Raw genomic sequence first — 72,089 nt, forward strand, 5'->3', positions numbered from 1 at the left:
CAGCCCCAAGTCTGCCTGCAGGCTGCCATGCTTCCCAGCGTGGTGACCATGGCCTGAAGGTAAGAACCTGTGAGTCACCCTCAATTCAATGTTGTCCTTTATAAGAGTTGATACGATCATGGTGTCTCTTCACAGCAATGAAACCCTAACTAAGACAGCATTCTATAATAAAGGCGATGTTTAAAATATGGCGACCAATAGTGGATTTCAATAAACAATAGTGAGACAACTGCTTAGTCATCTAGCAAAAAGGATTAAATTTTGTTTCATGTTTCACATCATATAGGAAGTTAAAGTCCCCGAGGCTCAGTGATCTCAGTGATCTAAGTGTAAAAATAGAAACCATGAGATTACAGGAAGAAAACTTGAGTAGTTCTATTGTTACCTTTTTGCAGGGCTTGGGTTTCTGACACTGATTAGAAGTCGAGTTTTAGGCAAAGAACAGAAATGCAATGAGTAAAAACCATTTGCACAGCACGAATTGCTTACAGAGTCAGGGTCTCTGACATACCAGATTGCCATTTCTATATAGATCAGAAGGTTCACTGTGCCTATTATAAAAAAAAAAAATTAGCAGTGGAAGTGGATGTGAGCAAATCATGTTCAGAGACACAGACATAGCCACTGATGTATAACAGCCCTCACATGTGACACACATAGCCGCTGATGTGTAACAGCCCTCACATGTGACACACACAGCCGCTGATGTGTAACAGCCCTCACATGTGACACACACAGCCGCTGATGTGTAACAGCCCTCACATGTGACACACACAGCCGCTGCTCTGTAATGGCCCTCACATGTGACACACACAGCCTGCTCTGTAACGGCCCTCACATGCTGGCATGTCCTTCTGTCCTCCTCTGTCCTTCTCTCCGTCTCCTTGTGTGCTTGCACTCAGGACTGCCCGCTCACCTGGTCCTCACCACCAGTCCTGTGCTCTATACTTAAATAATTAACACATGTCAGCATATCTTTAGTTCATAGCGAGACTGAGTGTGGACTGCAGGTGAAGTTCTGTGAGTTTGAGACCAGTCTGGTCTACAGAGTGAGTTCCAGGGCAGCCAGGGCTGTTACACAGAGATTCCCCATCTTGGAAGGGGGAGAAAGAGAGAGAGAGAGAGAGAGAGAGAGAGAGAGAGAGAGAGAGAGGGGGGGGGGAGGGAGAGGGAGAGGGAGAGGGAGAGAGAGAAAGAGAGAGAGAGGGAGAGAGAGAGAATGGAAGGGAGGAAAGGAGGAGGATGGGAGGGAGAGAGACAGAGAGACAAAGAGACAGACAGACAGACAGACAGACAGACAAACAGACAGAAGACCACAGTGGACTGAGCCCACCACATTCATTTTCTTCTTGGTTCAGGCCCTTCTATGTTAATTTCATTTTCAAACAAAAGTTAAAATCAACCTGAGAATCCTCTCTCCTTTAGAGGTGTGCTCTTGTGTGGCCTGAGTCACGTGTGGCCTGAGTCAGGGCATTTCAGTCTCTCCGACTGCCTGTGAATCAAGATGTAGAACTCCCAGTTCCATGTCCAGCCCCAAGTCTGCCCGCAGGCCGCCATGCTTCCCAGCATGGTGACCATGGCCTGAAGGTCAGAACCTGTGAGTCACCCTCAATTCAATGTTGTCCTTCATAAGAATTGATACGGTCATGGCGTCTCTTCACAGCAATGAAACCCTAACTAAGACAGCATTCTATAATAAAGGCGATGTTCAAAATATGGCGACCAATAGTGGATTTCAATAAACAATAGTGAGAAAACTGCTTAGTCATCTAGCAAAAAGGATTAAATTTTGTTTCATGATTCACATCATAAAGGAAGATAAAGTCCCCGAGGCTCGGTGATCTCAGTGATCTAAGTGTAAAAAGAGAAACCATGAGATTACAGGAAGAAAACTTGAGTAGTTCTATTGTTACCTTGTTGCGGGGCTTGGGTTTCTGACACTGAATGGAAGGCGAGTTTTAGGCAAAGAACAGAAATGCTATGAGTAAAAACCATTTGCACAGCACAAATCGCTTACAGAGTCTGGGTCTCTGACCTACCAGATTGCCATTTACGATATAGATCAGAAGGTTCACTGTGCCTATTATAAAAAAAAAAAAAAAATTAGCAGTGGAAGTGGATGTGAGCAAATCACGTTCAGAGACACAGACATAGCCACTGGTGTATAACAGCCCTCGCATGTGACACACACAGCCGCTGATGTGTAACAGCCCTCACATGTGACACACACAGCCGCTGATGTATAACAGCCCTCACATGTGACACACACAGCCACTGCTCTGTAATGGTCCTCACATGTGACTCACACAGCCACTGCTCTGTAATGGTCCTCACATGTGACTCACACAGCCACTGATGTGTAACAGCCCTCACATGTGACACACACAGCCGCTGTTCTGTAATGGCCCTCACATGTGACACAGTCGCTTCTCTGTAACAGCCCTCACATGTGACACACACAGTCGCTGCTCTGTCATGGCCCTCACATGTGACACACAGAGCTGCTGCTCTGTAACGGCCCTCACATGCTGGCATGTACTCTGTCCTCTGTCCTTGTCTCCGTCCCCTTGTCTGCTTGCACTCAGGACTGCCCGCTCACCTGGCCCTCACCACCAGTCCTGTGCTCTGTGCAGTCAGCAGTGGTGCCCCTCTCCACAGCAAGGTCTTGCTCATTGTCAAGGCCAGGTTTAAACTCCCGGTCTTTCTGCCTCCCCTGTACATTTAAGGAAGTTTAACAAAGAAGAATTACTCCCACATAGTTGGTGAACAGCTGTGGGTTCATCACAGGAAGGAGGAGGAAGATGAGGGGAAGAGAGAAGGAGAAAGATGAGAAGAGGAGAGAAACGAGGGAAGAGAAAAAAGAGATGAGAAGAAGAGAGTCTAAGTCTTGCTCCCGTCTCTTGATTCCTCTGAGAAGGCAATGTGCTGGAATCTTCTACTCAACATTGTTCTATGCCGCCTACTAAAGCAGTCATCCTGTGGGACAGGGGTGGTGGACTGCTCGCTGAAAACCTTGTGTGAGCCCCTAAGTCCACACCCTAGCACCTCACCAAACAAAACAAAATCTGATTTTGTGATTTGCTGTAGGAATTTTTTAATCCTCACCTGGGGTTTCAACCCCGACTTACACCATTGAGTTCTAGAAAGAAGGATTAAATTTTGATTTAATTCAATTTTGATAAAAGACACACACAACCTTATATTGACAATAAGCTTTAAACAGCACAAGAGCTGGGCAGACATCTACCCTCTATGCTGTTAGAAACTACGTTCCTATCGATAACCCCGAGTTATCACTTGCTATGTCTCATCTGGGCTGCTCTTAACCCCAATCGGCCATGTTCTCTTTAACACACCCATAGCCCACAGCGTCTTCTTCCACTCGTCCTCTTCTTCTCCCCCTCGTGGTTCTCCTCCATCCCTGATCCTTGGAATGTTAAACCCTACCTATGCCTCTTCTGCCCAGCGATTAGCTGTCAGCATCTTATTTAACAATTAGAGATAACTTGGGGGCAAGATCACACAGGGTCACTTGTGCTAAGTGTAGACTCTCTCTGGGACAACCAGGTCTTGGGGGGGGCAATATTAGCATTAGAATATAAGCAGTATCAGGACACTACACAAGAATCATTGCTAAACATTACAGAATACTTTGAATACCAAATGCATAATTTGGGATATAAAGGTTAATGAAAACACAGTCTACTAATGTGGATGTCTTATGTTTGAGCAGAAGAAAACAAATGACTATGAAATGTTTTCAGAACAGGACAAGAATTTAGGACTTTCAGAATGTTCCACCCCAAAAGAATTTGAGTTTCTACAAATGTGGACTGATGAAACAGATTTGACATTGCAGGACAGCGTCTGCCTCACTGAAGTGAGCAGAACTGCATAAATGTGTTTATATGATTCATCAGTCTTGTTTGAGTACACAACAGATATACCAGAGGGGAAAACAACAGGTTTGTGTAGCTTAGCTAAAGGTTTTGGAGGCCCGGGGGCATGTTGTTTACACTGACTTAGCTCTTGCTCAGAGTCCTAAGACAACAAACACATGTTGTCACTTGGTGTGCTGGCTGCTTTTGTGTGTCAACTTGACACAGGCTGGAGTTATCACTGAGAAAGGAGCTTCAGTTGGGGAAGTGCCTCCATGAGATCCAGCTATGGGGCATTTTCTCGATTAGTGATCAAGGGGGGAGGGCCCATTGCAGGCGGTGCCATCCCTGGGCTGGTATTCCTGGGTTCTATAAGAAAGCAGGCTGAGCAAGCCAGGGGAAGCAAGCCAGTAAGGAACATCCCTCCATGGCCTCTGCATCAGCTCCTGCTTCCTGACCTGCTTGAGTTCCAGTCCTGACCTCCTCTGTAATAACTAACCGGAGGAGCCAGGAAGACAGAGCTACTGTTGGGAGAAGTTTAAAAAAAAAAGAAGCAAATGCAAAAACAAAACAAACAAAACGAAACAAAATGGCCCCTTCTCCTCTTTTAATCTAAGTGAACATCAAGTGGAATATAGATCGGTTTTGAAGATACATTTGTCTTACAAGTGCTTTACTTGAATGTTCGTATGTGAACCACGTGCATCCCTGGTGCCTGTGGTTGTGTGAAAAGGGGCGTCAGCAGATCCCCTAGAATTGGAGCTACGCGTGCCTGGAAACCACCATAGTGTTTCCAGGGACGGAGCCCAGGTCTTCAAGAGCAAGTGCTTCTTGCTCTCCTGAACCATCTCTCCAGCATCTCAAGTGGAGTTTTAATGTAATGAAAACAACTTTGGCCAGGAGAGGCAAATGCTTCACTTGGTGGAAAGTTAGAGATTTACTGTTGGGTAGTTGCAGCACATGAGATGTGTTAGCCTTCTGCTGTGTGGGCAAAACAAGAAATGCAGTTGAGATGATCAACTTAAAAGGAGGAAAGACTTTCTTAGGCTCATGGTTTTAGAGGTTTTAATCTATGTGATAAGTAATTTCCCCACCAGTGAAATGAGCCAATTCAAGCCAAATTTAAAAATTATATATATTATACATATATGTATGTATATATATACATACGTACATATATAACATATATGTGTGTATACATACATATATACATACATATATATAGTTAACACACACACACACAGAGAGGTTTACTGGGAAACTGCTCTCAGAAGAGTTCGCTGGCCCCAAAGGAGACCCAGAAATGACCATGGTAAGGGAGAGATAGAGGAGGAGGTAGAGAAAGAGAAAAAAAGAGCTTGTGGCCAGAGAGGACAGAGAGGGAGAAGGAGATAGAGAAGGAGAGAGAGAGTAAAGAGGCCAAAAACATCTGGATTATAGATGGAAGAGTCTCTGGGGGAAGGGCAGCCCAGCCCCTGGACTAGAAAGTTTGAGGTTGGGAGCAGGGAGTGCCAGGTAGGGAACAGGGGATGCTGGGAAAACCTAGAGGCCAGGTCTGTTTTGGTGTGTCAACTATGCACCTCAGCCCCTTGTCCTGGGGTCTGAAAGCAAACCCCACAGTCAGCTGGGTTTGTCGTCTGAGGTCTGAGGTTAGACAGAAAATACACTGACAGAAAGAAGCTGCTAACTTCATGGTAGCCGGGAAGCAAGGAATGGGGAGACAGGGGTTGGGGTTCTTGGAGCCAGCTCCCAGAGTCCACTTTTTACCCAGTGCTCCTTCTCCTAGGGGTCAAAGCCTTCAGGGCACTCCAGAATCTAACATAATGTAACCAGGGTCCTTGTGCTGAGAGAAAAGTGCCTTCTGAAACAAAGAGTTCAGAGTGGACTGTACAGAAGGGCCAACAGATTATTTCCATAACGGCCAGTGTTTTAGCCAGTGTTCTGTTGCTGTGAAGAGACACCATGACCTTGGTTATGCATATCAAAATAAAGTGTTTAATCAAGGCTTGTTTACAGATTCAGAGGTCTTCTCCATTATCCTCCTCACGCGGTGCATGGTGACATGAAGGTGGACCTGGTGTTGGGAGCTTCACATCTGGATCCACAGGCAGCAGGAGGGGAGAAACTCTGGGACTGTTTGGGCTTTTGAAACCCCAAAGCCTGTCCCCAGTGTCACACTTCCTCCAACAAGGCCACACTTCCTGATCCCTCTTAAGGTCACTCCCTGATGACAAAGCATTCACACACACACACACACACACACACACACACACACACACACACACACACACATGAAGCTGTGGGGGCCATTCTTATTCACACAGTCACAGCCAGACAGTAAACAGTCTCGGGCTTTTGTGGGCCTTATGTTTTCTATTGAAAGGACATAGTACTGATGCTTCAGGACAGAGACATAGACCAGACACAAATGAGTAAGCCTAACCTTGTTACAATAAAACTTTATTTACAAAAGCAGGCTACAGGGTGGTTTAGCCCATAAAGTGTAATTTGTCCAAGCAGCATCCAGCCTGGAATTAACTTATATATGAATATTCTCTTGGATTTTCCAATGCCCTTTGTTCTATTTTAGCCCTAAGAAAATCTACTGCCACACCAGTAGAATCTGTGTGATAAGTTCCACAGACTGAGGCATTAGACTTCAAAAGCAGGGGGTCTCCCGGAACCGGGTGTGGAACTCTCAGCCAGAGAAAACATATTGAGCGGTAGTTCTCATGGCAATTTTTCTGTTTTGTTCTCTTTCATTCCCTTTCTTAGTTACAGGTTCCTGGTAGCCTAGACCATGATCTTAAGCAAGAATAATGGGTATGAAACCATCCCTTGAGATGGGGTCACTAACATGACCTTATCTCTGGGGAAACCAATGCTTTACTTTTTAAATCGTTTACAAAATTATTATGATAAATAAAAACTTTCCCTACAATAAAATTTCATATGGCTGCACATGTGTCATTGGAGGTTGGTTTTGCTATATGGTAAAGAAAGCCTAAACTAGGAAGAATTAAAATAGTTTAAATTTATGCATTAAAGATTTATAAAAAAAATCAGACATTAGATGTTAAATAATAATTAACCATATGGGGCTAGAAAGTTAGCTCATTAGTTAAGGGCACTGACCATACAGATTTATTAACCTGTTCTTGGGAATATGCCACTAGACTTGGATGACCAACCTATTATGCATTCATTTAGAACTGTTATATTTTGATGATATATATACACACACATATATATATGTATATATATGGCTTTTTCGAGACAGAATTTCTCTATATTGCCCTAGCTGTCCTGGAACGCACTCTGGAGATGAGGTTGGCCTTGAACTCAGAAATCTGTCTCCATCTTCCTCCAAGTGCTAGGATTAAAGGCTTGCACCACAAGTGCAAGGCAATGATTTATATTAACAATGATGTTACCTGTTCTGTGTGTGATTCACTGAACATGTAGTTTCAGAGTTGTAATGCTCGAATGATTTTTGTATTTTACTGTGTCAAATGATTTTTGTTGGTATTTGTGATTGTTTCACTAAATAAGGTTTCTAAGAGTTGCTATTGGTTTTTAATGTATAAAATCCCCTGCTTGAGAGCTACAAAATACACCCAGATTCAAACTGACTCTGTGGTTGTTTCTGTTTGTCACCGATGAATCCTTACCCACCTGAACGTTGAAGATCCTCACCTGAGGGACTCCCATACCCGAATGGGATGGTCTGTGACAATCTACAATGCTCAGTGATCAGTAAAAACTGGGTCCATTTCAGAGGTCCTCAAACTTAAGGATACTTTACAACCACTTATATGATTTGATAAATCAAGCATACCCAGGCTTCTTCCCAGAGTTTCTTGCTTTCTTGCTGCAGTGGGAATTTGTGGTTTTTATAGGTAGACAGAACACCCTCAAGTGTTTGACATTTCTAATTTATTGGGTCTTCTGTGGACCAGGCAAACACTCTGCAGCCTTTCAGGGTTTCTGATTCAACTAAGGGACCCTAGGGTTTTCCAGTGCCACACCCTCCTTACAGATTCCCCACACCTCAGGTCAAGGCTAGGCCAAGTTCCATTCTCCATCTCCATTCTTGGAATGTACTGGACAGATAGTCACCTGATCCTCTGGAAAGTCCTAGACAGAGTTCAAATTCATGTCTTGCTTGCTAGCTAGTAGATTTAAAGGTCGATATGCTTAGCCAATACGTTTGAATTGTAACCTTGCTAATGTAACCTATACCCCTAAAAAGCATAAAAATTGCTTGTAATAGCCATTTGGGAGGTTGCCTTCTTGTTATGCGCCTTGAGGGTTGACCCCGATGCTCTGGAAAATAAACCTCTTGCTTTTGCATCGATCTGCAACTCAAAATAACTACGACTAATGGAGGGTTGTGGTCTTACATAACAATTCAATGGTAGAACTGGGAATCTGGGTTTCTTAGTTTCCAGATGAGACTGCTGCTGGTGGCTCAAGGACAAGGATAGAATAAAGAGGAAGGAAGTGCCTCAGTATAATGATACAGCAGTAATACACTACATTCAAAATACTGTACAACTGGATAGAACACACTAGAAAGTCTGTTAAAATGTCAGGCTCGAGGATGGCTGGGAGAGGGGAAGGTGATTCCATGTCACAGGACAAAATGCTGTAGTTAGCAGCAGTGTCATTATCTTCTTCCAAAGTCAACCATTTCCTTTTGAAGACCAACTCAAAAAAAAGTCATATTTCTTTAAATAGGACTGGGGTAAACTATTTACCTTTATTGAGAGATAAGCAATGTCAAAGAGAGATATTTCAATGAAAGGTTAGAGTACAAAAGTTACTTGAGATGGCCCAGGGTTACCCAGTGAGACCTTGTCTAAAAATTCTTGTAAAATAGTGAATATTCAATGTTCTGAAATTGACAAGTTTCTCTGCATAATCTTGTCAGCTAAAAATGTTTCAAGTTACAGGAGAGGGGACAATGACAGGTATGGAGATGCTATACTTCACCAGGAGCTATAGCCTGTGACTCCGACTCCGATGGAGACATGTTTGGGCTTGTACTCTGGCTACCTGCTCATTGCACCATATAATGGAGCTGCCAAAGACCAAGAGAAGGACATACTCACCTATTCCTCAAAGACCTCTAGGCTACGGACAGCCTAAATGGCCTTGGTCTTGGCTGTTGCAGGACTCCTAGTATGCATTTTTTTTTTTCTGCTACCATTGCCTTATAAGTTTTTTTATTTTTTATTTTTATTTATTTATTTATTTTTGTATTTGTTTTGTTTTTTTCGAGACAGGATTTCTCTGTGTAGCCCTGACTGTCCTGGAACTCACTTTGTAGACCAGGCTGGCCTTGACCTCAGAAATCCACCTGCCTCTGCCTCCCAAGTGCTGGGATTACAGGCATGCACCACCACTGCCCAGCATCTTATAAGTTTAAAGGATGGAAGTTTGCCTGCCAACATGGGAGGGGGTGAAGAATATTTAAGTGTTTCATATGGTGGTGGGTCTAGGGGATCCTATGACAGACTTTCAAGAATTCTTTCAACAGCAGAGGGATAGGTGCTGTTTCGCCTCCTCCCTCCCCCCCTCCCCCCACACCATCTTCTTCCCTGAAACCTTCCTGTGGATGTTAAGGGACATCTTTACTTTGTTGATGTAAGGATGCTGGGAAGGCTTACTAAGTGACCCCTGTAGGACTTCTACCCTATTAACCAACTAGAGTCTGACATTCCAATTTAATTTCATGATTTTAGCCCAAGGCATGTTAACATTTAAAAAAAGTAATGGTGAATTATTTTGTTGTTGGCATAGTATTTTTAATAACACCCTGTAATTTTGTATGTCGTGATATTCTGTGGGGGTGGAGAACTCTATGGATTTACTTAACTAAACCATTTCTCTCATCTTGAATCTCTGCAAATATAAGTTGACTTTCTCAGTTCAGGCTGCTGGAAAAACTACTTCCTTGTGCCCACATATAAAAAGAAGTCACTAGCTCTCTGGACTTTCCTTCTAAAAGACATGAGTTCTACTCATGAATATGCCTCTCTCAAGAGATAATCACTATCCTGAAGTAGCAACTGGAAATATCATTACATTACCATGGGAATCCCATAGACACTTGTGGATGACACAGGTGTTCAGTTGATTCCAGTAATCTCGTCATGTTTTTTGGCTGTTTTGTATTCTCTAGTACCTGAAGCATAATGTCTGTTACACAGCAAACTTCAGCAAATGTTTATCAAATACACAGATTCATAAACAGCCACGACTCTGTTCCGTTCTAAGTAACTTCAAGAATGTTAAAATTCGCTGGGCAGTGGTGGCACACGACTGTAATCCCAGCACTCTGGGAGGCAGAGGCAGGTGGATTTCTGAGTTAGAGGCTAGCCTAGTCTACAAAGTGAGTTCCAGGACAGCCAGGGCTATACAGAGATAAACTGTCTCAAAAAAAAAAAAAAAACAAACAAACAAAAAAAAAACAAATCCCCTCCCCCCCCCCAAAAAAAAGAATGTTAAAATTCTATGCTCTAAAACACAAAAAACATTTGATGTCTGATTTTCTGATCTGGGATCTGGATTTCAAATCTTTAGTCTCTAGATGTTTTATTTATTCCAAGGGAAAGTCACAAAACCTTTGTTCTATTCAATTTCCAAATGAACTTTAAAAATCCTATTATAGCCAGCTGTAGTAGCACACATCTTTAATCCTAGTATTTTGGAAGCAGAGGTAGGTGATCTCTAAAAATTCAAGGCCAGTCTGGTCTATACAGAGAATTCTAGGAGAGCCAGAGATATGTAAGGAGGCCTGTCTCAAAACATATCATATTCTATTATTTTCATTGATTTCACCGGTCTTTTAGCTTCTCACTTGTCACTATGTTTTTTTTTTAAAGATTTTTATTATTTATTATATGTAAGTACACTGTAGCTGTCTTCAGACACTCCCAGAAGAGGGCATCAGATCCCATTACAGATGGTTGTAAGCCACCATGTGGTTGCTGGAATTTGAACTCAGGACCTTCTGAAGAGCAGTCAGTGAGCCATCTCTCTAGCCCATCATTATCTTGTAGAAAGAATATCTTGTGTGTTGCATGGATACGTCACCTGTGAACTAAAAAGCCTATGGTCTGTAGCTTTTGCAGGAAATATGGGTGGGAATCAAGTAGAGAGAAAGGATTCTGGGAGAGAGCCAGGAGGGAGATTTGCCAGGAAGATGTGTTGAGACAGACAAGATACCACAGGTAACCAGCATGTGGCAGAATGTAGCTAGGATAAATGAGACATTTTAAGTTATATCTAGTCAGAGAGGAGCCTAGCTATATGGCCACGGTATTTGTAAATATATTTTGAGTCTGTATCTTATTTCTGGGAGCAAGGGGGTGAGAGGAAGAACCAGGAAAATTTTTGCCAATGGCACTTTACCCAGAAACTCCATCCACCCACCCACCCCCAACCCCAATTACATTAGCATGTGTGTAGACTGTTGGTCAGACATGCCTCACTTCTGTCCAGAAAAGGCCAGTATTCCTGCCTATGCTCTTTCTACCTTTTTCCAGGTAGTACAAACTAAAAATGAAATCATCTATAACCTTATTTGTATCATGGATCGCCCCCCCCCCCTTTTTTTTAGATTTATTTATTTTATTTATATGAGCACACTGTAGCTGTCTTCAGACATACCAGAAGAGGGCATCGGGTCCCACTACAGATGGTTGTGTGCCACCATGTGGTTGCTGGGATTTGAACTCAGGACCTCTGAAAGAGCAGTCAGTACTCTTAACCGCTGAACCATCTCCCCAGTCCCCCATGGATTCTTTAGAACATTGAAGAAGGTGACACGTCGTGTCTCAGAATAGTATCTTAAGACACACAGTTACTTTAAAGGGAAGAAATTACATTAACTTTATGAAAACACTGAGCGAGTGTATTGACTGCTCTCTTTTGCTGTGATAAAATAACATGACCAAGGCTTGTGATTCCAGAGGGATAACAGTCTATCCTGGCAGGAAGTCACAGCAGGAAGTTAACTAGAAGTGGATTACAGACTTCAAAACACAAGCTTAGCCAAAACGCAAGCTTAGCACACAATTACTTTCCCAGAACTCTAGACCTTGATGAATTAGGCCTTTGTTTTCCTTTTGGCATGGTACCATCAGAAAACTGATGCTTATACCTACACTGTGGAAGCGGTACTGATTAACTATATTGAATGTCTGGAAAGTAGTTAATGGTATCGATGGACTGAATATTTAATTGTTAGACAGTGAGTACAGACTGGGGATATGGCTCAGTGTGGAAATTGCTTGATGTGCAAGTGTGAGGAATTCAGACATGAACATGAAAGGTGAACCTGGCCTCATGGCTGTAACTTTAGCATCGGGGTATAGACAGGTAGGTCCACTGGCTTGTTGGCCGGCTGGCCAGCTGACATGCCAAACTCCAGGTTCAGCAGGAGACCCTATCTGAAAATACAAGGAGAAGAAACGGTTGAGGAAGGGCCGAGTCTACGAAGAACTGCCAAACTGTTCTGCCTCGTGATTGTACCATTTTGCATCCCTATCACTCAGGCATGAGGATTCCAGTGTCTCCATGCCAACACTTTATTTTCTGTGTTGGTTTTATAATACCCAGCTTACTAAACTTGAGTGCTGTCTCAAGGTTTGGGTTTGCATTTCAGTGGCATGGCACGTGTGTTGTAGACTGTGGCAATTGGTAAGCGTTTGGAAAGATGTTTACTACAGACTTCTGTGTCTGCATGTGTGTGTGTGTCACCGTGATCCAGTTCAGGGCCTTGCACATGCAAGTGCTTTTGCACTGATCCCCATCACCAGCTCAGGCCACTTTTAAGTCCAGTAACAAAATGTTGCATTGTGGGAGTTACGTGTTTATTCTAGATAATGGCTCCGGGCCATATAGATATAGGTTGCCTGTTCAGTCCTTCGTGGCTTTTGGCCTATAGAAATTTTTGTTTGATGTTCATGTGTCAGTTTTTGTATTGTTGCCTGTGCTTTGGGTCCATAATTTAGTAACAGGTCCCATAATAGGAAATTTTCTGGATATTAGACCCTTTTTACACTTTTAAGATTCATCCATTTTGAGTTCATGTTTGTTGTTTAAAGGTAGAGTCCAGTTTCACAGTTTTTCATGTAAATATCACACTTCCTCGGTACTGGCTGCTGAAGACTGTCCTTCCCTGGTTGAGAGTCCCCAGGCTCTATGGTTTCTAGACTCTATTCTATCTGATTGGTCTACATGCCCGTACCATGCTGCTTCAACTGTAGCTTTAAAATCAGGAAATCTGAGCGGCCCAGTTGGTTCCTTTTCAGATACTGTAAAGTCCCTGTAGCCTCGAGCGCTTGTGTGCACTCAGCAGTGTGAGTGTGGAAAGGGTTCTGAGGAGGGATGATGGTAGCAGTCACCACCCATTAACTCACATCAGCATGGAAACCCCGGGAGTGCCTCTGTGCGTGCCATGCCCAGACCAGCAGCTGGATGTAAGGCAACAGAAGAATTGGAAAGAGAAGGACAGAGCCCCAGTTTGGGTTCCCTTGGCCATTGCCAGTTCATTGTCAGCTTGATGAAGACAGTCAAGAGCCCATTCCCTGAGCCCTGACCCAGGAAACCCAGATAGGCAAAAGTAGCCCCAAGTGCCTCACATTGCGTTTCTCTTTCTGAGTTCCCAGTCGACTCTCCTTGATCTTATTTATGCCACATCAGAATGTTTTTACATGTCACACACCCTCAATTGCAACTCTGGGGAGACAGCGGCAGGTAGATCTCTGTAAGTTCAAAGCCATCCTGGTCTACATAGTAAGTTCCAGAACAGACAGAGACTCTGTCTCTATAAACGCGCGTGCACAGACACGCATAGACATGCATACATGCACATGCACACATATGCATGCGCGCATACACAGACACAGACACACACATGCACGCACACTCACACTCACTCTAGGTGGACTTGATGGCAAGCCTGATGATCCCAGTTCCATCCCCAGAGCCATACTGCTAGAAGGAGAAAACCAACCCTGACTTTCCCAAGTTGTCCTTTCACCCAACACAGGCATGCACTCACGGAGGAATAAACAAATAAAGAAATAAATAAATGTGTGTTTTAAAATGTTTTCCCCCCTTGTTCTGGAAAGACTCAGTGAAGCAGTATTCAGCAAAACAAGATCGGGGAAGTGGGATGGGGTGGGTGGGAGGACAGGGGGAGATAAGTGGGCTTAGGGGACTTCCGGGGAGTGGGGGTCTAGAAAAGGGGAAATCATTTGGAATGTAAATAAAAAATATATCGAATAAAAAAATGTTTTAAGAGAAGAAGACAGGACTTACCTTGGTACCTCAGCATATCTCTTGGGTAGGAAGGTGGGCCCTCCTCCCTAGTTGTAGGCATAAGGGCTTCTCTAAACCCCACTCGGCAGGGAAGCCATGGGCTGCAGCTTTTACCACCCAGAGACTGCACCTGTCCTTCAAGGCCCCATCCGCCTTTGAGGAGTCAGCTGGGGCGGAGGGTGGCCATGCAGCTGGATTGATCCAGACCTGGCCCAGCACCATGGGAAGATCTGTTCTGCCCTCAGTCACTTGCAGCTCAGCAGGTCAGCTAGGGTCACATTGCTCCAGAAGCTGGGAGAAGCAGTTAGAGGAACTCAGAAGAGAAGGAGAAAGGGGGCATTGCAACTGTTCACTGACAGCCCTGGCTGGGTGACATCTGCCTGTCCCTTGTTCCCTAGTACTGGCTTAGCCAGAGGTGCCCAGCCAGCCTCCCTGCTGCCCATAACAGGTCAGAGTCTCAGATCTTTCTCATTTTCCCTCTCTTTCCAGCCTTTGGTCCCTCCATCCTCTGTCCTCCCATCTCCCTCCTCCCCCTCCCTCTGTTCCTCCCTCTGTCCCTCCCTCCTCCCTCCATCCCTCCCTCTGCTTGAGACACTTCAAGCACTATGCTCCCTCTTGCTCCCTTCTGATCCCTCCCCACTCTTCCCTAGTGACATCTGAACCTCGGAACCCATCTTTGGTCTTGTCTTCGTAAGTTTGTCCAGATCTCTGGCTGAGTGCTGGGCAAGCATCGGGGAGACCTGGTGCCTGCTCACTGTTGGAACTCTCTAGGAAAGGGTGGCCTACACTTCCTCCCCCTGGCCCATTTCCTTGGGGAGAAAGGGGCCCTTATGTAAGGACTTATCTACAAACGCCACACAAATGGGACCGTGTCTCTGAAATAACAGACATGTGAATGGCTGAGGGAAGGTATTTTCCAAAGCAGAAGAAAGCTGCTAAAGAACAGAAAAGTAGGACATGTGCTTAAAGGTCCTTTTAAATGGACTGGTAGTGTGGCTCAGTGGTAGGGCACTTGCTGGTAGGAAGCCTGGGGCTTAATCCTCAGCGTGGCAAAAAGAAAAATTACAAAATGTAAAACAAAAGGAGAGACAAGGCAAAGTAATTCCAGGTAATGTCCAGATAGAACACAAAGGCACTTTTAAATAGTTTATACTTTTTTTGTCGTTTGTTAATTTTTTTGAGATTATAATATAATAACATCATTTCCCCCTTCCCTTGACTTCCTTCAAAGGCTTTTTGACAAAACAAATCAAATCATCCATCAGATCTACTTTATTCCTGTCATCTGTATTGACTCAATTATACACTGTTCAGTTGTTAGCCGAAGGGGCCTTGTCCTGCACTGGAGTAGATATTTGACATAGTTTAGAAATTGTCTTAAGTTCTTAAAAACACTAGATGGTCTGTAGTTTGTCATTGGATGTCATTAATATGAAAATTCTAATTCTTGAGTTTCTCTGAAGCCAGAGCCATAAAATAGAGCAGGAAAGATAGCACCTTCCCTTCCATGTTTTCCCCCGGTGCCCGCAGGACTCTGTCTCCTTCTAATCTCAAAGCGAGGTCACCGGCCCGGGCCGGCCTTTGGTGAGTGTGGTGGAGGTGTGTGGGAAGGTCCATCCTGGCGAATCAACTGCTGTCTTTTAGCCAAAGGATCTTTGAACTGGGTCTCCTTAGTGGCTCCTTTTCCAAATTGACCACAAACAGAAAAACACTCCTATCGGACCGTCAGGTTGGTTGTACACATGGGTGTTCTGGGCTCCGGGTAGCCAATCCTGAGCCACCCATTGTCCTTGTCTTCTGGCCCAGGCTCCCTTCCAAGTCCATGCCTCACCTGCCCAGTGCTCCCCGGCCTGCGTCCTCCCTGCCGCCCTGCTCAGGCAAAGAGCCTTCTGCTCAGGCCCACTCCTCCGCTCCTGGCAACATCTGCCCTTTCAATAGAGAAGGGAAGGCGGAGCCTGAGAAAAAAGACCCGGAGAAGAAAGTAGCCAGTGAGCCCCCAATAAAGGGCAGGGCGCCATTAGTGAAGGTGGAGGAGGTCACAGTGGAAGAGGGGACAGCCGCGAAGCCACCTGATCCTGGTAAGAAGGGACCAGCCTGTGCTGGGGTGCGGGTTGGTGCTGGGGTGTGGTCAGGTGCTCTGTGCTTGCCCTGCCCACGAAGGGTTTTACTTAACTCCTTTTTCATTACTGGGTATTGGAAATTCATATTCTCATTCTTTCTCTTCCCCTTCTCCCTCTCTCCTCTCCTCTCCTCTCTTTCTCTCTTCCTTCCTCTCTTCTCTTTCTCTCCCCACACCACTCTGTATCATGAATGCACTAACTCATCCTACTAAATCTCTAAACACAGGTGAAGAGCATCTTCCCAAAGCACTCTTGGGGACAGACATGTGGCAGCGAGCCTGCCTGTCCCTGGCAAGGCTCTTGCTTTCTTGTGTCTAGGGTCTCCCGAGAGCTCTGGGTAGATTCTTTTGAGACACAGTCTCACCTTGTACTCAGGCTGTCTCCCAAGTGCTGAGATTAAAGGTGTGTGCCACCACACCTTCCAGAAAAGATGACACTTAGCAAAGTTATAGCGGTGCACACCTGTGATCCAAAGTCAGGCACCTGGAGCAGGAAGATCGCTAACTGGCTCTGAACAAGCCCCAACTACACCAAAATCCTGTGTCCAAATAGGGAAGGTGGCGGGGGTATTTTAAACCTTAATCAGAATAAATGAAAGGAGCCTCTCCATTGGATGCCACCTGCCCTGCCTGAGTCCCGGGTGTGGCCTGGGTGCTAATGATGCCCATTAAAAGGCTTTGATGCTGTGGTTAACTAAGTTACCAAAGCATAGAGATACTTGCAATAAAAGGCAAATGGAGAACCTTGCCTTCATTCTGCTCAGAGTCAGGCTTCCCACAGACCCTGCCACTTGGTAGATAGTGCTAACTGATGTAACTGCTATAAAAGAAGACTTGGTGACAGAGTGTGAGCTGGGTTGGATGTCTCACACATGCAGTTTTGTTATCGTTGCTTGGCTACAGAAGAATATGGTGGAACCGTGAGAACACACTGCGGTGTGTGCTCCCTTCTCTTTGAGAACGATGGACCCCAGGCCTGGGGTGTGGGGCACGCCAGTGTTTGTTCTGTACCTTGGATTTTCATTTCATTCCACTTGGTTCTCTCCTTGTACCTATTTGTACAGCTGCTCCAGCCTCGGCCCTCAGTCCAACCCCAGCCCCTTCTCCAGCTCTGGACACAGCACCATCGTCCACCGTGAGTGCCAGCGTTGTTCCTAAGACTTCTGCAGGCACCACTGATCCCGAAGAGGCTAGGAGGCTGCTGGCTGAGAAGAGGCGCCTGGCCAGAGAGCAAAGGGAGAAGAAGGAGAGGGAGAGGAAGGACAAGGAGGAGCTGGAGAGGTAAATCTCCCTCAGACCGGCCCTGCCGCCTGAGAAGGCCTGGAGCCTGGTCCCTCCCGCTCCCCTCCAGCATGTGGAGAGTACAGTCCTTTGCCATCCTTGGTTTACTGAAGTTGAATATGGAGCCCAGGGCTTGTCTGTGCCAGGCAAAGACTCTGTCATCTGAGCCACATCCCCAGAACTATGTTTAAAATCAAATTTTCTTCTGAATAAATAGCAACATATCAACGCGGATAGGAAAATGTTTATGGGTTGGGGGAAATTCTATCTAATCAAGTAGTCACATCCATTTTAAGTAGCCTTTTCTGTTCTCTGAATGCTCCGAGCAGGTATGTACAGACACACACACACACATACACACACACTGATCCATATGTGCAGATACTGAACACACAAGCAAGTCACATGAAGAGGCTGCACATATGCCTATGGTTTCTTCTGTTATAACGCCTTCTGCTGCCTGCATGTGCCTGTAGCCTAGGTGGTGTTCCCTATGACCGGCTGACTGGGGGCAGAAAGACTGGGGCCTGATTACTGATGGCTCTGCAAGTTATGCAGGCACCACCCAGAAGTGGGCAGCTGCAGCCTTACAGGGGACAACTCTGAAAGACACTGGTAAGGGGCCCTCTTCACAGTGGGAGGAACTTCAGGTAGGACACATTTTGTTAGAAGGGGAAATGGCAGTTAGTTTCTCAACTAGTTACTGACTCATGAGCAGTAGCCCACTGGAATAGCCGGAGGGGGAGGGCCTTGGAAAAAGCATGACTGGAGAATTGGTTAGAAAGACATCCGGGGAAGAGAAGTGTGTGGAGGGATTTCTTCAAATGGGCAAAGGACGTGAAGATGTTGTGTCCCCTGTAAACGCTCATCAAAGGTTACTTCAGCTGAGGAGGAGTTCAGCAATCAAGCAGACAGCAGTCTGTTCTGTGGATAGTCAGCTGTTTTCTGAGCTGCAGCTGCTGTGGTGCGCCAGAACTGCCAACAGCAGAAACTAGGTGCTGAGCCCCAGATATGGCGCTATTCCCTGGGGTGACCGTGACATGACTATATCGGACCACTTCACTCGTGGAAAGGACAACACTTTGTCCTTCCTGGAGTAGAGACTTATTCTGGCTAAGGACCCGCCTTTCCTGCACATAAGGTTTCTTCTGCCAAAAGCACCATCCGGGGAAGAGAAAGAATGAGAATATGAATTTCCAATACCCAGTAATGAAAAAGGAGTTAAATAAAACCCTTCGTGGGCAGGGCAAGCACAGAGCACCGGACTGCACCCCAGCACTGGCCCGCACCCCAGCACAGGCTGGTGCCTTCTTACCAGGGTCAGGTGGCTTCGTGACTGTCCCCTCTTCCACTGTGACTGCCTCCACCTTCACTAATGGCGCCCTGCCCTTTATTGGGGGCTCACTGGGTACTTTCTTCTTGTGGTCTTTTTTTCACAGGCTCCGCCTTCCCTTCTCTCTTGCCAGGGCAGATGTTGCCAGGAGCCTAGGAGTGGGCCTGAGCTGAAGGAGCTTTGCCTGAGCCGGGCGGCAGGGAGTATGCGGGCTGGGGAGCACCGGGCAGGGGAGGCATGGACTTGGAAGAGAGCCTGGGCCGGAGGACAAGGGCAATGGGTGGCTCAGGATTGGCCTCTGGGGGCCACTGCTCAAAACACCACAGCCATGGGCATGGACAGACAGACGGACAGACAGACAGTGTTCTGGTTACAGCCTGTTATAACACTCTGACCTAAAGCAATGTAGAGGAGGAATCAGCTCATTTGGCTTATGCTTGGCACGAGTCTGTCTGTGAGGAAAGCCAGGGTAGCAACTCAAGAAGCCCCCGCCCCCAAGCTGCACCCACTGAGGAATGTGCTCGCCTCGCAGGCTCACTCACTGGCTCATGCATTGCTAGCCTTCATAGACAGCAAGCACTGCCTGCAGCTGCCTGGGCTCTGTTACAAGGTTAACAGCCAAGACAGTCCCTCACAGACAGGCCCACATTCCAGTCTGATCGAGACAGTCCCTCAGTCCCTCAACTGCCACACTCCCATCTCAGGTCCCGGACTGTCCAGTTGTCCAGTTGGTAGTTAACACTAACTGTGATGATGTGCTGAACCTGGGCCTGGTAAGGCTAGTGTTAGCAGTTGTTCCTGACAGATCTGGCGACCCTCAGGCCTGCTGGGGGCCACCATCTTGGCCATGCACACCCTTCAGTCCACAAGGAGCTTATATTGCCCAACTTCCTCCTGACCTGATACAGACATTATTAATCTCATTTTAAAAGGTTGTTTTGGTTCTGGAGATGGCTTAGCAGTTAAGAGCACTGACTGTTCCTCCAGAGGCCCTGAGCTGGACTCTGCAGGCACCAAGCATACATGTAGAGCCTGAATATGCGGATACACAGGCAAAATTCCCTTCACATGGTATTTTGTGTTAGATTTCTTATTCGGGTGTAATTACTTAACATTCATGGTAATTGCTAAAAATAATCTATGTTCAGATATTCAAGTCTCCCCCTTTAAAATGAATTGTAGACTCTCTGGAAAAGCAAGCCACCCCCCAAATATCATTGTTTGATCGCTGCTTCTGACAAAAATGAAGCCGTAGGGCGTTGGGGCATGGAGCAGCAAAGGTTCCATAGCCATGGTAGACTGTGGCTTCCTCCGGGGCTTTGACCTGCTGCCCTTGCTAGACCTGGCCTCTCTTCAAAGAAGTGCCTTCCTTCTTGTCTTTTCAAGACAAAAGATAGAGGAGTTGTCTGGAAGGGTGGCTGAGGAGGGAAGTCATCAGGAAGAAGAAGCCTGCAGGCTGGAAGCAGAGCAGGAGCCAGAGAAGGAGGAGCTGGTGCTGCTGCTGGCAGAGGAGGAGCGGGAACAGTCGGAGAGGGAGGAGGTGGAGCGCCTGCAGAAGCAGGTGTGCGCCCTGCCCCAGCCCAGCCAGGGCTGTGCCCAGATTAATGGGGTGCAGAGCGGGTGTGGGCTACCCAAGCTGGCAGCAGCTCCACCGGGGTTCCCTCTCAGAAGGTCAGGGCTGCTAAGCAGGAGAGGGGTTGGCAAAGGTGGGCAGGTGCTGAGAAAGGTGTGGGGAGCAGGGTTGCCAGACTGGGCATCAGCAGTAGTAGTGATCTGTTTCCAGAAAGAAGAGGAAGCCCAAGTCCGGGAGGAGGCAGAGAGGGATCTGCAGGAATGGGAGAAGCATTTCCAGAAAGAAGAGCAGGTGTGCCTGTAGAGGAAGAAGGTAGGGCCTGGGCAGGGGTCAGAACCACAACCACATGGTTCTACCTCCTTCCTGGGTCTCGAGTTGCCTGAAGCCGAGAACAAAAGGTCAGGAACAAAATGTCCTACCCTTGCCCAAGAAATGGCCCTCTGTATTAATTCCAAGAAAGCTGCCAGAATTTCCTCCTTCCCCAAAGCAAGTTGTCCTATCACAGCAGTTAAAATGGTTCCAACCTCTATTAACAACTCCAATTAGGACGAAGAACAGTGAATTATATTTTCTCGACGTTTTAATAATCTGCTACTGTTTTGTTTATCGCTGGCATGTGCCAGGCTGGGGTGCTTTGTGTATCTCATCAGCCTTCTGTGTGCTTTTTTTGCCGCAACTTGAAGAGATTATGAGAAGAACCAGGAGGACTGAGGCAGCCAATAAGGTTCTGGCGTGGCCTTTCTAGCACTCTTCTGTTGTGGGAGGCAGGGCCCTCAGGCTGGACCCGCTGACCTTGACCTTGATCATATAATGCCTGCCTATTTCCCAAGGGCTGGGGACTGCAGGCCTGGGCCCTGCTGGCTCTGACTTTATTTCCTTTCCAGTCACCTCCCAGCTTAGCGATCAAACCTAGGCCCTCACAGCTACCCAGTGAGCACTCTACCACTAGGAACGTCCCTTTAACATTCTTATATTGGTTTCTTTCTCTTTCTAGAAAACCACTGAGCAAAGAAATGGTGACATAGCCAAAGGAGTTCTCGCTGGAGAGACAGGTACTTCTTCTGTCAGCGCACATGTGCATGTGTGTGCCCACAGAGGCCAGGAGAGGATGTCAGATCTCCTGGAGTTAGTTTCAGCTGGCTGCAAACTGCCTGGTGTGGCTGATTATAACCACTGAGCCATCTCTCCAGCCCCTAAGGCAATGGTTCGCAGCCTGAGGGTCACACTCCCTTAGGGGGTCAGATAGCCAATATTTACATCATGATTCATAACAGTAGCAAAATTATAGTTATGAAGCAGCAAAAATATTTTTGTTTGAGATGGATGGCCACAGCATGAGGAACTGTATGAAAGGGTTTCAGCGTTAGGAAGGCCGAGAGCCCCTGGTCTAATGGGTGACTTTATATGTACACATCTTGCTAGGATTTTGTCTGTTTGGGGATTTTGTTTAAACTAGTTTAAACTGTCTCATTCTGTAGTTTCTGTACAGTCTAGATCTGGATTCTAGGTGCACCTGAGTAAAATCTCGAACTCCTTGTCTTCCTTCCTCAGACTCCCAAGTGCTAGTGTTACCGAGCCTGCATTACTACCCCCCAGGTGAAATTTAAATTGTCCATAACTTGAGTTTATTACAAGTCTTAGAATAAAAGATTTAAACATCCCCTCTCTTAATCCTGAATTCAAGAGAGAGGTACACTTTAAAACATGCTGATTTCATCATAACTTGTTCTTAAACTTGTAACTGTGGTCTTTGGGCAAGTTACTCTTTCTTGGAAATCTTAAAACAAAAGTAGCTTATATAAAAATGCAATCAGCCTTCATTTCTGTAGTCCCATCTAGGATCAGTTTCATCTCTGTGTGAGGGTCTTGGACAGTGGCAATCTCGTGCTTGGTCACTGACGCGCTAGTTGCTTTGTCCAGAGAGCATTCCTGTGTTAACCCTGTCACCACAGATCTGCTTTGCTTTGTTTTGCTCAGAATTGAATCTACAGCTGTCCCAGAGCACCAGCTCCCCCAGCCCCACTGCATAACATGGTGTTTCCAAGACCGTTACTGCCAACACAGGCAGTCAAGGATTATCAGACATTTTAAGATAGCCCACCCTAGGTTTGAGTCAGATGTCAATAGGGTTGCCTTAAGCTGGACTCCTAATTCTGAGTCGCAAATTAGTTGGTAAAGTGAGGGACACACACTGTGGGCCTCCATTTGTGCGGTCACATCCTTCTAAGTGTGACTGAATTCAACTGAGTTTGTGAAGCGTGGCTTCCTCTTCTATGGTGATTTGCTTTGAATCCTTCAGTAAAAGTGTTCCGTGTCAGCCAGTCAAGTCAGTCAGCCACTTCATCAGTTGGTTTGATTTCAGTGTTTATGTCCAGAACTAACTTAGTACAAACAAAAGCAATAGTAACAGTTATTTCTGCCCTTCAGTGAAAACTTTGCTTGTGTTAACGCATTTAGTAACCTGTCAGGCAGGTCCTGTTATCCAGGAAGGATTAGGGTTTCCCTTGCTCAGGTTCCCACAGGCAGTGAGATGTACCATCAGGTGAGAGATCCAGGTTCTGGTCCTAGAGGGTGGTTTGATGGCAGCAGGTTAGTAAAGGTTTGCTCTCCTTGTGTATGCAGAGGTGTCTGCACTGCCAAGATGAACTCTCCAGGAAACGGAGAGTCTGCACAGAGCCCACAATGAGTCGCTTCACAGCTGTCCAAAGGAACCACAGAGAGGTGAGCTCAGCAACTGAGGCCTTTTTCACTGAGTGAAGATGTGTGTGTGTGTGTGTGTGTGTGTGCTCGCGCATGCACTTGCGTGTGCGTATTACAAAGTGCTGTGTTCACCCCACCCAGGTAGAATGCCAGAGTTTAACAGGAAGGTTTATTTTTCTCCTTAATTTTTTGTAGAACTTGTATCTCTAAGAAAAGAAGAGTCCCTTTTTCTTTACTCCTCATCTGAGATCTGAGTGTGTCGTAAGGACAATAACCAACAGCCGGTTGACCTCACCGGTGCAGGCTGGCCACCCTGGCATCTTGGAAATCTAAAGCAGAATTAAAAATGTAAGGCCATGTGGGACACAGAGAGAGTTCAAAGCAGAACGGTCTGTGGAGAACAGAGATGGAGAGGAAGGGGAAGGGGGTCCCGTTCATCCTGTACCAAGAGTGCTTCGAATGCCACAGTTTCTGATGTACAGAAAAGCTGGGTACAGAAACCCCAGGACTTAAGGAAACTGAGGCAGGAGATTGTTGGAAATCTGAGACTGGTCAGCACCACAGAGCGAGACTGATTAAACCCAACACAGATAGGATGGTTGGTTCGTGACTGATTCCAGCATGTAGGAGACTAAAGAAGTTGGGTTTGATGCCAGCCTGGGCTACAGAGTGAGACCACCCGGCCCAACTCTACAACAAGGAAAAACACGTGAAACACAAACAAGAAAAGTAGATCACGGTGGCACACACTTATAATCCCAGAACTTGGAATATTGAGACAGGGGTATCTGAAATTCAAGGTTACCCTGCCTCCGCCTCACCTCTAGGTTGAGACCCTGTCTTCATGCAGGGACAATGAGAACTAATTTGCATCTTCACCAGCCATGTATAAGGATTCAACCCCCATCCCCATCCCCCCTAGCCCCCCACCCCACCCCGTCCCCAACCCACTGAGTTCTTGCCAGGATCTTCAAGCCCCGAGCCCTCTTCTCACCCATATTCTTTCTGCATAACAGATTCCCCATGAAAAGCTTAGAGAATTTTATGGGCATCAGATTCTCAGACTGGTTGACCTGTAACTCACTGTGTAGACCAGGCTAGCCTCATTTGCAGAGATTCCCCTGCCACTGCCTCCTGAGTGCTAGCACTGTAGGTGTCTACTACCATGCCCAGACTCACATAGAGTTGAAAAAGGGTGGGACCAGTAAAATGGTCAGCAGGTAGAAGTGAGGGTCACCAATCCTGATGACCTGAGTTCTATCTTCAGGACCCACTTACCTGAAGTGAATACCTGAGGTGAGCCCCAGTTATGCCAGTTCCTTGGGGTAAACATTAGTAACTTGGGGGACCTAGTTACTCTTCAAAGGGCCTCTAGACACTGATTAGATCTTCAAGTCTCCAGAGCCCCTGCCTGGTTCCCACAGCTCTGATCTGTCCATCTCTCTCTAGTGAGCAGATCTCTGTCCAGACCATGATACACTTTGTCCCCAAGACTTTCAAAGAACCACCAGACCTTGAGAGCTGTTTGTGGCCTTACTGAGCCCCAGTGGGGACTTCTGCAGGCTGAAGTCTCTGGGGAGCATTCTTTCCTAGAATCTCAGAGATAAGGCCAGCCCTTCAGTTCTTTCCTTCTCAAAGGCTGGCTGACTGCTGGGTGCTGGGGGCTCCTCTCACTGCCTCCTTCTGTGACAATGCAACTCCCCACAGTCCTGTTTCCTGGTGCTTCACAGTCCCCTCTGGATAATGACCTCCTTACTCTCCAGATGGAAGTGACAGGGTTGCCTTAACAAAGCACACAGGCTGAGCTGGCAGGACCTTTTGTGTGGGTGTGTGTACACTCTGAGCTGTGAGTCCGGAGCCTGGGATCTGCCTGTCTGACCGCCTGCAAATAACAATAAAATAGAAAAGGCATGGCAACCTGACAATATATTTGAAAATATCTTGTCATCCACACAATAAGGCCGTGAAATGGGAGCCTTTATTATGCCTCTTAAAGCCAAATGATCCAGAAGGCATCTAAATCTTGACATAAACCACACTGATAAGGCTAAACTGCTAAAAATCCATTTCTCTTGTTGGGGCTTGGGGTAGGAGAGCAGTAATTGAGAAAGGTTCTGAGACAGGGTTTATTTGTGTAGCACTGATGTCCTGCCCTTACCTCCTGAGTGCTCCTTGAATGGCCCGTGCTGCTACGCCTACCCTTTCTTCTGATGCTCAGATCCAGGTTATTTCCTGTCAATCAAAACAAGAATGCTTAAATTTTTGGGTTTTTTTTTAAGATTTTATTTATTATATGTAAGTACACTGTAGCTGTCTTCAGACACTACAGAGGAGGGAGTCAGATCTCCTTAGAAATGGTTGTGAGCCACCATGTGAGTTTCTGAGGAACCGCCTCAGAGGTACAGAGCTAAACAAAGAATTTTCACCTGAGGAATATCAAATGGCTGAGAAGCAGCTAAAGAAATGTTCAACATCCTTAGTCATCAGGGAAATGCAAATCAAAACAACCCTGAGATTTCACCTCACACCAGTCAGAATGGCTAAGATCAAAAAGTCAGGAGAAAACAGGTGCTGGCAAGGATGTGGAGAAAGAGGAACACTCCTCCACTGCAGGTGGGATTGCAAGTTGGAACAACCACTCTGGAAGTCAGTCTGGCGGTCCCTAATTCAACGTTTTATGCTTATATTTTACATTGAGATGTATTTCTGTCTCCTACAAATGGCAAAGATGCTTAAAAACAGAAATCACTTTTATAGAGAGCATGGTGCTCTAATGTGCCCCCAATTGGTGTCCCCAATATGCTTAGTCCCCATTTTCTTCCTTGTTTCTCATGATGTGCATTCAAAACAAATAAATAGAACAACAACAGCAAAAGCAAACAAACAAAACCTTAGTTCATGATGGGGCCACAAAGACAGGCAGTGCGCGCTGACAGACGCCAGCCCTGGAGACGAGCCACATTCAGTCCCTGTGTCCTGCCAGGTACAAGGAGCACCCCAGCTCCCGGAAGTCATCCTCTGTCTGCCACCCTTGCTTCCACATCTCTTGCACACAAACACACACACACACACACACACACACACACACACACACACACACTCAAAGCCAACAACCAGAAAAATTTGTTTTCTGCTGGGAACAGTAACACAGACTTGCAATCCAGCATTCAGGAGCTTGAGACAGGAGAACATAGAGTCTGAGTCCATTCTGTGCTGCATAGTAAGAACTTATCAAAACAAATAAAAAACACCAACAAATAGAACACCTGCAGTGTGCATTATAATAATTAGTTTCAGCCAGGAGGTGGTGGCACATGCCTTTAATCCCAGCACTTAGGAGGCAGAGGCAGGTGAATTTCTGAGTTTGAGGCCAGCCTGGTCTACAGAGTGAGTTCCAGGACAGGGCTACACAGAGAAACTCTGTCTCAAAACAAACCAAAAAAAAAAAAAATTAGTAAGTAGAAATGTTGCTTTTTTTTTCCTTGTAATTTATCTTATGAGAAAAATGTCTTCTGAGACTGCAGAAGTTGAGGGAGCAGAATGGGACTCTGGGCAGTTAACTGTTTTTCTTTCCAAATGAAATAAAAAAAGAATGTAGCATTTTAACCACAAAATATAATATTTTAACATGATAGATGTTATTGTTTGTGTCAATATTAATTGCCAGTTATGAGAATGGCAATAGGATTTATTTAAATGCAAAAAAAACCAAACCAACCAACCAATCAACCAAAACAGAAACAAAAACAAAAACAAAACCTCATCAAAAAGCACTGCTATGTCCCATTCCCAGTTTTCTGAGGAACTGCCTCAGGAATACAGATCTAAACAAAGAATTTTCACCTGAGGAATATAGAATGGCTGAGAAGCACCTAAAAAAATGTTCAACATCCTTAGTCATCAGGGAAATGCAAATCAAAACAACCCTGAGATTTCACCTCACACCAGACAGAATGGCTAAGATCAAAAAGTCAGGAGAAAACAGGTGCTGGCGAGCATGTGGGGAAAGCAGAACACTCCTCCACTGCAAGTGGGATTGCAAGTTGGTGCAACCACTCTGGAAGTCAGTCTGGCGGTTCCTAATTCAAGGTTTTATGCTTATATTTTACATTGAGATATATTTCTGTCTCCTACAAATGGCAAAGATGCTTAAACACAGAAATCACTTTTATAGAGAGCATGGTGCTCTAATGTGCCCCCAATTGGTGTCCCCAATATGCCTAGTCCCCATTTTCTTCCTTGTTTCTCATGATGGGCATTCAAAACAAATAAATAGAACAACAAGAGCAAAAGCAAACAAACAAAACCTTAGTTCATGATGGGGCCACAATGACAGGCAGTGCACGCTGACAGATGCCAGCCCTGGAGAGGAGCCATGTTCAGTCCCTGAGTCCTGCCCAGTACAAGGAGCGTGCCAGCTCCCAGAAGTCACCCTCTGGCCGCCACACTTTCGTCCACGTCTCTTGCACACACACACACACACACACACACACACACACACACACACATACAAACACACACTTAATGCCAACAACCAGAAAAATTTGTTTTCTGCTGGGAACGGTAACAGAGACCTGCAATCCAGCATTCAGGAGCTTGACACAGGAGAACATAGAGTCTGAGTCCATTCTGGGCTGCATAGGAAGAACTTATCAAAACAAATAAAAAACAACACCAAATAGAACACCTGTAGTGTGCATTATAATAATTAGTTTCAGCCAGGAGGTGGTGGCACACGCCTTTAATTCCAGCACTTAGGAGGCAGAGGCAGGTGGATATCTGAGTCTGAGGCCAGCCTGGTCTACAGAGTGAGTTCCAGGACAGCCAGGGCTACACAGAGAAACTCTGTCTCAAAAAAAACCAAAAATAAAAAAAAAATTAGTAAGTAGAAATATTGCTTTTTTTTTTCCTTGTAATTTATCTTATGTGAAAAAAATCTTATAAAACTGCAGAAGTTGAGGGAGCAGAGTGGGACTCTGGGCAGTTAACAGTTTTTCTTTCAAAATGAAATAAAAAAAAGAATGTAGCATTTTAACCACAAAATATAATATTTTAACATGATAGATGTTATTGTTTGTGTCAATATTAATTGCCAGTTATGAGAATGGCAATAGGATTTGTTTAAAAACAAAAAAACCAAACTAACCAACCAACCAACCAACCAAACAAACAAAAACAAAAACAAAAACAAAAACAAAAACTCATCAAAAAGCACGGCTATGTCCCATTCACAGTTTTCTGAGGAACCGCCTCAGGGGTACAGAGCTAAAAAAAGAATTTTCAACTGAGGAATATCGAATGGCTGAGAAGCACCTAAAGAAATGTTCAACATCCTTAGTCATCAGGGAAATGCAAATCAAAACAACCCTGAGATTTCACCTCACATCAGTCAGAATGGCTAAGATCAAAAAGTCAGGAGAAAACAGGTGCTGGCGAGGATGTGGAGAAAGAGGAACACTCCTTCACTGCAGGTGGGATTGCAAGTTGGTACAACCACTCTGGAAGTCAGTCTGGCTGTTCCTAATTCAACTTTTTATTCTTATATTTTACATTGAGATGTTATTTCTGTCTCATACAAATGCCAACGATCTCCAGGAGGTGGCGGCAGTGAGATACTAGGATGATCAATCAGTTTTCAGAGGCAGTCTGGTCATTTTATCTTCATTCCCAGAATCAGCTTGCTACACTTTCTGGTAGAGAGGATGCTCACTGAAGCTGCCCGGAGTAAGGACTTCTGCTCCCCTATATTTGCTCTAACTGCGCTACAGTGCTCAGAGAGGATCCAGTCAATTTACCCAGAGGGGATCTTTAGTTTTCCACGATTGACAATAGGATTCATTTCAATCAACTGAACCCACAGCCTGTAATGTATGAGCAGGCAGATGCAGGTGCAGACTCCCCAATTATCTCTGCCTCTTCTGGCTGCTGTGGCTTAGATGATAGCAGTTTCTTGGGGATAGGAAGCAGGATTTATTTATCTTATGTATATGATTACACTGTCACTGTCTTCAGACACACCAGAAGAGGAGGGCATCAGATCCCATTACAGATGGTTGTGAGCCACCATGTGGTTACTGGGATTTGAACTTAGGACCTCTGGAAGAGCAGTCAGTACTCTTAACTGTTGAGCAGTCTCTCCGGCCCATCTTCTTATACACAAAGTCCTCGGTTCTTGTCCACCTGATTAGGAAGGCAAGTTTCGTGATGGGCCCTGGGCCTTGTTTCAGGGTTCTCTCTGAATCATTGGTGGAATTGCAGTAAATGTTAAAGCAAACAAACAAAAATCCCCTGTAAATGCTGGGCTGCCTGAGCCCAGCGTTTAAAACCTGAGGGGCTTGTGGACCCCGAGTGTTCTACCTCTATCACTTCAATCGCTTTAATACTTCTTTTGTTTGTTAGTGTTTGTGACAGGGTCTGCATATGGTCTAGAACTAACAGTGTAGCCTAGGTTGGCCTCAGCCTCCCAAGTTTTGAGGTTATAAACATGAGCCACCACACCGGGTTGATAACTCCTTTGGAGTGCTCATAGTAAGGAGATACACATAGTTTAAAATATAAAGTACACCAGGAAGATCTAAGCAACAACTCGTGACAAATCGACACCTTTACAATGAAATACATAACTGTAGTAAATCACATAGGTTACTGTCCTAAATGATTTCAGATGATGTTTAAGATAAAAAACACTCCATGGTTTTGCCTACAGCCCAATTTCTGTCGAGGTCCCCTCCTCTCAGATGACACTAGCTACTGTCCAGTTGACATGAAAACTAACCAGGATACAGTGATCCCAGCAGACAGCACAATGTGCTCAGAACAGTTTCATTTAATTTCTCCATTTAATTGTCTGCCAACTCATAGGTCTCTCGATCCTACATGCATGGGACAGTCCCTAGGCTATCTATTCTGGTTGTGGGACTACTTGTCTATCCTTAAATAATTAACACATATCAGCATAACTTTAGTTCATAGCGATACTGAGTGTGGACTGCAGGTGAAATTCTGTGAGTTTGAGACCAGCGTGGTCTACAGAGCAAGTTCCAGGGCAGCCAGGGCTGTTACACAGAGATTCCCTGTCTTGGGAGAGAGAGAGAGAGAGAGAGAGAGAGAGAGAGAGAGAGAGAGAGAGAGAGAGAGGGGGGGGGGGAGGAAGGGAGGAAGGGAGGAAGGGAGGGAGAGAGAATGGAAGGGAGGAAAGGAGGAGGATGGGAGGAAGGGAGAGAGACAGAGAGACAAAGAGACAGACAGACAGACATAAGACCACAGTGGACTGAGCCCACCACATTCATTTTCTTCTTGGTTCAGGCCCTTCTAGGTTAAGCACATTTTCAAACAAAAGTTAAAATCAACTTGAGAATCCCCCCACCCTCTCTCCTTTAGAGGTGTGCTCTTGTGTGGCCTGAGTCATGTGTGGCCTGAGTCATTGCATTTCAGTCTCTCTGGCTGCTTGTGAATCAAGATGTAAAACTCCCAGTTCCCTGTCCAGCCCCAAGACTACCTGCAGGCTGCCATGCTTCCCAGCGTGGTGACCTTGGACTGAACATCAGAACCTGTGAGCCACCCTCAATTCAATGTTGTCCTTCATATGAGTTGATACGGTCATGGCGTCTCTGCACAGCAATGAAATCCTAACTAAGACAGCACTCTATAATAAAGGCGATGTTTAAAATATGGCGACCAATAGTGGATTTCAATAAACAATAGTGAGACAACTGCTTAGTCATCTAGCAAAAAGGATTAAATTTTGTTTCATGTTTCACATCATATAGGAAGATAAAGTCCCCGAGGCTCAGTGATCTCAGTGATCTAAGTGTAAAAAGAGAAACCATGAGATTACAAGAAGAAAACTTGAGTAGTTCTATTGTTACCTTGTTGCAGGGCTTGGGTTTCTGACACAGATTGGAAGTCGAGTTTTAGGCAAAGAACAGAAATGCTATGAGTAAACACCATTTGCACAGCACGAATCGCTTACAGAGTCTGGGTCTCTGACCTACCAGATTGCCATTTACGATATAGATCAGAAGGTTCACTGTGCCTATTATAAAAAAAAAAAAAATTAGAAGTGGAAGTGGATGTGAGCAAATAACGTTCAGAGACACAGACATAGCCACTGATGCATAACAGCCCTCACATGTGACACACACAGCCGCTGCTGTGTAACAGCCTTCACATGTGACACACACAGCCGCTGATGTGTAACAGCCCTCACATGTGACACACACAGCCGCTGATGTGTAACAGCCCTCACATGTGACACACACAGCCGCTGATGTGTAACAGCCCTCACATGTGACACACACAGCCGCTGATGTGTAACATCCCTCACATGTGACACACATAGCCACTGATGTGTACCATCCCTCACATGTGACACACACAGCCGCTGCTCTGTAATGGCCCTCACTTGTGACACACACAGCCGGTGCTCTGTAATGGCCCTCACATGCTGGCATGTCCTCTGTCCTCCTCTGTCCTTCTCTCCGTCCCCTTGTGCGCTTGCACTCAGGACTGCCCACTCACTTGGTCCTCACCACCAGTCCTGTGCTCTGTGCAGTAAGCAGTGGTGCCACTCTCCACAGCAAGGTCTTGCTCATTGTCCAGGCCAGGTTAAAGCTCCAGGTCTCTCTGCCTCCCCCGTACATGAAAGGATGTTTAACAAAGAAGAATTACTCCCACATAGTTGGTGAACAGCTGTGGGTTCATCACAGGAAAGAGGAGGAAGATGAAGGGAAAAGAGAAGGAGAAAGATGAGAAGAGCAGAGAGACGAGAGAAGAGAAAAAAGGGATGAGAAGAAGAGAGTCTAAGTCTTGTTCCCGTCCCTTAATTCCTCTGTGAAGGCAATGTGCTGGAATCTTCTACTCAACATTGTTCTATGCCGCCTACTAAAGCAGTCATCCTGTGGGACAGGGGTGGTGGACTGCTCGCTCAAAACCTTATGTGAGCCCCTAAGTCCACACCCTAGCACCTCACCAAACAGAACAAAATCTGATTTTGTGATTTGCTGTAGGAATTTTTTAATCCTCACCTGGGGTTTCAACCCCGACTTAGACCATTGAGTTCTAGAAAGAAGGATTAAATTTTGATTTAATTTAATTTTGATAAAAGACACACACAACCTTTATATTGACAATAAGCTTTAAACAGCACAAGAGCAGGGCAGACATCTGCCCTCTATGCTGTTAGAATCTACGTTCCTATCGATAACCCCGAGTTATCACTTGCTATGTCTCATTTGGCTGCTCTTAACCCCAATCTGCCATGTTCTCTTTAACACACCCATAGCCCACAGCGTCTTCTTCCACTCTTCCTCTTCTTCTCCCCCTCGTGGTTCTTCTGCATCCTTGAGCCTTGGAATGTTAAACCCCAACTATGCCTCTTCTGCCCAGAGATTAGCTGTCAGCATCTTATTTAACAATCAGAGATAACTTGGGAGCAAGGACACACAGTGTCACTTGTGGTAAGTGTAGACTCTCTCTGGGACAACCAGGTCTGGGGGGGGGCAATATTAGCATTAGAATATAAGCAGTATCAGGACACCACACAACAATCATTGCTAAACATTACAGAATACTTTGAATACCAAATGCATAATTTTGGATATAAATGTTAATGAAAACACAGTCTACTTATGTGGATGTCTTATGTTTGAGCAGAAAAAAGCAAATGACTCTGAAATGTTTTCTGAACAGGACAAGAATTTAGGACTTTCAGAATGTTCCACCCCAAAAGAATTTGAGTTTCTTCAAATGTGGACTGATGAAACAGATTTGACATGGCAGGAAAGCGTCTGCCTCAAATGATTTTTGTTGGTATTTGTGATTGTTTCACTAAATAAGGTTTCTAAGAGTTGCTATTGGTTTTTAATGTATAAAATCCCCTGCTTGAGAGCTACAAAATACACCCAGATTCAAACTGACTCTGTGGTTGTTTCTGTTTGTCACCGATGAATCCTTACCCACCTGAACGTTGAAGATCCTCACCCGAGTGACTCCCATACCCGACTGGGGTGGTCTGTGACAATCTACAATGCTCAGTGATCAGCAAGAACTGGGTCCATTTCAGAGGTCCTCAAACTTGAGGATACTTTACAACCACTTAGATGATTTGATAAATCAAGTATACCCAGGCATCTTCCCAGAGTTTCTTGCTTTCTTGCTGCAGTGGGAATTTGTGGTTTTTATAGGTAGACAGAACACCCTCAAGTGTTTGAGATTTCTAATTTATTGGGTCTTCTGTGGACCAGGCAAACACTCTGCAGCCTTTCAGGGTTTCTGATTCAACTGAGGGACCCTAGGGTTTTCCAGTGCCACACCCTCCATACAGCTTCCCCACACCTCAGGTCAAGGCTAGGCCAAGTTCCATTCTCCATCTCTGTTCTTGGAATGTACTGGACAGATAGTCACCTGATCCTCTGGAAAGTCCTAGACAGAGTTCAAATTCACATCTTGCTTGCTAGCTAGTAGATTTAAAGGTCGATATGCTTAGCCAATACGTTTGAATTGTAACCTTGCTGATGTAACCTATACCCCTAAAAAGTATAAAAATTGCTTGTAATAGCCATTTGGGAGGTTGCCTTCTTGTTACTTGCCTTGAGGGTTGACCCCGATGCTCTGGAAAATAAACCTCTTGTTTTTGCATCGATCTGCATCTCAAAATAACTACCACTAATGGAGGGTTGTGGTCTTACATAACAATTCAATGGTAGAACTGGGAACCTGGGGTTCTTAGTTTCCAGATGAGACTGCTGCTAGTGGCTCAAGGACAAGGATAGAATAAAGAGGAGGGAAGTGCCTCAGTATAATGCTACAGCAGTAACACACTGCATTCAAAATACTGTACAGCTGGATAGAACACACTAGTAAGTCTGTTAAAATGTCAGGCTCGAGGATGGCTGGGAGAGGGGAAGGTGATTCCATGTCACAGGACAAAATGCTGTAGTTAGAAGCAGTGTCATTATCTTCTTCCAAAGTCAACCATTTCCTTTTGAAGACCAACTCAAAAAAAAGTCATATTTCTTTAAATAGGACTGGGGTAAACTATTTATCTTTTTTGAGAGATAAGCAATGTCAAAGAGAGATATTTCAATGAAAGGTTAGAATACAAAAGTCACTTGAGATGGCCCAGGGTTACCCAGTGAGACCTTGTCTAAAAATTTTTGTAAAATAGTGAATATTCAATGTTCTGAAATTGACAAGTTTCTCTGCATAATCTTGTCAGCTAAAAATGTTTCAAGTTACACGGGAGGGGACAATGACAGGTGTGGAGATGCCACACTTCACCAGGAACTGTAGCCTGCGACTCCGATGGAGACATGTTTGGGCTTGTACTCTGGCTACCTGCTCATTGCACCATATAATGGAGCTGCCAAATACCAAGGGAAGGACATACTCGCCTATTCCTCAAAGACCTCTGGGTTATGGACAGCCTAAATGGCCTTGGTCTTGGCTGCTGGAGGACTCCTAGTATGTTTTTTTTTTTTTCTGCTACCATTGCCTTATAACTTTTTTTTACTTTATATTTTTTTTATTTATTTATTTTTGTTTTGTTTTTTTCGAGACAGAGTTTCTCTGTATAGCCCCGACTGTCCTGGAACTCACTCTGTAGACCAGGCTGGCCTTGAACTCAGAAATACACCTGCCTCTGCCTCCCAAGTGCTCGGATTACAGGCGTGCACCACCACTGCCTAGCACCTTATAAGTTTAAAGGATTGAAGTTTGCCTGCCAACATGGGAGGGGGTGAAGAATATTTAAGTGTTTCATATGGTGGTGTGTCTAGGGGATCCTATGACAGACTTTCAAGAATTCTTTCAACAGCAGAGGGATAACTGCTGTCTCGCCTCCTCCCTCCCCCCTCCCCCCACACCATCTTCTTCCTTGAAGACTTCATGTGGATGTTAAGGGACATCTTTACTTTATTGATGCAAGGATGCTGGGAAGGCTTACTAAGTGACCCCTGTAGGACTTCTACCCTATTAACCAACTAGAGTCTGACATTCCAATTTTATTTCATGATTTTAGGCCAAGGCATGTTAACATTAAAAAAAAAGTAATGATGAATTATTTTGTTGTTGACATATTATTTTTAATAACACCCTGTGATTTTGTATGTCGTGATATTCTGTGGGGGTGGAGAACTCTATGGATTTACTTAACTAAACCATTTTTCTCATCTTGAATCTCTGCAAATATAAGTTGAGTTTGTCAGTTCGGGCTGCTGGAAAAACTACTTCCTTGTGCCCACATATAAAAAGAAGTCACTAGCTCTCTGGACTTTCCTTCTAAAAGACATGAGTTCTACTCATGAGTATGCCTCTCTCAAGAGTTAATCACTATCCTGAAGTAGCAACTGGAAATATCATTACATTACCATTGGAATTCCATAGACACTTGTGGGGGACACAGGTGTTCAGTTGATTGCAGTAATCTCAACTTGTTTTTTGGCTGTTGTGTATTCTCTAGTACCTGAAGCATAATGTCTGTTACACAGCAAACTTCATCAAATGTTTATCAAATACACAGATTCATAAACAGCCACAACTCTGTTCTGTTCTAAGTAACTTCAAGAATGTTAAAATTCGCTGGGCAGTGGTGGTGCACGACTGTAATGCCAGCACTCTGGGAGGCAGAGGCAGGTGGATTTCTGAGTTCGAGGCTAGCCTAGTCTACAAAGTGAGTTCCAGGACAGTCAGGGCTATACAGAGAAATCCTGTCTCAAAAAAACCAAATCCCCTCCCAAAAAAAAAAAGAATGTTAAAATTCTATGCTCTAAAACACAAAAAACATTTGATGTCTGATTTTCTGATCTGGGATCTGGATTTCAAATCTTTAGTCTCTAGATGTTTTATTTATTCCAAGGGAAAGTCACAAAACCTTTGTTCTATTCAATTTCCAAATGAACTTTAAAAATCCTATTATAGCCAGCTGTAGTAGCACACATCTTTAATCCTAGTACTTTGGAAGCAGAGGTAGGTGATCTCTAAAAATTCAAGGCCAGCCTGGTCAATACAGAGAATTCAAGGAGAGCCAGAGATATGTAAGGAGGCCTGTCTCAAAACATATCATATTATATGATTTTCATTGATTTCACGGGTCTTTTAGCTTCTCACTTGTCACTATGTTTTTTTTTTTTAAGATTTTTATTATTTATTATATGTAAGTACACTGTAGCTATCTTCAGACACTCCCAGAAGAGGGCATCAGATCCCATTACAGATGGTTGTAAGCCACCCTGTGGTTGCTGGAATTTTAACTCAGGACCTTCCGAAGAGCAGTCAGTGAGACATCTCTCTAGCCCATCATTATCTTGTAGAAAGAATATCTTGTGTGTTGCATGGATACATCACCTGTGAACTAAAAAGCCTATGGCCTGTAGCTTTTGCAGGAAATATGGGTGGGAATCAAGTAGAGAGAAAGGATTCTGGGAGAGAGCCAAGAGGGAGATTTGCCAGGAAGATGTGTTGAGACAGACATGATACCACAGGTAACCAGCATGTGGCAGAATGAAGCTAGGATAAATGTGATATTTTAAGTTATATCTAGTCAGAGAGGAGCCTAGCTATATAGCCAAGGTATTTGTAAATTTATTTTGAGTCTGTGTCTTATTTCTGGGAGCAAGGGGCTGAGAGGAAGAACCAGAAAAAGTTTTGCCAATGGCACTTTACCCAGAAACTCCATCCACCCACCCACCCCCACCGCCAATTACATTAGCGTGTGTGTAGACTGTTGGTCAGACATGCCTCACTTCTGTCCAGAAAAGGCCAGTATTCCTGCCTATGCTCTTTCTCCCTTTTTCCAGGTGGTACAAACTAACAATGAAATCATCTATAACCTTATTTGTATCATGGATCGCCCCCCTTTTTTTAGATTTATTTATTTTATTTATATGAGCAAACTGTAGCTGTCTTCAGACATACCAGAAGAGGGCATCGGATCCCACTACAGATGGTTGTGAGCCAGCATGTGGTTGCTGGGATTTGAACTCAGGACCTCTGAAAGAGCAGTCAGTACTCTTAACCGCTGAACTATCTCTCCAGTCCCCTATGGATTCTTTAGAACGTTGAAGAAGGTGACAGATCATGTCTCAGAAAAGTATCTTAAGACACACAGTTACTTTAAAGGGAAGAAATTACATTAACTTTATGAAAACACTGTGCGAGTGTATTGACAGCTATCTTTTGCTGTGATAAAATAACATGACCAAGGCTTGTGATTCCAGAGGGATAACAGTCTATCCTGGCAGGAAGACACAGCAGCGTGTGGCAGGCATGGTAGCAGGAGCAGGGGACTGAGAGATGGTATCTTCAAGGGCAAGCCGGAAACAGTGACACACTGCAACAACCGCATGACTACAACTCTCAAAGCCAGAAGGAATGAACTTCCCCAACAAGGCTGCACCACCTTCCCAATCCTTGCCACTGTACAGCCTGGCTTTGTTTGTCACCTTGGCACATGCTAGAATAATCTGAAAGAAAGGAACCTCAAGTTTAGAAAATGCGTCCATAAGATCCAGCTGTAAGGTGTTTTCTTAAAACATGATTGGGGTGGTGCCAGCCCATTGTGGGTGGTGCCATCTCTGGGCTGTTCCTGGTTTTTATAAGAAAGCAGGCTGAGCAAGGCAGGAGGAGCAAGCCAGTAAGCAGCACCCCTCCATGGCCTCTGCATCAGCTCCTGTCTCCAGGTTCCTGTCCTGTCCTGACTTCCTCCCATGATGGTCTGTGATGCAGAAGTGTAAGCTAAATAAACCCTTTACTCCCCAACTTGCTTTTTGGTCATGATATTTCGTTGTAGCAATGGAAAGCCTAAGATAATAATTAACTTGGAACCAAGTGTTCAAATACTCGAGGCTATGGAGGGAACATTTCTTCTTTAGTGTGTCACAGCAAGTTAGCGATATAACATGCCGTACTCTGTAGCCTCATCACAAATTACTCCCCAAACCCAGCAGGTAACTATCTCTTGGTTTCTGTGGGTTAAGAATCTAAAACCAGCCTACCTAGGTAGTTTTGGATAGAAACTCTCACTCATTGTTTTTTTGTTTGGTTTGGTTTTTGGTTTTTTGGATTTGGTTTTTTTGAGACAGGGTTCCTCTGTGTAGCCCTGGCTGTCCTGGAAAACTCACTCTGTAGACCAGGCTGGCCTCTAACTCAGAAATCTGTTTGCCTCTGGCTCCCAGAATGCTGGGATTACCAGTGTGCGGCACCACCACCCGGCCTCGCTCAGTGTTAAGGAAGGAGACAAACAGTTGTTCAATCATCTGGAGGTTTGATGGAGCGAAAGGTATCAGCGGGCCTAAGTTCTCTGTCACTTTGAGCTATCCAGAGACTTGCCCTGTGACAGGGCAGCTGACCTCCCCAGTACCAGTGCAAGTGTTCTATGTGCGGGCACAGAACCCACAGAATTTTATAATCTTACCTGTAAAATAGCATCTAGTCACTTCTGAGATGTTGTGTACACTGGATGGGGATACACAAGCCTGTGAGTGCAGGGAGCTGAAATGACAGGTTCTCTCTTTAGAGCTGCTGTCCAGAAAGTGACTATGATGTAGGCTTGCAAATGAGATCTAGAAGCTGATCTGGTAATAAACACGAGGAAAGATGCTAACTGTTGGGACCGAGCATGGCTCGGTGGTTAAGGGAACTTGCTGCTCTTCTGGAGGTCCTGAGTTTGGTTCCCAGCACCCACAGTGCACAACTCACAACTGCCTGTAGCTCCAGCTCCAGGGGATCTGATGCCGCCTCTGCAGGGATCCCACTCCACCCCCAGCCACGCACCTACAGGTGCCACATGCCTGCACAGGCAGACACACACAGGCAGATATGCACAGGCAGACACGCACATACATATGGATGAACAAATGCTAAGCATGTGTTATTTTAAAAAGTAACCCAATTAATTCTTTTTAGGTCATTTTCTTTTTTGTTTTTGTTTTATATCATGTGAGGTAGAGGAGGTCTTTCTTGGTAGCCTAGGCTAGCCTGGACCTTGTGTAGGCAAAGCGAACTTTAAACTCTTGGCAATCTTCCTGGCTCATCCTCTCAAGGGCTGGAACTACAGAACTGTCCTATCAAGGCTGTCTCTCTCTTTTGCCTTTTTTTTTTTTTTAAGGATTTACTTAAGCTGGGCGGTGGTGGCACATGCCTTTAATCCTAGTACTTGGGAGGCAGAGGCAGGAGGATTTCTGAGTTCGAGGCCAGTCTGGTCTACAGAGTGAGTTCCAGGACAGCCAGGGCTACACAGAGAAACCCTGTCTCGAAAAAACAAACAAAAATAGATTTATTTATTTATTATATGTAAGTACACTGTAGCTGTTTTCAGACACACCAGAAGAGGGTGTGTAGTGAGCTACCATGTGGGTGCTGGGATTTGAACTCAGGACCTTCGGGGAGCAGTCAGTGCTCTTAACCACTAAGCCATCTCTCCAGCATTTTCTTTTGCTTTTTGATACAGGGACCTCAGTATGTAACATAGGCTAGTACTAAACTCATGATCTTCCTGCTTCAACCTCTTAAGGGCCGGAATTGCATGTGTGCACAATGAAATATTGCATTATAAATAATTCTGATATAGAACTGTAAATACAGTGATTATTTATTTATTAAAACATCTGGGGCCAGGCAATGTTGGTGCACATCTTTGATCCCAGATTTGAGACACTTGCAGAAGCAGGCAGATCTGAGTTCCAGGCCAGCCTGGTCTATAGAGGGAGTTACAAAACAGCCAGAGCTACACAAAGAAATATTCTTAGAAAAAAAAAGCCAGGCATGGTGTTGCACACCTGTAATCCCAGCACTTGGGAGGCGGAGGCGGGCAGATTTCTGAGTTCAAGGCCAGCCTGGTCTACAGAGTGAGTTCCAGGACATCCCAGGACTACACAGAGAAACCCTGTCTCAGGAAAAAAAAAAAAAAAACTCAAAAAAACCCTCATACCCAAACACATTTTGACTTTGGGGCTGGAATGTGGCTTGCTTGGTAGGATGCTGCCCTACTGTGTGTGACGCTTTGGGTCTGAATCCCCGCCACATAAAACTATATTCCCAGTGCTCTGAAGATGAAGATTGAAGTATTCCTTCAAGGTCAGCTTCAACTACAAACTAGAGACTAGCCTGGGCTATATCTAAAAAGATTGTCTTCTACTTGTTAGCGTCACAAATATTGCTAATATTTCCATGTATCTCTGCCTAGAATCATAATTAAGACACGTCACAAATTTCAGCTTGTTACCTAGGATGCAACTTTGTCAACACAAACACTGATAACATGGCATGGACTTTTTAAGTCTGTCCATGGACTCTGTGAGATGATGGATCACAAGATGGCTTAGGGTACAAAACCACTATGTGAAGAAAATATATATCAACCTAATACAAGCACCTTCAAGTGACTGAGTCATTATTCCACACGGATAATATATGCGTTCGTCTATTTGTTATTATCAGAGTTCCCCAATACTGTGTATATTTACTAATTGATTAGTATCTTGTCACTACTGACTTTGTTAGTAGTCCCCTCCCGCTGTGTCTATGTGTACATGTATGTTGATACAAAGTCTTGTTGTGGAGCATAAGTAGGCCTTTCACTCGATCCTCCTGCCTCAGCTTTTGTAGTGCTGGAATCACAGACATGAGTCACCAAACTTGGATTATGAAGCATGCCATGCCACCAGTAGGTAATGAGCCGGTCTTAATTTAGATCCAAGACACTTGGGAACTAAATTATGTTTCTCCCGGTGACTTTAAGTTTTTGCTTCAGTTTTTCAGTGTATGTGCCAGACAGTTGCCAGCTGGATTCCTGTAACTAAATCATAAACGGCCGAAATTAAGTAGGACAAGTTTTAGGCATGTGAATGGACTTGTTTTCCAACGATGAGCATTTCGTCTTGCGGCCAACGCGGCGATCCATGCCCCACTTCTGGGATCTCTTGCTGAGTGGGAACAAATGCGCAGAATTTGTCTTGCTGGGAGAGCTGTCAGATTGGGGGTACCGGTTAAAAAAGCAACAGCTCCTTTTCAGTCTTGAGGTCCCACTGCAGCGGCTGTCCATGGTGGCACTGCCTCCTCTCTAACCTCCCTAAGCAGCTCAGCCACAGAGCATAAGTCAGCCAGGAAGGTTCTTTCCATTCTAACCCAAGGACCCGATGCAGGGAAGAGGAGGTGAAAAAACCCATCAATCCCTGAGCTTCCCACAAGCCCCACCGATCATTGAACAGGACATCCCACCAATCCCTCACTCTGGAGGTCTCTGCCCTGAAAAGTTCAGCCTCCTAAGAAATCCTGTCTAAGCCTCGTCCTTTGTCCAGTTCCCTGTTGTCCACTCAGGGGAGCAGAGGCAGCCACCCATGCTGGATTCATCACTTTTCCTCCTGGATCTGTCTCCCCAACAAATCACTTTTATGAGATTTGCCGCCTAGCTAGCATGACTTTCTCACTGGAAGAAACCAAGAAGTGAGGAAGGAGCTGAGCTCTGAGCTCCGCTGGGGATACCCTCCCTGGGAGCTGTGGCACCTCTTGCTGAAGATGCTTCCTCTCAGAGCCCTGTGGTTCCTGGGCTCCGTAGTCCTGGGATACTTTTCCATCGCAGCAGGAAGACATACTGCAAAGTCACACTTTTCTTTCCTATATTAAGAGAACAGTGACACTGACTGGTGGGAGAATTCAGGTGGCTGGGTGTGTACCTAGTGTATACAAAACCCTGGGTTCAATCTCTAGTACTAAGAGGGTGTGGCAGGCGTGGCACTCAGAGCCATGTTGGGCTCCACAGTGGGTTCCAGGCTAGAATGCAATACAAGAAAAATCTCAAAAATGAATCACTGTACACACAGTACAAAAAAGGTTGAAAGAAAAAGTCTGCAGTGGAATTAAAATATAGATGAGCCAGATACTAACACAACAAATTTTATTATTGAGGTTTTTGTTTTTTGTTTTTGTTTTTGTTTTTTTTAAACAGGGTCTCACTGTCAGCTCTGACTGTCCTGGAACTCACTATGTAGTCCAGGCTGGCCTCAAATTCAGAGATCACTCTGCCTCTGCCTCTGCCTCTGCCTCCTAAATTCTGGGATGAAAGCTTTGTGTGGGTTTACAATTAGTTTTTTAATCCTGCTTTCAATCCTGAAAATGTTTCATCCACAAAACAGATAATAATCACATTTCCCTGGTGATCGTGTATGTAACAAAACAATGTTGAGAAATGGCTTGCACATTATTCCAGTTTTTGGTTTGTTTGTTTGTTTGGTCGTTTTTTCAAGACAGCATTTCTCTGTGTAGCCCTGGCTGTCCTAGAACTTGCTCTGTAGACCAGGCAGGCCTTGAATTCACAGAGATCCCTCTGTCTCTGCCTCTTGAGAACTAAACAACTAAAGATGTGTGACACTGCAGATCAGCCTGCTGCCCCTCAGCAGACTGCTACTCCTGGGAACACAGCCAGTCTCGCCTGATTTCCCATTCCCAGCGCTCTCTTAAACACTCTTAAAGTGGCTGTTTACACCACTTCCTTGAGGTGCTGGGGAATGCAGTTGCTGACCAAGTTTAGCATCTTGGACCTGAGCTCCAGTCGGCAATGCACCAGCTCCCCAGAGGAAAGCCATGAGGCTTGGGCACAATGCAGAGATAGATGCTGTCAGGCAGCTACTGGAGTTCAAGTCTGCGGTGGTGGTGGGTGCAAGTGGTGTTGGTGAAAAAGCTCTCAGGATCCCGATGACTCACCACTGCTTGGTCAAAGACCACGAGCCCACTATCCAGGATTCCTACTGGAAAGCAGCAGCCCTGGACTACAGAGGAGGCTACATCCTAAATGTGCTGGATACAGCCGGCCAGGATACCCGGCGGGCTTTGCAGGACCGTGCTTGGCAGTGGGTGATGGCCTGCTGGGCATCTTTGCTCTTGATGACCCCTCATTGCTAGACCAGCTGCAGCAGATATGATCCAGGGGGAAGCCTCAGCGCAGCCTCTGGTGCTAGTGGGCATCACGTGTGACCTGGTGAGCACTGCTGGAGATGCTCATGCTGTCGCTGCCACCGCAGTCCTTGCTCCCAAGCTGGGAGTGCCCTTAGTGAAGACCTCAGCCAACAGGCAGCAAAGTGTGGGAAGCCTTTGCCCTCGTGACTGTGAGATTCAGAGGCCCAGGAGGCTGGGGCTGCGTCAAGAGGAAGATCAGACGCCACAAAACCATCTGTAGCTGTGGCTGCTCTGTAGCCTGAGGATCTCAGTTAATCCAATTGACCATTCTCTTCTGTTAAGGTGACAGTTATCTTGTCATAAGATTCCCCCACCCACCCACCCACCAAGTAAGTTTCCACGGACATTTTTTTTATTGTCATTTGGTGAGGAGTGTCCCTTGTTGGCTGTGTTCTGTGCAACTCTATGCAAAATTAAATAAACGTTCTCAGCATTCAAAGCAAAAAAAAAAAAAAAAAAAAAAAAAGATGTGTGACACCACCACCTGGCTATGTATGCCCTTTATGTTCAGTAATTTTCACCTTTAACTATTTTCAAGGCTATAGATGAGTTCATAATTTTCTGATTATTCTGTTAAGATGACTTTTTTCCACTTTTATATTTATTCCCATGGTTCATGGAGTTTTTCTTTGCTTGTTTTTAGTCTTTTATTTCTTCTTTAAGTAATACCAAAGGATTATGAATTAATTGGGGAAGTTGTCCACATTTTAACTTACATTGAAAATTTGTCTTAATTTAAGAAAAAACATAAACTGAAGCACACCCCTGGTTTGTTTCCTTCCCTGGCTAACCTACTATTTGCTGTTTAGGTCAGGCTGGCTTTGAGTTCATGGAAGTGTGCCTGAGGCAGGATACACTGTGCCTCTCTAGAACAGAGGCGATGGAATGTACCACCGTGCTCAGAGATGTCATAAGAATAAAGAGCATGGCCCGAGACCTTACCACACACTTTCACTTCTTGTGCACCCTTCTGCAAATGCGTGTGTCTCCTACCACCGTGACCTAGATCTGGGAGCTGGTTTTCCCGACCCAGAATTAAGTAGCTGTAATGGGGGGTTGTGAAGACTTTAACCTTCCTTCCTCCAGCTAGTTCTTGCTGCCTCAGCCAACGGCGCGTGCTGGGGTAGTCCTGCTTCTCTCCCACCCTTTGTTCTGGAAGTTACCCTCATCCCTGCAAGCTAGATTTTGAGTTTCTTTCTTTCTTTTTTCTTCCTTTCTTTTTTTTTTAAAGATTTATTTATTTTTATGTATGAGTACACTGTTGCTGTCTTCAGACACACCAGAAGAGGGCATCAGATCTCATTACAGATTGCTGTGAGCCACCATGTGGTTGCTGGGAATTGAACTCAGGACCTCTGGAAGAGCAGTCAGTGCTCTTAACCTCTGAGCCATCTCTCCAGTCCCGATTTTGAGTTTCAAAAGCAGACATGTTTGTTTTGTTTTCTAACCCTCTTGTGATAGCTAGTCTTGGTTGTCAACTTGACTACATCTGGACTTAAATTAAAAACAGAGGGCACAGCACTTAGGAACTGCTTAGTTTGACATAGGAAGATCCACTTCTAACCCAAATCTTAAGGTAGGAATACACATGCCTTTAAATCAGGTCATACCTTCTAGAAGCCTTGATAAGGACTCGGAATTGGGAAGTTTTTGCTCGTTGCCTGCTTTCTTTGCTTTGCTGGAAATCCCATTCCTTCCCTGGCATTACAGCCCACTCCTTCAGGATTCCAGCATCTACTGAAGACCAGCTGAGACATCCAGCCTTGTGGACTGACCAAGTTCTGGATTCTGGGACTTTCTGTTCATAGCCAGTCATTGCTGAACTAGGCGGACCACAGCCTGTAAGCCATTCTAATAAATTACTATATATATAAATATATATAAATAAAACTATATATTCTATATATATGGGAATATATGTATACATACATATATACATGACTGTACATACTGACACATAGATTCATTTAAAAAGTTCTGCTACTCTAGCTAACCCTAGTGCATGTCTAACACACAGACGACAGGTCTTAGTAAATCACTGGTTCTCGAGTGTTTATGCTAACTCCTATAGATTTTGTCTCTAAGTGTGTGGAGAGAGATTGACACACACACATTTCTATGCTGGGGAGTGAATCTAGGGCCTAGAACATGTTAGGCGTGTGCTCTACCACTGAGTCATATTCCTAGCCTGGTGACCTTTTATGTCTTGTTTTTTTCGAGACAGGGTTTCTCTGTGTAGCCCTGGTTGTCCTGGAACTCACTCTGTAGACCAGGCTGGCCTCGAACTCAGAAATCTGCCTGCCTCTGCCTCCCAAGTGCTGGGATTAAAGGTGTGTGCCACCGGCCCTGGTGGCCTTTTTTAAATTATAGGATTATTCTCATAAGGTCAATCTTGAGGTGTATCATATTCTAAGAAAAATTATTAGGTTTTGTTAATATTTGTGGTCACTTGATGGGCTAGGCTGAAAAATTTTAGAGACAGGGTCTCATGGAACTCAGGTTATCTACAAACTTGTGTAGTTGGTATACAGACACTAAAAACAAAAATTCACTAACTGATTAGTTATAAAACATTACTGCAAAATTCTTTGGTATAGTAGTAAGGTTGGCAACTTTACAATCAATATTTCTCCTTGGAAATTTTTCTATTTTTAGGAAATGCCCAAATTTCCATTTGGATCTTTCCACTTATGATAATTTATTGTGGCATTTCAGATTTTGAAAAATCAAATAAAATGAATATCTATTAAACAAGAACCTTGAACCTCAAAGGAATCTAGTTCATCCTTTATTTCTTTAAAAAAATCATTCACTTGGCCTTGTTGGACATCAAAGGGAGAAGAGGCCCTTGGTCCTGGAAAGCCTTGATGCTGCAGTGTGCGGAAATGCTGGAACAGGGAAGCGGGAGAGGTCTGATTGGGGAACAGGGAGAGGGGAGATGGATTATGAGAGTTTTGGGGACAGGGAACCAAGAAAGGGGACATTTGAAATGTAAATAAAGAATATATCTAATAAAAAAATGTAAAAAAAAAAAAAGAACTACTTGTGCAGTTCTGGCACAATTGATATGGGAGTAACTAATCCCCTTTTAATTGGAACTAAGGTCCACCCCATGCATAAGTCTTGGCAGAAAAAAAAATATTCACTTATTTGCATAAGTGTATGGAGTGGTTACATGCTGTAACTCCCTGTAGAGGTTAGAGTACAACATTTAGGAATCTGTTCTTTCCTTCTGCTGTGAAGTTTTCACCAGAGAAGTCTGCTTCTCTGTAAGTAAGTAAGTAAGTTTTCACCAGAGAAGTCTGCTTCTCTGTAAGTAAGAAGACAGGACTTACCTTGGTACCTCAGCATCTCTCTTGGGAAGGAAGGTGGGCCCTCCTCCCTAGTTGTAGGCATAAGGGCTTCTCTAAACCCCACTCGGCAGGGAAGCCATGGGCTGCAGCTTTTACCACCCAGAGACTGCACCTGTCCTTCAAGGCCCCATCCGCCTTTGAGGAGTCAGCTGGGGTGGAGGGTGGCCATGCAGCTGGATTGATCCAGACCTGGCCCAGCACCATGGGAAGATCTGTTCTGCCCTCAGTCACTTGCAGCTCAGCAGGTCAGCTAGGGTCACATTGCTCCAGAAGCTGGGAGAAGCAGTTAGAGGAACTCAGAAGAGAAAGAGAGAGGGGGCATTGCAACTGTTCACTGGCAGCCCTGGCTGGGTGACATCTGCCTGTCCCTTGTTCCCTAGTACTGGCTTAGCCAGAGGTGCCCAGCCAGCCTCCCTGCTGCCCATAACAGGTCAGAGTCTCAGATCTTTCTCATTTTCCCTCTCTTTCCAGCCTTTGGTCCCTCCATCCTCTGTCCTCCCATCTCCCTCCTCCCCTCCCTCTGTTCCTCCCTCTGTCCCTCCCTCCCCCCCTCCATCCCTCCCTCTGCTTGAGACACTTCAAGCACTAGGCTCCCTCTTGCTCCCTTCTGATCCCTCCCCACTCTTCCCTAGTGACATCTGAACCTCGGAACCCATCTTTGGTCTTGTCTTCGTAAGTTTGTCCAGATCTCTGGCTGAGTGCTGGGCAGGCATCGGGGAGACCTGGTGCCTGCTCACTGTTGGAATTCTCTAGGAAAGGGTGGCCTACACTTCCTCACCGTGGCCCATTTCCTTGGGGAGAAAGGGGCCCTTATGTAAGGACTTATCTACAAACGCCACATAAAGGGGACCGTGTCTCTGAAATAACAGACATGTGAATGGCTGAGGGAAGGTATTTTCCAAAGCAGAAGAAAGCTGCTAAAGAACAGAAAAGTAGGACACGTGCTTAAAGGTCCTTTTAAATGGGCTGTTAGTGTGGCTCAGTGGTAGGGCACTTGCTTGTATGAAGCCTGGGGCTTAATCCTCAGCGTGGCAAAAAGAAAAATTACAAAATGTAAAACAAAAGGAGAGACAAGGCAAAGTAATTCCAGGTAATGTCCAGATAGAACACAAAGGCACTTTTAAATAGTTTATACTTTTTTTGCCGTTTATTAATTTTTTTGAGATTATAATATAATTACATCATTTCCCCCTTCTCTTGACTTCCTTTAAATGCTTTTTGACAAAACAAATCAAATCATCCATCATATCTACTTTATTCCTGTCATCTGTGTTGACTCAATTATACACTGTTCAGTTGTTAGCCGACGGGGCCTTGTCCTGCACTGGAGTGGATATTTGACATAGTTTAGAAATTGTCTTAACTTCTTAAAAACACTAGATGGTCTGTAGTTTGTCATTGCATGTCATTAATATGAAAATTCTAATTCTTGAGTTTCTCTGAAGCCAGAGCCATAAAAGAGAGCGGGAAAGACAGCACCTTCCCTTCCACTTTTTCCCCCTGGTGCCCACAGGACTCTGTCTCCTTCTAATCTCAAAGCGAGGTCACTGGCCCCGGCCCGCCTTTGGTGAGTGTGGTGGAGGTGCGTGGGAAGGTCCACCCTGGCGAATCAACTGCTGTCTTTTAGCCAAAGGATCTTTGAACTGGGTCTCCTTAGTGGCTCCTTTTCCACATTGACCACAAACAGAAAAACACTCCTATCGGACCATCTGGTTGGTTGTACAAGTGGGTGTTCTGGGCTCCGGGAAGCCAATCCTGAGCCGCCCATTGTCCTTGTCTTCTGGCCCAGGCTCCCTTCCAAGTCCATGCCTCACCTGCCCGGTGCTCCCCGGCCCGCATCCTCCCTGCCGCCCTGCTCAGGCAAAGAGCCTTCTGCTCAGGCCCACTCCTCAACTCCTGGCAACATCTGCCCTTGCAATAGAGAAGGGAAGGCAGAGCCTGAGAAAAAAGACCCCGAGAAGAAAGTAGCCAGTGAGCCCCCAATAAAGGGCAGGGCGCCATTAGTGAAGGTGGAGGAGGTCACAGTGGAAGAGGGGACAGCCGCGAAGCCACCTGACCCCGGTAAGAAGGGACCAGCCTGTGCTGGGGTGCGGTCAGGTGCTCTGTGCTTGCCCTGCCCACGAAGGGTTTTATTTAACTCCTTTTTCATTACTGGGTATTGGAAATTCATATTCTCATTCTTTCTCTTCCCCTTCTCCCTCTCTCCTCTCCTCTCTTCTCTTTCTCCCTTCCTTCCTCTCTTCTCTTTCTCTCTCCCACACCACTCTGTATTGTGAATGCACTAACTCATCCTCCTAAATCTCTAAACACAGGTGAAGAGCATCTTCCCAAAGCACTCTTGGGGACAGACGTGTGGCAGCGAGCCTGCCTGTCCCTGGCAAGGCTCTTGCTTCCTTGCATCTAGGGTCTCCCAAGAGCTCTGGGTAGATTCTTTTGAGACACAGTCTCACCTTGTACTCAGGCTGTCTCACAAGTGCTGAGATTAAAGGTGTGTGCCACCAATCCTCGAGAAAAGATGACACTTAGCAAAGTTATAGCAGTGCTCACCTGTGATCCCAAGTCAGGTACCTGGAGCAGGAAGATCGCGAACTGGCTCTGAACAAGCCCCAAGTACACCAAAATCCTGTGTCCAAATGGGGACGGTGGCAGGGGTATTTTAAACCTTAATCAGAATAAATGAAAGGAGCCTCTCCATTGGATGCCACCTGCCCAGCCTGAGTCCCGGGTGTGGCCTGGGTGCTAATGATGCCCATTAAAAGGCTTTGATGCTGTGGTTAACTAAGTTACCAAAGCACAGAGATACTTGCGATAAAAGGCAAATGGAGAACCTTGCCTTCATTCTGCTCAGAGTCGGGCTTCCCACAGACCCTGCCATTTGGTAGATAGTGCTAACTGATGTAGCTTCTATAAAAGAAGACTTGGTGACAGAGTGTGAGCTGGGTTGGATGTCTCACACATGCAGTTTTGTTATAGTTGCTTGGCTACAGAAGAATATAGTGGAACCGTGAGAACACACTGCGGTGTGTGCTCCCTTCTCTTTGAGAACGATGGACCCCAGGCCTGGGGTGTGGGGCACGCCAGTGTTTGTTCTGTTCCTTGGATTTTCATTTCATTCCATTTGGTTCTCTCCTTGTACCTATTTGTACAGCTGCCCCAGCCTCGGCCCTCAGTCCAACCCCGGCCCCTTCTCCAGCAACAGACACAGCACCATCGTCCACCGTGACTGCTGGTGTCATTCCTAAGACTTCTGCAGGCACCACCGACCCCGAAGAGGCTAGGAGGCTGCTGGCTGAGAAGAGGCGCCTGGCCAGAGAGCAAAGGGAGAAGGAGGAGAGGCAGAGGAAGGAGAAGGAGGAGCTGAAGAGGTAAATCTCCCTCAGACAGGCCCTGCCCCCAGAGAAGGCCTGGAGCCTGGTCCCTCCCGCTCCCCTCCAGCATGTGGAGAGTACAGTCCTTTGCCAACCTTTGTTTACTGATGTTGAATATGGGCTTGTTTGTGCCAGGCAAACACTCTGTCATCTGAGCCACATCCCCAGAACTATGTTTAAAATCAAATTTTCTTCTGAATAAATAGCAACATATCAACGCGGATAGGAAAATGTTTAGGGGTTGGGGGAAGTTCTATCTAATCAAGTAGTCACATCCATTTTAAGTAGCCTTTTCTGTTCTCTGAATGCTTTGAGCAGGTTTGTACAGACACACACACACATACACACACATACACACTGATCCATATGTGCAGATACTGAACACACAAGCAAGTCACATGAAGAGGCTGCGCAGATGCCTATGGTTTCTTCTGTAATAACGCAGTCTGCTGCCTGCATGCGCCTGCAGCCTAGGTGGTGTTCCCTATGACCGGCTGACTGGGGGCAGTAAGACTGGGGCCTGATTACTGATGGCTCTGCACGTTATGCAGGCACCACCCAGAAGTGGGCAGCTGCAGCCTTTACAGGGGACAACTCTGAAAGACACTGGTAAGGGGCCATCTTCACAGTGGGAAGAACTTCAGGTAGGACACATTATGTTAGAAGGGGAAATGGCCAGTTAGTTTCTCCACTAGTCACTGACTCAGGAGCAGTAGCCCACTGGACTAGCCGGAGGGTGAGGGCCTTGGAAAAAGTATGACTGGAGAATTGGTTATAAAGACATCTGGGGAAGAGAAGTGTGTGGAGGGATCTCTTCAAATGGGCAAAGGACGTGAAGATGTTGTGTCCCCTGTAAACGCTCATCAAAGGTTACTTCAGCTGAGGAGGAGTTCAGCAATCAAGCAGACAGCAGTCTGTTCTGTGGATAGTAAGCTGTTTTCTCAGCTACAGCTGCTGTGGTGCGCCAGAACTGCCAACAGCAGAAACTAGGTGCTAAGCCCCAGATATGGCGCTATTCCCTGGGGTGACCGTGACATGACTATATCGGACCACTTCCCTCGTGGAAAGGACAACACTTTGTCCTTGCTGGAGTAAAGACTTATTCTGGCTATGGACCCACCTTTCCTGCACATAAGGTTTCTTCTGCCAAAAGCACCATCCGGGGAAGAGAAAGAATGAGAATATGAATTTCCAATACCCAGTAATGAAAAAGGAGTTAAATAAAACCCTTCGTGGGCAGGGCAAGCACAGAGCACCGGACTGCACCCCAGCACCTGCCTGCACCCCAGCACAGGCTGGTGCCTTCTTACCGGGGTCAGGTGGCTTCACGGATGTCCCCTCTTCCACTGTGACCTCCTCCACCTTCACTAATGGCGCCCTGCCCTTTATTGGGGGCTCACTGGCTACTTTCTTCTTGGGGTCTTTTTTTCTCAGGCTACGCCTTCCCATCTCTCTTGCCAGGGCAGATGTTGCCAGGATCCGAGGAGTGGGCCTGAGCTGAAGGAGCTTTGCCTGATCCGGGCGGCAGGGAGGATGCGGGCTGGGGAGCACCGGGCAGGGGAGACATGGACTTGGAAGAGAGCCTGGGCCAGAAGACAAGGACAAAGGGCGGCTCAGGATTGGCCTCTGGGGGCCACTGCTTAAAACACCACAGCCATGGGCATGGACAGACAGACGGACAGACAGACAGTGTTCTGGTTACAGCCTGTTATAACACTCTGACCTAAAGCAATGTAGAGGAGGAATCAGCTCATTTGGCTTATGCTTAGCACGAGTCTGTCTGTGAGGAAAGCCAGGGTAGCAACTCAAGAAGCCCCCGCCCTCAAGCTGCACCCACTGAGGAATGTGCGCGCCTCGCAGGCTCACTCAATGGCTCATGCATTGCTAGCCTTCATAAACAGCAAGCACTGCCTGCAGCTGCCTGGGCTCTGTTACACAGTTAACAGCCAAGACGGTCCCTCACAGACAGGCCCACATTCCAGTCTGATCGAGACAGTCCCTCAGTCCCTCAACTGCGACACTCCCATCTCAGGTCCCGGACTGTCCAGTTGTCCAGTTGGTAGTTAACACTAACTGTGATGATGTGCTGAACCTGGGCCTGGTAAGGCTAGTGTTAGCAGTTGTTCCTGACAGATCTGGGGACCCTCAGGCCTGCTGGGGGCCACCCTCTTGGCCGTGCACACCCTTCAGTCCACAAGGAGCTTATATGGCCCGACTTCCTCCTGACCTGATACAGACATTATTAATCTCATTTTCAAAGGTTGTTTTGGTTCTGGAGAGATGCCTTAGCAGTTAAGAGCACTGAGTGTTCCTCCAGAGGCCCTGAGCTGGACTCTGCAGGCACCAAGCATACATGTAGAGCCTGAATATGGGGATATACAGGCAAAATTCCCTACATATGGTATTTTGTGTTAGATTTCTTATTCAGGTTTAATTACTTAACATTCATGGTAATTGCTAAAAATAATCTATGTTCAGATATTCAAGTCTTCCCCTTTAAAAATGAACTGCAGACTCTTTGGAAAAGCAAGTCACCACCCAAATATCATTGGTTTATCGCTGCTTCTGACAAAAAATGAAGCCATAGGGGGTTGGGGCGCAGAGCAGCAAAGGTTCCATAGCCATGGTAGACTGTGGCTTCCTCCGGGGCTTTGACCTGTTGCCCTTGCCAGACCTGGCCTCTCTTCAAAGAAGCTCCTTCCTTCATGTCTTTTTCCCAGACAAAAGATAGAGGAGTTGTCCCGAAGGGTGGCTGAGGAGGGAAGTCGCTGGGAAGAAGAAGCCCGCAGGCTGGAAGCAGATCAGGTGGGAGAGAAGGAGGAGATGGTGCTGTGGCTGGCGGAGGAGGAGCAGGAGCAGTTGGAGAGGGAGGAGGTGGAGCGCCTGCAGAAGCAGGTGTGCGCCCTGCCCCAGCCCAGCTGGGGCTGTGCCCAGATGAATGGGGTGCAGAGTGGGTGTGGGCTGCCCCAGCCAGGGGCCCTTTGCACAGGAGCTGGGTGCAGAGCCCAAGCTGGCAGCTGCTCCACAGGGGTTCGCTCCCAGATGGTCAGGGCTGCTAAGCAGAAGAGGGGTTTGCAAAGGTGGGCAGTTGCCGAGTAAGGTGTGGGGAGCAGGGTTGCCAGACTGGGCATCAGCAGTGGTAGTTATCTGTTTCCAGAAAGAAGAGGAAGCCATAGTCCTGGAGGAGGCAGAGAGGGCTCGGCAGGAAAGGGAGAAGCATTTCCAGAAAGAAGAGCAGGAGCGCCTGGAGTGGAAGAAGGTAGGGCCTGGGCCAGGGTCGGAACCGCAACCAATGGTTCTGCCTCCTTCCTGGGTCTCCAGTTGCCTGAAGCTGAGAACAAAAGGTCAGGAACAAAATGTCCTACCCTTGCTCAAGAAATGGCCCTCGGTATTAATTCCAAGAAAGCCGCCAGAATTTCCTCCTTCCCCAAAGCAAGTTGTCCTACCACAGCAGTTAAAATGGTTCCAACCTCTATTAATAACTCCAATTCGGACGAAGAACAGTGAATTATACTTTCTCCAGGTTTTAATAATCTGCTACTGTTTTGTTTATCACTGGCATGTGCCAGGCTGGGGTGCTTTGTGTATCTCATCGGCCTTATGTGTGCTTTTTTGCAGCGACTTGAAGAGATTATGAGAAGAACCAGGAGGATGGAGGCAGCCAATAAGGTGCTGGCATGGCCTTTCTAGCACTCTTCTGTTGTGGGAGGCAGGGCCCTCAGGCTGGCCTCACTGACCTTGACCTTGATCATATAATGCCTGCCTATTTCCCAAGGGCTGGGGACTGCAGGCCTGGGCCCTGCTGGCTCTGACTTTATTTCCTTTCCAGTCACCTCCCCGCTTAGCGATCAAACCTTGTCCCTCACAGGTACTCCAGTGAGCACTCTACCACTAGGAACGTCCCTTTAAAATTCTTATATTGGTTTCTTTCTCTTTTTAGAAAACCACTGAGCAAAGAAATGGTGACGTAGCCAAAGGAGTTCTCGCTGGAGAGACAGGTACTTCTTCTGTCAGCGCTCATGTGTATGTGTGTGCCCACAGAGGCCAGGAGAGGATGTCAGATCTCCTGGAGTTAGTTCCAGCTGGCTGCAAACTGCCTGGTGTGGCTGATTGTAAGGGCTGAGCCATCTCTCCAGCCCCTAAGGCAATGGTTTGCAGCCTGAGGGTCACACTCCCTTAGGGGGTCATATAGCTGATATTTACATCATGATTCATAACAGTAGCAAAATTACAGTTATGAAGCAGCAAAAATATTTTTGGTTGAGATGGATGGCCACAGCATGAGGAACTGTATGAAAGGGTTTCAGCGTTAGGAAGGCCGAGAGCCCTTGGTCTAAAGGGTGACTTTAAATGTACACAACTTGATAGGATTTTGTCTGTTTGGGGATTTTGTTTAAACTAGTTTAAACTGTCTCATTCTATAGTTTCTGTACAGTCTAGATCTGGATTCTCAGTGCACCTGAAGAAAATCTCGAACTCCTTGTCTTCCTTCCTCAGACTCCCAATTGCTAGTGTTACTGGGCCTGCATTACTACCCCCCAGATGAAATTTACATGTCCATTACGTGTATTTATGACAAGTCTTAGAATAAAAGATTTAAACATCATCTCTCTTAATCCTGACTTCAAGAGAGAGGTACACTTTAAAACATGCTGATTTCATCATAACTTGTTATTCAACTTGTAACTGTGGTCTTTGGGCAAGTTACTGTTTCTTGGAAATCTTAAAACAAAAGTAGCTTAAATAAAAATGCAATCAGCCGTCGTTTCTGTAGTCCCATCTAGGATCAGTTTCATTTCTGTGTGAGGGTCTTGGACAGTGGCAATCTCGTGCTTGGTCACTGATGCACTAGTTGCTCTGTCCAGAGAGCATTCCTGTGTTAACCCTGTCACCAAAGATCTGCTTTGCTTTGTTTTGCTCAGAATTGAATCTCCAGCCGTCCCAGAGCGCCAGCTCCCCCAGCCGCACTGCGTAACATGGTGTTTCCAAGACCATTACTGCCAACACAGGCAGTCAAGGATTATCTGACATTTTAAGATAGCCCACCCTAGGTTTGAGTCAGATGTCAATAGGGTTGCCTTAAGCTGGACTCCTAATGCTGAGTCGCATATTAGGTGGTAAAGCGAGTGACACACACTGTGGGCCTCCATTTGTGCGGTCACATCCTTCTGAGTGTGACTGAATTCAACTGAGTTTGTGAAGCGTGGCTTCCTCTTCTATGGTGATTTGCTTTGAATCCTTCAGTAAAAGTGTTCCATGTCAGCCAGTCAAGTCAGTCAGCCACTTCATCAGTTGGTTTGATTTCAGTATTTATGTCCAGAACTAACTTAGTACAAACAAAAGCAATAGTAACAGTTATTTCTGCCCTTCAGTGAAAACTTTGCTTGTGTTAACACATTTAGTAGCCTGTCAGGCAGGTCCTGTTATCCAGGAAGGATTAGGGTTTCCCTTGCCCAGGGTCCCACAGGCGGTGAGTTGTACCATCAGGTGAGAGATCCAGGTTCTGGTCCTAGAGGATGGTTTGATGGCGACATGTTAGTAAAGGTTAGCTCCCCTTGTGTATGCAGAGGTGTCTGCACTGCCAAGATGAACTCTCCAGGAAACGGAGAGTCTGCAGAGAGCCCACGAGGAGTCGCTTCACAGCTGTCCAAAGGAACCACAGAGAGGTGAGCTCAGCAACTGAGGCCTTTTTCACTGAGGGAGGATGTGTGTGTGTGTGTGTGTGTGTGTGTGTGTGTGCGCGCGCGCGCGCGCACACGTGTGAGTGTGCGTGCACGTGCGTGTGTGTATTACAAAGTGCCATGTTCACCCCACCCAGGTAGAATGCCAGAGTTTAACAGGAAGGTTTATTTTTCTCCTTAATTTTTTGTAGAACTTGTATCTCTAAAAAAGGAGAGTCCCTTTTTCTTTACTCCTCATGGTGAGATCTGAGTGCGTTGTAAGGACAATAACCAGCAGCTGTCCGACCTCACCTGTGCAGGCTGGCCACCCTGGCATCTTGGAAATCTAAAGGAGAATTAAAAATGCAAGGCCATGTGGGCCACAGTGAGAGCTCAAAGCAGAACGGTCTGTGGAGAACAGAGATGGAGAGGAAGGGGAAGGGGGTCCCATTCATCCTGTACCAAGAGAGCTTCGAATGCCACAGTTTCTGATATACAGAAAAGTTGGGTACAGTAACCCCAGGACTTAAGGAAACTGAGGCAGGAGATTGTTGGAGATCTGAGACTGGTCAGCACCATGTAGCGAGACTGATTAAACCCAACACAGATAGGATGGTTGGTTTGTGACTGATTCCAGCACATAGGAGACTAAAGAAGTTGGGTTTGAGGCCAGCCTGGGCTACAGAGTGAGACCCACCCACCCCCAACTCTACAACAAGGAAAAACACGTGAAACACAAACAAGAAAAGTAGATCACGGTGGCACACACTTGTAATCCCAGAACTTGGAATATTTAGACAGGGGTATCTGATATTCAAGGTTACCCTGCCTCTGCCTCACCTCTAGGTTTAGACCCTGTCTTCATGCAGGGACAATGAGAACTAATTTGCATCTTCACCAGCCATGTATAAGGATTCAACCCCCACCCGCATCCCCCCTAGCCCCCCACCCCACCCTGTCCCCCACCCACTGCATCCCTGCCAGGATCTTCTTCAAGCCCTGAGACCTCTCCTCACCCATATTCTTTCTGCATAACAGATTCCCCATGAAAAGCATAGAGAATTTTATGGGCATCAGGTTCTCAGACTGGTTGACCTGTAACTCACTGTGTAGACCAGGCTAGCCTCATTTGCAGAGATTCCCCTGCCTCTGCCTCCTAAGTGCTAGCACTGTAGGTATCTACCACCATGCCCAGACTCACATAGAGTTGAAAAAGGGTGGGACCAGTAAAATGGTCAGCAGGTAGAAGTGAGGGTCACCAATCCTGATGACCTGAGTATATAATCCAGCCAAGATTGGAAGGTTCCTATGTCCCTGGATTCTGATGGTCTCATTTAAGCCTGGTGGTGTTGAGACAGATGTTAGGTTCTCCTCACCTCTGATCCTATGATCCTAGATGTGTTAGAGAACCTGAAAGTGTCGCGTCCTCTGGATGTTTGTTATGGGACTGGCTGCAGAGTTTGTATCCAAGGTAAACTAGCCCAGACTGGAAGGCTACACGGCCTTACTTTTTTTTTTTTTTTTTGGATTTTTTTTTTTATTATTATTGAGTATCTTCTTCATTTACATTGCCAACAGTAAAACATTTCCCAATTTCTCTCCTCCCAAAAGTGTCCCTCCCCAAATATTCCCAAACCCTCCTCCAATCCCCTGCATCCATATGTGTGCCACTCTACCCAACACACTTCCACCCCTCCACCACACCCATCGATTTCCCTTTGTTGGGGCCTCTATTGAGCCTTTACTTACATACAACTAGTTGTTAAAATATTGAGTGGTTTAGCCAGGCTAGCATTGTAATTTTTTGACAAAGTTAATAAACGTCACAGCCCTTCAAACCCAATCCACATCATGGAGGTCACATATATGAGTTCTATAATGAGATTAATGAGTTATATAATTAGGAGATGCCTGAGGTATTTCCTTTCATGAAGAAAGAATTGAATGCTAGGAAGGACAGAATCCATGGAGACAGTAAAAGTAGCACCTGTATTCCTATAGGATAGTTGATACCTAAGTCTAGAATTCTTTTGAGAGGGTTCTGCTTTAGGTATTTTATAGGGCCCCTGTGTCCTCCCTTCCCTTATGGTTTTAGCTCCCACAATGAGTCTCATAATGTCTTCTGGGAATAAGAAGGCTTATATAAGGAAGCCTGCTCTCACTTTTCTAGTCTACCTATGTCCATCTAAATTGCCTCCATGCCCCATCTCAGAGATTGACACTAAGTGTTGTCAGGAAAGTGGGTGATGACCCCCCAGATGCTTCATTCTGTGAGGGGGCATAAACCAGGGAATTGTCATTCCAAGAGAGTGGGGACTCCCATGAGGAGTTCTGGAACTGCTCCTATTTTGACAGGCAGTATATATCTGAGGCTCCATTTAAAGGGCCATCGGTAGAAGTAGAAGGGCAGAAGGGAGAGAGAGAATACTAGAGGCCACTGCATAAAAAACTAAATAGGTAACTGTTTTCTGAAATGTTGCGTGTAGTAGCACCTGAAGCAAGACTGGTCTGGAGAGTGATGAACCCAGGATCTTCTTTCAGACACTTTGGTAGCTCTTGGGCTGACCAGACACACACTGAGGTCTTTTTCACATGACTTCTAAAGAGAGAGAAAGAAAATCAATTTAACCTAATACTCAAATGACAGTTAAAACTAGGGGGATTATCTCTCTTGGTTACAGGTCGATAATGCAGTGCTGAGTTGTATCAAAGATGTGACATTCTATGTCTGGGCAGGATTTTTCTTATCAAGAAGAAAATGACTAATGAGAAATGGTTGTCTGAACAACATCTCATATGGTCTTAAACCTAATGTCTAGGGAGTACGGTACGTTAAACTGTTCAAGAAATATGCCAATTATTTTATTTTTTGTTTGAGACCATACAGGTGGACAACATTAGCTATACTTATTTATCTTGAGTTGGCAAGGCCAGGAGAAGATATGGTCCTTGGGGGTTACTTGAACATGAGAGCATCTAAGTTTCCTTCTACAACCATGCTCATTCTATGTGAGGATATTTCTAAGGCCACGCTTAGCCATGTCTTTACTTTAAACATACAGGAAAGATCTAAGAAGGGTCCTGTAAAGACAGACATTCCTCTTTGTAGAGTGGACTGTGGTTTGAGTGCACTAGGTGGACCCTCTATGGCCTCCCTGTACAAAGAAAAGGTGATTCCTCACAGTTAAATAACACTTTTCAAGAGATACCTGTGGGGCCTACATGACCTTAGATGCCAAGGAGGAATATATTGTCCTATTTAACGAAATTTTATTTTATTTGATTTGATGGTTTTCTGGTTCTACACTTCTGGAATAAGAAAGTATTGTACTTGTGTTTAATTGTATGAGCGTCCACATCCCACACTATCTAGATAGCACTAGATATAAGTCACTGTACTTCAAGAACCTAATCATGAACTGTCCACATGCAAAACATTAGTAAAAATAGATAAAGCAAATTATAAAAATGTACCTGAACCATACCTTGTACTTCTTGTCATCTTGGGGTGCCCTCTGTCTTTTGGGGTCACACCTTCCTCTGACTAGTTGTGTCAGGTGACATGCAGCAGCACAGGGTCCAGAGGCATGCGCCAATTCTCTTCTTCCATTTGGCCCAGGCCCTAGGCTGCGGGCATCTTGGAGTGAAAGGTCTCTTTCTTTCTGGGTCACTTGATTGCTTTTGGCAAGATGGCCATTTTTATTATATTAATCTGGCCAAATCACAAGCATGGGAGATTTTTCCGTCTTCTGAGGGCTTCTTTGATTTAATTCTTCTGAGACTTAAAGTTCTTGTTATAGGGATCTTTCACTTGTTTGGTTAGAATCACTCCAAGATATTTTATATAGTTTGTGACTACCTTGAATGGTGTCATTTACCTAATTTCGTTCTCAGCCTGTTTATCCTTTGAGTACAGGAAGGCTACTGATTTGATTGAGTTAATTTTATATCCAGCTACTTTGCTGAAGTTGTTTATCAGCTGTAGGAGTTCTCTGGTGAAGTTTTTGGGCTTACTTAAGTATCCTAGCATTTCATCAGCAAATAGTGATAGCTTGATTTCTTCTGTTCCAATTTGTATTCCTTTGAACTCCTTTGGTTGTCTAATTTCTCTGACTAGAACTTCAAGTACTATATTGAATAGACAGGGAGAGAGAGGGCAGCCTTGTCTAATCCCTGATTTTAGTGGGATTGCTTCAAGTTTCTGTCCATTTACTTTGATGTTGGTTGCTTGTTTGCTGTATATTGCTTTTATTATGCTTAGTTATGGACCTTGAATTCCTCTTTTTTCCAAGACTTTTAACATGAAGGGATGCTGAATTTTGTCAAATGTGTTTTCAGCATCGAATGAAATGACCTCGTGGTTTTTTCATTTCAGTTTATTTATGTAGTGGATTACATTGATGGATTTCCATGTATTGAACCATCCCTCTCTCCCTGGGAAGAAGCTTACTCCAGAGTGTTTAATGATCTTTTCGACGCATTCTTGGATTAGTTTGGCACCAATTGTATTGAGTATTTTTGCATGGGTTTTCATAGGGGAAACTCATCTGAAGTTCTCTTTCTTTGTTGGATCTTTGTGTGGTTTTGGTATCAGCGCAATTGTGGCTTTATAGAACAAGTTGAGTAGTGTTCCTTCTGTTTCTATTTTGCACGGTAGTTTCAAGAGTATTGTTATTAGGTTTTCTTCATAGGTCTGATAGACTTCTACACTAAAACCTTCTGTTCCTGGGCTTTTTATGGTTTGGAGATTTCAATGACTGCTTCTATTTCTTTAGGGATAATGGGTCTGTTTAGATGGTTTACATGATCCTAAATTAATTTTGGTGTTTGATATCTCCCAAGAAATTTGTGTTTCCTCCAGATTTTCCAGTTGTGTAGGCTTTTGTATTAGAATATGACAATTTTTCGAATTTCCTCAGTTTCTCTTGTAATATCTCCCTTTTTGCTTCTGATTTGTTAATGTGGATACTGACTCTGTGCCCTCTGGATAGTCTGGCTAAGGGTTTATCTATCTTGTTGATGTTTTCAAAGAACCAACTCCTGGTTTTGTTGATTGTATAGTTCTTTTTTTTTTTTTTTTTTTTTTTTTCTAATTGGTTGGTTTCGGACCTGAGTTTATTTTCTGCCATGTACTGCTCTTGGGTGTATTTGCTGGCCTTTGTTCTAGAGCTTTCAGATGTGCTATTAAATTGCTAGTGTATGCTCTCCCCAGTTTCTTTCTGGAGGCGCTCAGAGCTATGAGTTTTCCTCTTACCACTGATACCATTATATCCCATAAGTTTGAGTATGTTGTACCTTTATTTTCTTTAAATTCTGAAAAGTCTTTAATTTCTTTTTTCATCCTTGATTAAGTAATCATTGAATAGAGTGTTGTTCAACTTTTTTTTTTTTTAAAAAATTGGGGATCTCTGTTATTTTGTTGCTATTTAAGTCCAGTTTTAATTGCTTAATTCAGACCATATAGATTCAATAGGAGGCATGGGATTATTTAAATCTTCTTATATTTTTTGAGGTCTAGTTTTGTGATAGTTATACAGTCAGTATTGGAGAAGGTACCAAAAGATGGAGAGGAGAATGTATTTTCTTTTGATTTAACGTGAAATGTTTTATAAATACCTGTTAAATCCATTTGGTCCATAGCTTCTGTTAGTTTCACAGTGTCTCTGTTTATTTTGTTTTTCCCTGATTTTTCCATTGATGAGAATGGGGTGCTGAGATCTCTCCAGCAACTGAGCAGGCTGGTACAGCCAAGAGTGCAGAGAACTCCAGAGTGTCAAAGTAGGTGGGACAGGGTCTGCCATCTGCACCCAGGAGCTGGGCAGTGCCAGAGCACTCTGAGCCAGGGGAGAGACGTTCTCCCAGGGGTGCTGAGACAGGGTTGCAGGCACACAGGAAGGAGAAGCACCAGCCAGACACAGCAGGACCAACTAAAACCAGAGATAACCAGATGGTAAAAGGCAAACATAGGAGCGTTACCTACAGAAAGAAAGGCAACATGGCACTGTCTGAATCCAAGTCTCCCACAACATCAAGTTCTGGATACCCCAACACATTGGAAAAGCAAGATTTGGATTTAAAAATGACAGCTCATGATCCTGATAGAGGGTTTCAAGAAGGACATACATAACTCCCTTAAAGAAATACAGGAGAACACAGGTAAACAGGTAGAAGCCCTTAAAGAATTACAGGAAAGCACAACCGGAACAGGTGAAGTAATTGAACAAAACAATCCAGGATCTAAAAATAGAGGTAGAAACAATAAAAAAAAAATCACAAAGTGAAACAACTCTGGAGAGTGGGGTGTTGAAGTCGCCAACAAATATTGTGTGAGGTGTAATGTGTGCTGTGAAGTTTAGTAAAGTTTCTTTTATGAATGTGGGTTCCCTTGCATTCAAAACATAGATGTTCAGAACTGAGAGTGCTTCTTGGTAGATTTTTCCTCTGATGAGTATGAAGTTTCCTTCCTTAACTTTTATGATGACCTTTGGTTGAAAGTCAATTTCATCTGATATTAGAATGGCTACTCCAGCTTTCCTGGGACCATTTGCTTGGACATTGTTTTCCAGCCCTTTACTCTGAGGTAGTGTTTGTCTTTGACACCAAGGAACATTTCCTGTATGCAGCCAAATTCTGGGACTTGTTTACTTACCCACTCTGTTAGTCTATGTCTTTTTATTGAGGAATTGAGTCCATTGATATTAAGAGATATTAAGGAATAGTGATTTTTGCTTCCTGTTATTTTGATGTTATTTTTATGTTTGAGTGGTTATCTTCTTTTGGGTTTGTTGAAAGGAGATTACTTTTTTGCCTATGCTATGGTGTCCTTTCCCTCCTTGTTTGGCATTTTCTATCTATTATCCATTGTGGGGTTGGATTTGTGTAAAGATATTATGTAAAAATCGTTTTTTTTTTCATGGAATATCTTGGTTTCTCCATCTATGGTAATTGAAAGTTTTGCTGGGTGTAGTAGCGTGGCTTGGCATTTGCATTCCCTTAGGGTTTGTATGACATTTGCCCATGATCTTGGAGCTTTCATAGTCTCTGGTGAGAAGTCTGGTATAATTCTGATAGGCCTGCCTTTATATGTTACTTGACTTTTTCTCTTACTGCTTTTAATATTCTTTCTTTGTTTAGTACATTTGGTGTTTTGATTATTATGTAACTGGAGGACATTCTTTTCTGGCCCACATTTGGAGATCTGTAGGCTTCTTGTATGTTCATGGCCATCTCTATCTTTAGGTTGGAAAGTTTTCTTTTATAATTTTGTTGAAGATATTTCCTTGCCCTTTAAGTTGGGAATGTTCTCTCTCTTCTATACCTAGTATCCTTAGGTTTTGTCTTCTCATTGTGTTTGGATTTTCTGGATGTTTTGGGTTAGGAGTGTTTTGCCTCTTGCATTTTCTTTGATTTTTGTGTTAATGGTTTTTTCTGATATCTTCTTTACCTGAGATTCTTTCTTCTATCTCTTGTATTCTGTTGTTGATGCTTGCTTGCATCTATGGCTCCTGATCTCTTTCCAAGGTTTTCTTTGTCTAGGGTTGTCTCTTTTTGTGGTTTCTTTATTTCTTCTATTTCCATGTTTAGATCCTAGATGGTTTTGTTCAATGTCTTCACCTGTTCTGTTGTTTTTTTCCTGAAATTTTTTAAGGGATTTTTGTGTTTCTTCTTTAAGGTTTTGTATTTATTTACCTGTGTTCTCTTGTATTTCTTTGAGGTAGTTATTTTTGTCCTTCTTAAAGTCTTCTATCATCATCATGAGATCTACTTTTAAATCAAAGTCTTTCTTTTATAGTGTGTTGGGTGTATCCAGGACTCTCTGTGGGGGAAGAACTGAGTTGTGGTGATGACAAGTAGCCTTGGTTTCGGTTGCTAATGTTCTTGCACTAGCCTTTTGCTATCTGGTTATCTCCGGTGTTAGCTGGCCTTGCTGTCTCTGTGTCTTATCTGTCCTGCAAGCCTGTATGTCAATACTCCTGGAAGATCTGTTCTCTCCAAGAGGAATTTAGGTATGGAGAGCTGTGTTACAAGGTCAACTCTGTGATGCAGACAGTAGCCAGAAGGATCCTGTTCCCAGATGATCCTTGGTTCCTGTGTCCTGATGGCTCTGAGCCAGTCTATCTTGGGCCAGGAATTTGAAGAGAAGTGGTGGTCTTACCTGTGCTCACAGGTATGTAGGCACTCCTGGGAGACCAGTTCACTCCTGGTGGAATTTGTGTATGTAGCTCTGTGGTCCAGGATCATCTCTGGGAGCAGACAGAAATAGGAAACCGCCTGTCCCCAGGCAGTCCCTTGGTTCCCTTGTCCTGAAGGTTCTGGGTGGCTTCCTCTGGCCAGCGGGGGCGGTACTACCTGCACTCACAGGCCTGCCTGCAGTCCTGGGAGGATTGCTCTCTCCTGGTACTATTTGGGAATGGAACCCTTTGGCAGATGATGGTCTCAAACCACAGACAGAAACTGGAAGGCTCCTGTTGATAAGCTAAATCTTAAAATATAGGTATTTTCTATAAGTTTCAAATGTTCTCTAATAACTTTAGAATATGCATAGTAAAAATGAGAGCTAATTCTCCCGACTCTACAAATTTCTGTGCTTGAGGCCATGTTTGACCAGTGGCTCTCTGTGTTATCTAGGAAAAGTCATTCAGCATTCTTCAACCTATGTCTTCTTTCTCTGTGATATAGAGGGACAATAACTACATGCCTCATAGAGATGTGAGACAAGAAAATTGCTGTATGATTAAAATAGAGACTGGTGGAAGAGCACCACTATGAGATAGTTAGAGCCAGAGGGATCTGAGAGTTTCACCTTTAAACTGTATTTTATCTTACAGTTTCACATTTCCCAATACTTCACTTCCCCTCTTGCATACATGTCTGTTGATGGTTTTGGTGTTACTTATACAATGCGCAGTAAGGTTAGATGGCTGTTGTTTATGTTTCTCCATAGAGTATGCTCAAAACATTCTCACCTCCCACCCCTTTATCCTATGTGCTTTCCTGTAGGAGGAGGTGCCAATACTAAAGCCTGGCGCCCTAATTTGTTCTTCATTTGGTCAATAAAGGAGACTGGGAGCCAATTGCTGGGTGGAAGGGACAGGTGGGGATTCCAGGTCCCAGGAGGAAAAATAGATGCTGGAAAAGAGAAGGGGATTTTTCAGCCAGGCTTGGGAAGGAGAAGGAAGAAACTATCATGTAAAATCTCTGAGAAGTCAGAACCAGTGGCCTCTGCCAATGGTGGATAGCCAAGGAGGTTGGTAATCTGACACTGGCTAGCTGATAAGTCGGGGACAGGAGATTCTGTGCCCAGGGATTGTGCTAGCTGGCAAGTTCTAAAGTAATAATGCTGTCTGAGTGTTTTTCATCCGGGGAGCCAAAGTGGGCAGAGAGAGAGAAACTGGCCACCGATGGCAGCTTGGTGAAACTAAGCCAGAAGGAACAAGAGAGGCCAGAATGAACCAGTAGAACACAGCAGCTCCTGGGCAAGCTGGAAGTGGGGCTGGGGTTGCCGATCTCAGATCTAAGCCACAAGGTCCAGAGCACTGGCCTCGGGTCCAGGGAAAAGACAGGCACCTGTTTTTTTTTTTTTTTTTTTTTATAATTACATGCTGTATTTTCCTCAATCTCGCATCCTTTCCCCCTTTCTTTCTAATTATTAATTATAACTTTCTATAGTTTTCACAGACAGAGGATTCAAGAAGTATCTCATTTTTTCTCTTTGGCTGCTTTATCTATCATTATTTTTTTTTCTGATGACAAACTATTGAATACCTCTTATTTCCACCTGCCCTCTACCTCCCACTTCCAGTCTTATTCTCTAAAATCTGAGTATAATCCACTCAAGATTTGGTACTGAAGTCAAAGGTGGGCAGTCACTGGAAACTGGCTAGAACAATATTCGCTTAGTGGTAATTTATCGAAGCTGTGGTTGTATTTTATCCCATGAGCGTCTCAGCTTGAGTTTCCAAATCCTTGGCTCTTTAATCCCTTGAAGGTATTCTATACTCTCTATTTACATAGGTGTGTATGTAAATGTAGATGATAGACATGTGTATAATTCATTTGTATCTATAGTCTGTGATATGTATTTATTAACATGCACAACACATATTTTTTCTGTGATATAAAGTGTGTGATCAGAGATTTAACCTTAGTAGTTGATATTGGAAGGAAAAAAAATCTGTATCACCTTGGTCAGTGATATCCTGAAAATCAGGATTCTGGCAGGCTTTTACCTAAAAGTGTTACCCATCAGGTGCCCTGGATAATCTGGCTAGCTTTAGGTCTGTTTGTCACCAGCAAGATCTATTTTTGAGGAGAGAGAATCTTGACTGAGAAAATGCTCCCACAAGATTGGTCTGTGGATAAACCTGTGATGCATCCTTTGGATTGATGATTGATGTGGATGGGCCCAGATTGTTATGGGCCAGGCTATCCCTCGCCAAGCAGTCTTAGTGTAAGAAAGCGTGTTGAGAAAGCCATTGAGAGCATGCATGTCCTGCCTCTGGGACTGCCCTGTTTGAGTTCCTGCCCAACTTCCCTCAGGGATGGATGAGGGTGTAAAACTGTAATGTGAAATAAAGCCCAAGTTGCTTTTGATCATGAGTTTGTCACTCCAAGAGAAACCCTCAGACACTGATGGACTTAGCACTAAATAACTGAATGCCTCACTGCCTTCCACTGCTATTCCTTTGTTCTAATTCTTCATTGCCATCTTCTGGTCCTTGCTTTTTGGAATTTAGTGCTTTCTCCAGGCCCCAGTATCATGAAATTCTACAACTTATATTAGAGAATCATAGCAAAGAGTTTGTACTGAGTCACAGATGGGCCCACAGGTAGAGATTTAAAGTAATTCTTGAAATATTAAGACCATGGGCTCTCTGGCAAAGAAGCTCTATGTTTTGCACTGTGACATGAACAAGTGCTTGTAGGCCAGAGATGGAGTGTGACAATTTGTATGGTCAGTGTCCTCACTTTGATATGTCTAAAGCTTGGTCATCAGTGTAGCAGCATTCCACATTGAGGCCTTGTGTGATCAGATTATGAATAATCCAACATCATGACTCAATGAATAATCCATTTATAGGCTTGCAATATCTCAGAAAAAGGTCACTGATATTATATGAAACCATACTTTGGTTGTTTATTACCACCAAATAAGCATTTTTATTCCATAACTTGTTGGCAGTCATTTTAAAAAAATATATTCCTGGCAATACATCACACTTATTAAAATTCGTTGAAAAGCACATATGAGACAATCCACTGTGGTGCCCTCTTATCTCTCACCACTGTACAGCCCAGAGGAGAGAAAGATGAAGAATTCCAGGAAGAGCAATTAGGTGTGACCCAGTCAGGAATGACAGCTTCTGTCTCTAGAACCTTCTAATGCCTCTCCACAAAAGAGATGCTTGGAAATGTCAAGACTACTGACTGGGATCACAGGTGACTGGAGTCTTCTGTGACTAGAGGTCCTGCTGACCTCAGGAATATACCCACTGGAGGACCAGATGAATTCAGTCCCTGTGGGTTTGTGGTCCCCTTTAGCTGGAACCAAAGCTGACTGAAGTCCCTCTAACTGCTATCCTCACTGAATATAGGAACCATTCACTGGAGGCCCCACAAACCGGAAACCCCGCTGTCTAGGACCTATGCTCATTGGAGTCACTTGAATGCTTCCTGAATGGAGCAGCCTGTGACTAGACTTCCCACCGAATGATGTCCCTAGTGGATGGAGAACCCACTGACTGGAATCTTTGTTGACTAGAGTCTGTGCTAATGAAGATGCCACTGATTGGACCCTCTTCTGGCCTTGAGACAGTTCTACTCACCTTGGGAAGTTGACTTACCACTAAGGTTGGAGTGGATAGTGAAGGGATGCAAAAACAGGGAGTTTTACATCCAACATGGGAACAATAATTCAGACATCTTAATATATAAATAGCACACCTCCGTTCTTCTTGTACCTCCTTTGATGTGTGGATTATATTTTGGGTACTCCAGTTTTCTAGGTTAATGTCCACTTATTAGTGAGTGCATACCATGATTCACCTTTTAAGTCTGGGTTACCTCACTTAGTAGGATGTTCTCTAGCTCCATCCATTTGCCTAAGAATTTCATGAGTTCATTGTTTCTAATGGCTGAATAGTACTCCATTGTGTGGATATACCACATTTTTTGCATCCACTCTTCTGTTGCGGGATACCTGGGTTCTTTCCAAACCAAAACATAATCCACACATCAAAGGAGGTACAAGAAGAACGGAGGAGTGGCCCCTTGTTCTGAAAAGACTCAGTGAAGCAGTATGGCGCAAAATCAGAACAGGGAAGTGCGAAGGGTTGGGTGAGAAAACGGGGAGGGAAGGGGACTGATGGGACTTTCAGGGAGTGGGGGTCCAGAAAAGAGGAAATCATTTGAAATGTAAATAAATATATCAATAAATTTATATATATATATATATATATATATATATATATATATATATATGTATATATATATAGCACCTCCTAAATAGAAACCCTAAGCCTCTTGTTGACAGTTGAATACTAATCAAGAAAGAGTGGGAGAGATATAATCATCAGCTCTAGGTGGTCCCCAAAGTCAAGGAAGAATAGTCCTCTGTGAAGAGCAGGTCCCAGAAGCAGCAGGTCCCAGAGGGAGGAACTGTAGATAGGTCCCCTCCACAGGAGCCAGTCCCTCTGCTGCAGCTGTGTGTTGAGTTTTAGTGGAAGGAGAAGGAATGTGCTCGCAGCCTGAGCTGGAGCATCAAGTCTGGAGTGGTTCACTTCCAGAAGGTCTTGACGCCAGCATCAGCCTCCCTCCTTTCTTTGCCAGGCAGGCTTATGGGTCTGAAGTCTCCATTCTCCTCTGATGTCAGGTACCTTGGGTGATCAGCCAGAGAACCAAGAGTCATTGAGAAGAAGACTGAGAAAATGTAGACCTATCTGCTGATGGGAGGGGCTTCTTGCATGTGTTGTGGTGAGGAGAGGCCAATCAGGACAAAGCTGTAAAACCCAAAGAAGAGAGCATCAAAGGCACAGCAAAAGCATGTGACCTTGTCTGAAGCAGGTCACTGCTCTGCTGCTCCTGTGACAATCTTCTGTGTGGAAGAGGAACTTGGTAGGGAGGACTAGGGGACTATGCAGAGATTGCAGGTGAGGACTTGCCTGCATCTTGGTCAGCCAGCCAGGGGTTTGTTCCTTTTGTTGTTGCCTCTGATTTTTTCCACCTACATTTAGCTTGCTGGTCCTCATCAAGGAGAACACCCTGAGAGACTTTCAGAGGTCAGGAATACTCCAATGGGGAACCCACCAGTATTTTTTTTTACCTCCTTCATAGCCAAAGGCAAGGTCTAGGCCAGTCTTGCCTGTGAAGGATCAAGAAGGTCATGACAAGTATCTATTTGAGGGTACGGTAATGGGAGTGGACCATTGCATAGAATTCTGCACTGTTTCGGCTAAGAATGGCGATCCTCATAAGCTCAGAGATCTCTGAGTCGCTGGATTGCCTTGTGTACCAGGACTACTGCTTTAGCCAACTTCTCTCTAGCCATCTCATTTGTTACTCATCCGTGTATGTGCTTGTGCACTCGTGTTTGCACACATGCACATACTAGAGAGCACGTGTGGATATAAGAACACAACTTGCTGGAGTCAATTCTTTCCTTCCAACATGGGTCCCAGGATTAGAACTCAAGTCTCTAGGCTTGGTGGCAAGTGCCTTAACCTGCTGAACCATATTGCAGTCCTATTGTCTCAATGTCTGTAGTTATGCCCTAATGCTCCTGCCTGGACATTCAATGTTTCTGCCTCCACAAAACACTCTGTGATTTACTATAAAATCAACAAAACAGGAAATGTCTAAACTTTTCCCCCCAATGTATATTTAATGCCATTGAAAGTTTATCTTTGCACAATTGACAGGCATATGAATCTGTGTTTATAAACTAGCTACAAGAAAATAAAGCAACTTACATGAAATATTGTACAGTGTATGTGACTTCAGCTCCAAGAGAAGGAATTAGCTTAATGCTTGGGTAATCTTTGGCTCAGATGAGTGTCATGTGATGAATCACAACAGCAGAAGAAAAATAATAAAAAAGTTTATTTGTTCTAGAATTAAACCATGCAATGTGATCCTGATTCTAAGCAAAATAAGCTCTTTAACAGCTAGGTGACTGAATGTGTGTGTTTATGTGTGCACATGTGCAGTATTTATCATGCTTCCTGTTTTCCACCATGATCCCCCCTCTTTTAAATATTTCATTACTAATTTTAAGGAGAAAGTTAAACACCTAAAAAGAAGCACTTACAGCTTAACCAACCTGTGCACCTGGCCTGGTGTGGAGATGTCTGTGGTGGGAGAGTCTCAGAAGGACCAGCTGCCCTCACTACACTGAGAATGTACACTGAGCAGTGGGTGGTGATTTGATATCATTCCATAGATTAGAAAGTCCTAAATTTTAATGTGATCTTTGAAGGGAGGACAAGGGATGTAGAGGGGCAGCGCCACTGACTGTTACTTCAAGAAAAAGGAACAAGAGGAAACCTGTAGGATCCTCTTAGGTCTAAATTGTTGCTGTCCCACATTTCCAAATGACCCTAGCGTGTGTAATGTGGGAAATAAAACTAACATGCACTGTATGCTATGATATCAGTGATTGTCTAAACGTGCCTTATAGATGTAACTGGTAAGGAAAGGGGAGATTCTGATTTGCAGCAACCTGATTTGGAGATACAGATCCCAAGTAACTTTAGATTTTGTCTCACATTTTATATACATAAGTTTTGTCTTCTGTAACAACTTGTTTCTGCTTGTCTTTTAAAATAAGTAAACAATCAACAAACCCTAAAGATACCTAAAACAGGCCAGGCATGGGGGAAAGATTTAATAATCAGTTGGAATGATAAAGAATTGATTGCTCCTGTAAAATAAATTTGGTGGTTGTTACAAGGAAACAAAGCATTTCTCTCTTCTGAAATTAACTATACTCTGGAATACACTGTCAATCATTATGTTTACTGATCAATAGACAGCTCTCCCTTCCTCTCTCTTTCTTTCTCTGTCTCTCTCTCTGTGTGTGTGTGTGCTCCTATATGAATGTGGCATAAGCATGTGTATGTTCACAGGTGGACCTGATCCTGTATGAATGTATAGCCGCAAGAAATTCACATGGGCGCTTTCTTTGCCACTCTCATTGTTGTTGTTGTTGTTGTTGTTGTTGTCAAGGAAAAACTCCTCCTAAGAACCTGGATCTCATTGTTTTGTGCTAGACCATGACAAGTGAGCCCCTAGGGTCCACTTCTCTCCGTCTGTGCTTTCTTTTCTTTCTTTCTTTTTTTTTTTCTCTTGGTTTTTTTGAGACAGGGTTTCTCTGTGTAGCCCTGGCTGTCCTGGAACTCACTCTGTAGACCAGGCTGGCCTTGAACTCAGAAATCTGCCTGTTTCTGCCTCCCAAGTGCTGAGATTACAGGCATGCACAGCACGCCCAGCTGCCCGTGCCTTCTTTAATTTGCAGTAACAGCTGTGTGCTGCCGTGCTTGGATTTTTACATGAGCTGTGGGGATTTATTTATTGGTTGATTGATTGATTGACTGACTGATTGATTTATTAAGACAGGGATTCTCTGTGTAGCTCTGGATTTCCTGGACTTGCTTTGTAGACCAGGAGGTCTTAGACTCCCAGAGATCCACCTGCCTCTGCTTCCTGAGTGCTGGGATTGAAGATGTGTGCCACCACACTGAGCAAGTACACCTGTTTTGCAGCAAGCACTTTATCCAACTCTGCAGCCTCTCAACAGACATCATGATTACTATTATGTTGTTGTTTAGATGGACTTTCACAATAGCCAGGCTAATTATCAAAAGGTTATCAAACTCTGGTGATGATGGGTTAAATAGAGAGAATGGATACTATCATAAATAACATTAAAACAAATGATTCCCTTTCATTTTTGTTAAGAAAGAGAGAGGGCAGAGAGAGAGAGAAAGAGAGAGAGAGAGAGAAAGAGAGAGAGAGAGAGAGAGAGAGAGAGAGAGAGAGGGAGAGAGAGAGAGAGACAGACAGACAGACAGAGACAGAGACAGAGAGATGTGCCATGTCATGTATGTACAGGTCAGTGGACAACTTTCCCAGAGTTATTTGAAGACACTACATGCTTTGATTGCACAAAGTGAAGAAATAAATCTGGAACTAACTGGGCAATGTCCTCTCTGCTGGCTAGCATTCACAGTGTCAGAGGTGCTATTAGGCCATGGTAGGGGTTGGGAGGGAGGGCACAAAAAGACACCAATGATCTTACCCAGTACTAGACCTGGCATACTACAATACAAACCTGACGGATGCCCACAGGTGTGATGGTAGCATGACTGTTAAAACGATAACCCTACTTGATGGTTGGATCTGAGAACTGCTCCACAGGAAGGAATTTAAGTCCTGCAGAGCAAACCTGTCAGAACCACAGGAAGGAATTTAAGTCCTGCAGAGCAAACCTGTCAGAACCACATGGCTAAGACCCTAGGAGGAGGTCCGATGTTTGCTATTTTG

General features: G+C 44.8%; 1 protein-coding gene and 2 pseudogenes across 1 annotated transcript; all 3 read left to right on the forward strand.

The window, feature by feature from the left end:
- Positions 1-15,720: 15,720 nt before the first annotated feature.
- LOC127673532 (ensconsin-like) lies at positions 15,721-21,544 on the forward strand. The gene is made up of 6 exons (XM_052169199.1): positions 15,721-15,797; positions 16,020-16,291; positions 17,397-17,613; positions 20,333-20,507; positions 20,734-20,831; positions 21,514-21,544. Exons 1-6 carry the CDS (start codon positions 15,721-15,723, stop codon positions 21,542-21,544), a joined length of 870 nt encoding a protein of 289 aa, XP_052025159.1.
- A 21,177-nt stretch (positions 21,545-42,721) lies between these two features.
- Positions 42,722-43,411, forward strand: LOC127673533 (GTPase ERas-like; annotated as a pseudogene).
- Positions 43,412-46,054: 2,643 nt separating this feature from the next.
- LOC127673534 (ensconsin-like) lies at positions 46,055-53,861 on the forward strand (annotated as a pseudogene).
- Positions 53,862-72,089: the final 18,228 nt, after the last annotated feature.

This window comes from Apodemus sylvaticus, chromosome 23 (genome assembly GCF_947179515.1).
Source record: "Apodemus sylvaticus chromosome 23, mApoSyl1.1, whole genome shotgun sequence".
NCBI classification, from domain to species: Eukaryota; Metazoa; Chordata; class Mammalia; order Rodentia; family Muridae; genus Apodemus; species Apodemus sylvaticus.

Bases quoted from the DNA above. Each gene is read 5' to 3' on its own strand.
- LOC127673532 (XM_052169199.1), top strand. From the start codon at position 15,721: ATGTTTTCCCCCGGTGCCCGCAGGACTCTGTCTCCTTCTAATCTCAAA. The intron at 17,614-20,332 runs GTAAATCTCCCT...TGTCTTTTCAAG, and splicing joins GACAAGGAGGAGCTGGAGAG to ACAAAAGATAGAGGAGTTGT. The intron at 20,508-20,733 runs GTGTGCGCCCTG...GTTTCCAGAAAG, and splicing joins TGGAGCGCCTGCAGAAGCAG to AAGAGGAAGCCCAAGTCCGG.